A 60,948-nucleotide genomic window follows, 5' to 3' on the forward strand; every position below is an offset into this window, starting at 1 on the left:
AAGGTGCCCCAGCACGGGGGGGACAATCCTTGCCCACCTCACCTCCCTCAGTCCTTCCCAGCACTAAGGGCTGGATTGTCCCTGAAGAAAAAATTCCAGCACAGGAAGCCACAAGGAAACAAGATTTACGCAACAGGATTTCCTGCCTGGAGGCTCCTGGCCAGCCCCGAATTTGGGGAATTTGGTGGCTCTCCCTCGCACTTCCAGGACCGCCCGAGCTTTGAGCCATTCATCAACCCGTCCCCCGGGGGGGCTCGTGCTTTTGTGAAGCTCTTTCTCACATCCAGGAAACTCGCAGCCTAATTCCAAAGGCACGCGCAGCACCGGGAGCTGCGGAGGGAACGAGGAGCTGCAGAGAGAACAAGGAGCCTGGAGGGGTTTTTTTTTTATTGCTTTTCTGCAAGTCAGTCATTACCCCCGCCTTTGAGAAGAGCCCGGCTCAGATCCTTATCTCTGCCTCTCTCCCTTAAAGCTCAGAGCAATTTTCTCTCGGTTATTCTCCCAGCTCGAAGCTGAGCAGGATTTCTCCAGAAAAAGCCATTACTGCTCCTACAAACCCTCACTTTTGCATTCCCAGCCCGCCACGAATTCAGCTTTTCAGCCGTTGTCTGGAACGCCGGGAGAAATCCACGGCTGGCTTTAAAAACTTAGGGTTTGATTGAAATTAGTTCAGCTTTGTGGCAAGAGAGGCTTATAGAAAATAACCTGGATGCCGAGTTTAGCTTCCCAATGCACAGAGCAGAAAGGAAATTCTCTTTGAAGGATCAGTCATGACAACTTTGTGCTCTTTTCCACCAGTGACATAACTCCCAGAAAACCAAAGTCACCTCCAGCTTCCATCCTGCAGCTCCCAGCCTGTCACAGAACACGTCAACAGACATCAAAATTAGAATTACAACTCACTTTCTTCACGTTAATCTCGCAGAGCTTGATTAGCACCGTCCTGTCTTCAGTTCATAAAGAAAAAAGACACAAAATAAGGATGAAAAAAATCCTTCCCAGCACTGGGAATTCCTATTTATGCTCCAGTCCTCCCAGATTAACACCCACTCAGTGGGAACACCTGCAGGAGCTTGTTAATCACTTCTCATCTGGAATTTTTTTAGCCCTCTCCTTGCCTTATATTAAAAGATGCAAATTATTTCTCCCTTTTCCCCCTTCTCTTTTATTTAACATCTCTTAAACCTGTCACTCCATGTTTTCTGGGTCCATAAGCAACACATCGTTTCCATATTAAATACTCCACCAGTATTTAAGCACTCCTTTGTTCACAGCAAATACAAATAAATAAGGAAAATAAACAAAATAAATGAGATCTCCTACGAGTCTTTGAATGTTGATAAAGATTTCACAAGGAGCAGTAAACAACCAGACCCGGGGAAAAGCATGAACAGGAACATGGCAAATCCATGTGATGCAATATAAAAAACTGAAGGAATTCACCTGCCAGCTCATGGAAAGGTGTGTTCAACCCTTCAGAAGCCAAATCTTCATCCTGGTGTCATTTTCAGCATTTTCCAGAGGATGGGATGGGTGATGGGGCAGGAATGTTCTAATGATGGCTCTGCTGTAATTCCAGAGGGGATCCATAGGGGATCCATAGGGGGAGGGCACTGGCACCTCGTGGAGCTTCTGCCAGCAGGGATTTCCATGCTAATGGTGCCCCAATCCATCATGGGGGCTGGGAAGTGAGATCCCTAAACCTTCCAGCTCCTCCTTTCCCACCAGGGTATTCCTTGGCCATCCCTGGGGGCAGGAGAGGGGAGGCAGGGGGTGTCTATCCAGGACTGGGAATATGGACAGGGGATGCAGGGGAGGTTTATCCCGGTCTGGGAACCTGGAGAAGGGAGGTAGAAGGGGTTTATCTGGGGCTGGAAACCTGGAGAGGGGAGGCAGGGGGTGTCTATCCAGGACTGGGAACCTGGAGAAAGGAGGCAGGGGATGTTTATCCCTGTCTGGGAACCTGGAGAAGGGAGGCAGGAGGGGTTTATCCAGGGCTGGGAACCTGGAGAGGGGAGGCAGGGGGTGTCTATCCAGGACCAGGAACTTGGAGAGAGGAGGCAGGGGGTGTTTATCCCTGTCTGGGAACCTGGAGAGGGGAGGCAGGGGGTGTTTATCCTGGTCTGGGAATCTGGACAGGAGAGGCAGGGGGTGTTTATCCAGGACTGGGAACCTGGAGAGGGGAGGCAGGGGATGTTTATCCCTGTCTGGCAATCTGGAGAAGGGAGGCAGGGGGTGTTTATCCAGGACTTGGAACCTGTCCCGTGCCTCCCTGCACACACAGGACGTGAGCAGAAGGACCAGCAATTTCCCAAACACCCACTCACAGCCCTTAAATCCCATCCCTCCAATCCCGGGATGTGGCATTGCCGGAGGCTGCCCCGCTCAAGGTGACACCCAGAGGGCAGAAGGCGTTTCAGCCGCTCCTTGTAAACAAAAACCTCGTTACAAACCTCGTTTGAAAACCAAAGCCAGGCTGAAACGAGCTGGATTTTTGTTTCCTGGGGGTGGAATCCAACGTTCTGCGTTTAAAGTGCTCCGTAGCAACAGGAATTCCCCAAGGAAACGCTTGGAGCATCCCTGTGTGCGGATCAGACTGGATGAATTCCTTGGGCACCTCTCAAATCCGCAGAGCAGGAGACACAGCCTTTGTTTTCTGCTTCATCTTTGTCCCCACTGTCACAGTTCACTGAGATATTCCTACTTTTTTCCTCGTCTCTGTCTCCCTGGTGTCAGTTTGGATCAAAAGCCCTTTCAGAACACAGAGACCTGTCCCCTCCTGACACCTGCAGAGCAGCCAAGATTTATTTCCCCAGTGAAAACTGTGTCAAGCCTGACTTGGGCTTGTTCACAGGTCAGGAGGCACAAGGTGTGGAAAAGAAAGAAGAAGCTTGTTCCTCAAAAAAAAAAAAAAATTTATATCATAATATTGCTCATTAGCAAGAGGGGCCAGAAGGATTAGAGGAGCTTAATTATTTATTCCATGCTAGTTGTCCAAATATTTAAGTTTGCACCTGGGAGAAGCAAATTGGTGCCCAAATGTAGCTGTTAATGTCACATCCACTGCTAAACCACTGCATCAGGTACATTAAAAATACATCAGAGTCTCCCCAGGGGAGCTCATCTCTCACTTCATGCTCTGATCAGTGAGCACTATATTTACTTGTGAGGACTATATTTACTTGAGGACTAACTAAAGCCAGGCGTTGACCTTCCCCCCCTTCCAGGGGGGTGTTGTCTGGGTAATTCCTGAGGGATGGGAAGGCTGCAACAGCAGCTGAGTTTGTTCAGGGACATATTTCCCTCTCCCAAAAAGGTCCTCGGCTAAAGAAGAGAGTTCAAGCCCCTTCCCTGATGTATCCCATGGAGGTGGAGCAGCAGTGGGAGGGATCTCCAAGGCACAGGGGGGGTCTGCAGACACGGAACATCCCCGTGCCATCCTTGAAAAAGGAATTCTGCACCGGCTCTCTGAGGCTTTGCTACCTCAGATCCACGATCTGAGGGCTTAATCTTTCATTCTGCTTAACCAGAGAGGGGATTTCTGTGCAGAATATGCAGCAATTAGAGTTCAATTTTCAAAGAACTCCTTCTCCTCCTTGTGTAGTTTTTCACTCAGGGCACAAGGCTGGGCTGGGCAGAGCCAAAGGGCTGTTCCCAGAGGGAACATCCTCATTTCCCACTGAACTCCCAGCAAGGAGTTGTTGTTTAGCAGAGGATTAGGCTTGAAGGAATCCAGTGTTAAAAAAAAACCAAACCAAACCCACAAACATTTTCATTTGATATGTAAAGCAGCGTTAGTGCTGCAGGAACAGATGGGAAATGCACTGGGAATGCAAATATTGTCCTGTTCCTCGGTGTTTTATCACACACACAGAAAGGATTCTGCCTTCCCTTTATCTGCAGAGGGACAAATCCCACAGCCCTCTCCCGAGCTCAGTGCAGGCCGAGGTGTGATGGTGTCATTCCTGCAGCTGGAAATTCCAGGGGTTGCCAAGTCCCCTGTCCTGCTTGTTTCATGGAAAAGTGTCCTTATTTATTTCTTAGGTCAAACACAAGGACTGTGGGGTTACACCTGGGGGGGGGGGGGGGGGGAAGGAAGACTGATGGTTCATCCTTGGGGGGGAGAATTAGGGAATAGAATCATGGAATGGTTTGGGTTGGAAGGGACCTTGAAGATCATCTTGTTCCACCCCCTGCCATGGGCAGGGACACCTTCTGCTATCCCAGGTTGCTCCAACCTGGCCTTGGACACTTCCAGGGATGGGGCAGCCACAGCTTCTCTGGGCAACCCATGCCAGGGCCTTTCCACCCTCCCAGGGAAGGATTTCTTCCTAAAATCTGATCTAAACCTCTCCTCCTTCAGCTCAAAGCCATCAACAAGATGGAAACAAAGAGTTTAAGGTCACCCTTGTCCCTGGAGGATGCTGGGAAAGTTTTGTCCACCATCAGATCCATCTCAAATCAGTGGATTCCCGTGGGGTGAAGAAAGCAAAAGGGATCCATCCAAAGCCAAAGGGATCCATCCACTCAGAATGTGCTGTTTGTAACCTGGAAAGATCAGTGCTGGTAGAGAACTCTTGGGGTGTGACACCACAGACCCCACAGGGAACCCCATCCCTCCTCACCACCACCAGCAGGTCCTTTCCGTGGGGATCCACACGCCCGGAATTCGGGTCTGGCATCCCAAAAAACGCCCCTGGCGGGATGAATTACCATCCCACCCACCCCCCTTCCTGCCTGGATGTGTCTCTGGGCAGCACAAACCACTCCTGCTGCGGGGGGTGAGGAATCCACCGGGCTGCAGAGGCGCGGATCCAGCGGAGCGCATCCCGCTCCAGGGAAAGGGGGAATTGTGCCAGCAGAGGGCAGGTGGATTGTTAGGGAAGGAAAAGTTCCCGGAGAGGAGCAGCAGGAGGTCCCTGCAGGCATTCCCTCCTCAGCTCTGACGTCACAGGCCGTTCCCCAAGCTCGTGATGTCACCGGGAAGTGAGTAACTCTGCAGGAACACGAGCTGGGACAATCACCAGGGCAATTAACCGCCAATTAAGGTGTCCGTGAGAGCCCGGGAGCTCTGCCCTCCTCCTCCATCGCCGAGGGAGCTGGGGCTGCTCAGCCTGGGCAAAAGGAGGCTTTAGGTATAAGAAAAAGGGGATTTTATGGCTCTCTACAACTCCCTGGAAGGAGGTTGTACCCAGGTCGGGGTCGGGCTCTGCTCCAAAGCCACAGGACAAGAGGGAACGGCCTCAAGTTGCACCAGAGGAGCTTTAGATTGGATAGTGGGGAAAACATCGTCATGGAAAGGGTGGTCAGGCATTGGAAGTGGTGGAATCACCGTCCCTGGAGGTGGCACTTGGGGACGTGGCTCGGTGGCAGGCTCAGTGCTGGGGGAATGATTGGATTTGATGCTCTTGGAGGTCTTTTCCAACCTAAAGGATCCTGTGATTCCGTGACACTCTCCCTCCTCAGCAACATGCCATGGCTGCAGCTGCCTCTGGAGCGCTCATTCCAGGGCTGGCAACAACAGTTCCCTTCCTGCTCCGTGGGAAGAGCATCCCCTTGATGTTTAGGAGGGTAATTCCTTTCCTTCCTGGGCACTGGATCTCAGATCAGCTGCACTTGAGGCTCTCACAGCCCCTAAAGGAGCTGGAGCTGCAGCTCCTGGGATGATTTAACATCTCCCCAATGAGGTCCTTGGGATACTCCCACAGACCTGAATTCTGGTGGGATTTCTTCTTCCTTTGAGCCACTGTTTATGACTGTTGATCTCCAACTTTCCACTATGGAATCAGGACACTTGGAAAGCCAACAGCCTTCCTAGTCGTGGTCTCAGGGATCACCAGTGATTTATAAACCACAATTCAGCCCTCAGTCCAAGTCACTTACTCCTTCAGAAATGATGGGCTTAGAAGACAAAAAAACCAACCAAACAAAAAAAAAAAGGAGCTGACCTTATATCCAGGGAATGGATGTTATTCCTGCTATGTGAGCAGCTGGCCAGGAGTGGCTGAATCACTGAGCCCCGAGGTGTGACAGTCACCTGAGCCACGGAGTGCCAGGCAAATTGCCCCTTGTAATGGTTATCTAATCGTGCTGCTTTCCTGGTGACTGCAGGAAATTGAGACCAAAGCTGGGTGCCAGGGGGATCCAGTGTTCCAGGGGGATCCAGTGTTCCAGGGGGATTAAAGTATGGAGGCACTGAACAGTGAAGGTGGGCATCACTTAAGGGACAGGAGTCACCTGTGGCTCAAAGAGGAGCAGTTTTGCTCTAAATCTGTGTCAGGCTGCTTTAGTGGACATTGCAGGAGCTGAGGGGACTACAGGGAAGCCAGAGAGGGAACTGGAGTGACAGGACAAAGGGGAATGGCTTCAAACTGAAAGAGAGAAGGTTTAGATGAGATGGCAGGAAGAAATCCTTCCCTGGGAGGGGGGGGAGGCCCTGGCACAGGTTGCCCAGAGAAGCTGTGGCTGCCCCATCCCTGGAAGTGCCCAAGGCCAGGTTGGAGCAACCTGGGATAGAGGAAGATGTCCCTGCCACACTCCCTGACCTTTGAAGGTCCCTTCCAACCCAAACCCACGGTTCCTTCCACGATCTATCACAACTCTGGTGGTGTTTCCCACCCCATCACCTGTTCAAAGCCTCATCCCTCTGCTCTGGGAAGTGACTCTGCCCTGCCAAGGGGCACCACTTGCCCAGAAATCAGGGCAGCATTTCTCTTTTACTGCCTGGGCTGTAAAACGTGCCCAGCTGGAAACATGGTTGGACAAACACAAGTTACTGGAAGGCTCAAATCACCGTGTCTATCAGGTACCCTCAGATTGTCTGATAGAAACAGTTAGAGAAGGGTAAAATATAATTACCTTAAAACTATCCCACAGTGAGCTCCCCAGCCAGCTTATCTGATGACTCAGCACGGCTCTTTCCTGGCAGTACCCAAACACATCCTTTGGAATTTAAATAGCCCAGTCTAGCCCGGGCACAAACGACTGCAGCAATGATAAGACTTCAGAGCCAACACCCGGGTAGGAGCTGCCCGCACGTGAATTCAGGCAAATAAAAGAGCGCCGTGATGGGAAACATCACTTAATGGAGCTGTTTACCACCCCGGAGCAGTAATTGCTCGGAGCATCGGCCCTCCTGACTCCGAGGAACAGCTGCAGGATCAAAAAGCAGCGTTAGCTCCGGGCCAAGGAATTGTTTATCAGCAGAACTCAGGCAGTACCAGGTCCCCACTTCTTCTGCATCTGATTAGCAGCTGATAAGTGGGAGGTGGGGAGCTCAGCTGCTGAGCTGGACCTGGCTCAAAACCCACAGATCTGGTGTGTGTGTGTGTTTGTGCTTTCACTGGCTTGGAGCACGTGAATGGGTGAGCTAACAGAAAATGGAATTAAGAAAATAAAATCTAATATAATCTAAATATGATCTCTGCGTTTAACCCCTCAGACACTTCCCTCCCTGTTGCACCAGGGGCTTGGGTTTAGCCAGCCTGGGTCTCACCCTGTTCAAACCAGCACACCTGGATATTTTTGCCCTGTTTGCAGCTCCTTGAACCCCCGTGTCTTGTGCAGGCAGGACTAGCACTATATATTGGAATTTTGTCCTGCACAGGCTCCACAGGGGTTGGTTTGGCTCTTTTGCTCCAGGAACTGCTCCCTGAGGTTTCTCCCAGCACAAAAAGCCTCCTAAAGCCCCTCCAGGCTTCGTGGATGGAGCCCCCACAAATCAGAGCTGTAAACAACCCCCAAAACATGAGCAAGAGGTGCTGCTGGGACATAATAAACCAGCCAGCCTTGGATGAGGGGAGAAAGGGAAGAGAGGAACTTTGCTGCTCAGTGCTTGGTGCATTTTGACTTTTCTTTTCCACCCATTTTACTGGGTGGTTTAACTTATCAACTGAGATAAGATAAACTAACTACACAAAGGATGAAAAGAGTTATACACTTGGGCAGTGGTGGAGGTAAAGACAAGCCAAGGAAACGGCTTAAAACCATATAATCAGCCATCTGTTTTTATTTCTCTGCCTCTCTTCACACCGGCTTGCAAGTTTTCAATGGTCCTGCCCTCAACCAGCTGCTGTTAGAAATAATCTTTTTCGTGACAAACCCTCCTAAATAAATCCCCCTGGCAAGAACCCAAACCCTATAGAAGATGTCATCCCTTCACCCACACTCCTGGATGAGGTGGCAGTGGTCACTGGTGCTGGGAAAACCAGGAGAGGTGATGGTGGGAAGGGTCTGATGGTTTGAGAGTGTCGATGATTCAACCCCAGTTATTCACTGCAGGGGGGATCCTACAGGAGCTCTCTGCCTGGAGCTGCTGTGACCAGCCCTATGCAACACCCATCCCTCCCAGGTTCCATCAAAATCCATAATCCAAGACCCAAAATCAAGGCTTACAATTCCTTTTCTTGAACGACATAAACCAATCTGTTTATTTAGGAAACAAGCCCCAGAAATCCCTGAAAATTCAGTGTTTTGCTCAAGATCCCAGTGCTCCTAGCAGGGATCTGAATCTCCTCCCTCTCATCTCAGTGTTCCAGCCACAGAATCCTCATTCCTGCATGGAAAATCAATTTGGAACAAGTGTTTTCAGGCTGCTCTTCGCACATCCCTGCACCGGGGAATCCCTTGGAGAAGCACCTGAGCCCTGCACGTGGAGCCAGTTCAAGGAAATAACAATGTTATAACCAAGGAGCTGTTCCTGCTTTGCTCCACTGCTCCTTTTAGGACAAACACCGAGGTCTTGTGCCCTGGGATCCACCCCAGCCCAGCTGCAGCTCCTGACTGTGCTCGCTCTGCTCCCTCCGAGCAGAGGATAAAAATAACAGCAAACCTCCCACTCACTTTTGGGAGCCAAGCCCTGCTCGTCATCCCCATCTTCCAGCCCTTGGAGAGGGAGGAGTGTGGAGGAGCCCAGTTTGCCCCAGGCTCTCAGCTCCTGGGTTGGATTCCTGGTGGGAAACCAGCCTTGGAAGTGCTGAAACTCTGGCCCTGACTCACGTGGCAGTTCAGCAATCCCAGGCTGCCAGTGGGGAAAGGGTTAAAGGGCACCTGTGCCTTGCTTTAAAAATTAAATCCTTGCTGTCCCACTGACTTCCAGGGGAAACAGCTGGACCCAAACTACAGATTTTTAGATCCCCAGTGTGTTCCTGAGATAACACAGCCTGCCATGGTGCTGAAATGGTGTTAACTCTGAGCCCAGTTTGCCCCAGGCTCTCAGCTCCTGGCTTGGATTCCTGGTGGGAAACCAGCCTTGGAAGCGCTGAAACTCTGCCCCTGACTCATGTGGCAGTTCAGCTGCCAGTGGGTTAAAAGGCACCCATGCCTTGCTTTAAAAATTAAATCCTTGCTGTCCCACTGACTTCCAGGGGAAACAGCTGGACCCAAAACCAGATTTTTAGCTCCTCAGTGTGTTCCTGAGATAACACAGCCTGCCATGGTGCTGAAATGGTGTTAACTCTGAGCCCAGTTTGCCCCAGGCTCTCAGCTCCTGGGTTGGATTCAACCCATTCCTGGTGGGAAACCAGCCTTGGGAGTGCTGAAACTCTGCCAGGGCAGCTCTCTGCTCCCGTGGCAGTTCAGCAGTCCCAGGCTGCCAGTGGGGAAAGGGTTAAAGGCACCCAGCTGGACCCAAACCACAGATTTTTGGATCCCCAGTGTGTTCCTGAGATAACACAGCCTGCCATGGTGCTGAAGTGGTGTTAACTCCAAGCCCAGTGTGCTCCTGCCATGACTAAGGGAGCGCCACTCCTAAAGCTCTCATTCCCATCCCTTCCTCCAACATCCTGCTGTGTCAGCTGCAGGCAGTGCTTGCTGCCAGCTCCACTCATCCCTGAGTGAGGGATAAATACCTGGGAAGTGCTCCATGAGGTGCTGCCAGCTCAGCCTCCTGCAGGGATTGTCATTCCCACGCTCTCCTGGGATGCAGCTCCGGGAAAGTTTAGTCCCAACCTGCATCTCCACTGGGGGTTTGTCTTCTAGAACCACCCCTGGAGCTCAGCAGGAATCCACTGGAGAACGATGCTGTGGAAGGACCCAGGAACCTTAATTTTAATCCTAAAACATAATTAATCCTAAAGCTTTGGTGATTTCAACTTATTTAGCTCCTTGGACGGTGTGACCTGGAATAGAGGAATGTTGAATCCAAAGCCAGTTCTATCTGACTGCCCCTAAAATCAGTGAGATTTAGACAGTTCTCTGTCCCAAGAGAGTTCCAGGATGTCTTTCACCCATTTTTAAAGAAGGCACTTCCTGATACCGGCCTGCAAAAAAATCCAGTTATTTATGAGTGTTGGTTTTGTTGAGAAACTGAACAAAGAAAAATAGTGTTTGCAACAAATGAGGGCTGGAATAAATGCTGAATGTTTGTCTCTCTCCCCCCACCCCTCTTTTGTGTCCTTATCTGCCCACAAATGTAAATTTGCTGGTTCTTTTTCTGGCTCGTGGGCTGATGTCCTTTGAACCACACACAAGCTTTGCAGGTGGAATAATATTTCTCCACAAGAAATATTAAGAATTAAATTCCCTCTCCATGCCAATCCATTCAGAGGGGCTCAAAGCAGGCAGATGGGTGTGTAGAGTGGTTCAATTAATTTACAAACAGCTTTCGAATTATCCTGTTTTTTCTATCACAACCATTTAGTTTTCCCCTCATCATAAGAAATGGGACTGTCAGAATCTGGTTTCTGCCATAAGGCACTTCCTAAATTATTTAGGTTTTATGGGGGCATGATAAGAGAGGAATAACTGTGTTTTGAGGTGAAGTTTGGGGGTGAAATTTTCTTTCGGGAGGCGAAAACGCAACCGGGAAACAACCCAGAAAACAACAGGTTATGGGAAGTGATTAAAACCCCCCCTAAAAACCAGAATTTACCAGCGAGCAGAGGGTCAGGGAAGAGGAATAACAAAGCATTTCTCCCAGGCAGGTGTCCCTTATCAGGAGCATTCCAGCCTGCCCTGTTTGTCACAGGAACCGGCCGGAGCGGGAGCGCTCGGAGCCAGGGAATGATTCAGTGGGGCTGGGGAAGGGCAGGTGGAGCAGGTAAAGTCACCTCCAGACAGGAAGGTATAAAAGATCCTTGGATTGCAGCTCTGGGGCCACTCGTGCACAGGGAGCTCCTGGAGGTCACTTGTCCTGTGCCAGGAAAAACCCCCCGGAGCTGGGACAACAAGAGGACTTTTATAAACACAAAAAAAAGCCCCTCTGGAGAGAAGACTCTTCAGGGGTAGAAATCAAGAGCCCAGAACATGCTTTCCTCCTTCTAACAGCACCCTGAACAGGTATTTATTGACTTTAATCTGCTCCACAGCTCTTGCCTTGCTGGGGGTTCATTGCTCTGAGTTAAAGATCCCATCAGGGGACCATCAGAACAGTGCTGGCCACTGGCCTGATGGGGCAGAACCCTTGTGATCTCCTTGGTTTTATGGGGTAGAAAGAAGTTTTCTAGGACTTGTAAGAAGTCCTGAATTACTTAGTTTTATTTATTTACTTAGTCGTATTTATTTAGTTAGTTTTATTTATTTACTTACTTGTATTTATTTACTTTGGTTTGTTTATTTGCTGAGTTGATGTGTTTCTTCTCATTGTTTACTGGTGTTCCTGAAGTTTCTGGAAAGCCCAGGTAAAAATATTTGGTAATAGGAGATAAATAGCAGAAAGGTCTGGGAGAGACTGTGGGGGTCTGAATGAAAAAAAAACAACATCAGAAAACCAAACAAAAACCCCCAAACCCCAACCAATTCTGTTAAAAAGACACAAGCAGAGGGGGGAGGCTGAGCATGAATCCAACCTGTCTCGTGCCTCTTTGTGTCTCTCCAGTTTAATTCAATTATCTGTGTAATTACCTGAGCCAGGTGCCAACATAACACCGAGGGGTCGATATATAAAATAACCAGCCTCTAAATTTATTAAAATTAAGGCACATCCACAGCGTCACAACCCTGCTTAGGGAAGTTAAAACGCAGGCAAAGACTTGTCCCTCCGTTTAAAAGCAGCTGCTGTGAGTAAACTTCAAGTTTACTCTATCAGGATGTTGCTCTGACACGTTACAGAGCAGTAAAAAAAAAAAACCTCAACAGAGCAGCTTTAATTTCATAACACGGGTTGTGAAATCGCAGCTTGTGCAAGCCCAGGCTCTCTCTTTCTGAGGTTACCTCCTGCCACTGGTTTTACTGCTCAGAATCTCTGAGGAACACTCAGGAACTGCAGAGAACTGGATTGTAGAGGAGGGAGTTCTGCAAAACAGAAATTTAGTAAAAAAAACAACAAAACCAACCAAAAAAAAAACCAAATAAAGAAACCCAGGGGTTTTTTCCTCGTCTCTGTGCCAACTTAGGCTTGGATTTGTGATTCATCAGCATCTGCCAGGTTGTGTTAAACATGCACGGGGATCTGGAGCCAGGAAATAAAAAAATGACATTAGAAACCATTCCAACTGGCTGCAAAGTGCACAAAATTGGACTTGAGGAGAAGCTTCACCAAAGTTAACGTTTAGATTAAGAGAAGGAAAAGAAGGGAGGTTCTGAAGGCTGGTTTCAGCTCTGGCAATGCCAGCTGGGAGGAGAGAGGGGAGAATTCTCCATCCTGAAATAATGGAGATTTATTTTAGTGCAACGTGAGGAAAACTTGGTCCTTCTGATCCCTTAAATTCCCCTTTTTGTGGCTCTGGTCCCCACACTGGGCTGCAGAGCTGTAATTACAGCACCAACCTGGACATTTCTGGCTTGTCATCAGCAAATCTCCCATCAAGGGAGAATCAAGCCCGGCTAGTTGGGTGACACATCCCAAAAAAATGTTCCTGTCACCAGGAATTTCCTCCAGCCAAACACTTGCTTTCGGGTAAAACCACTCAGCAGCTGCAAAGCTGAGAGGGGCTGTAGGTGAGGCTGAGAGTTTGGGGTAAAACAACCTGAGCTGAAGGTGCTGCCGAGGTGGGTGAAAACAATTGGAGTAATTTGGAAACCGATTTGCTGGAGTTGGTGCCTCAGCCACTCCAGGCTCCTCCAGGGAGCACAGGGCAGCAAGGCTTTGGTGCTGAGCCTCCTCCTCCAGGGCTGAGCTGGGTGTCCTCAGGGAAACCAGAGCAACAAGGAAGCAGCAGAGAATTGCCCCTGCTCTGCCCCCAAGGCCATTTCCTCCAGCCTTGCCCGCCTTGCTGTGTCACAGTGACGCGCCAGAGGTGCTGCTGGAGGCTGAGGATGGAACAGACGGTGCCATAAAACCATTTCCTCCCCTCCCTCGGCTTCTCCTGTGACACAGGGGAGTTCAGATCCCGCTGTGGATGGAGATAACCTCGGGTGGTGCCTCACCCACCTGCAGCAGGACCACAGATCAGGGCACGAAGCGCCCCAAAGAGGCTCCCCCCCGGTTCCCTCCACGCCTGAACAGTGTTATCTGTCTCTTAGGCCTTGCTCTTGCTGCCACCATAACCCCTGAGGGCCTCCCAGACTAATAGATTGCCAGGGCGAGGCCCCTCATGGAGTCTTCTGCTCTCCTCCCTGCTCAGGTGTCGGGGAGCACCACCCGGGGTAGGTCCGTGTCGTGTCTCTTGGCGCCCAGAGGGAGGAATTCAGGGGGAAGGACTGCTCCCCTCTGGGATCCGGGGTGTCCTGGTGCAAAAGGCTTTGGCTCCTGGTGGATCTCTGCGGGTTCCTTGCTTCTGTGTGCAGGATTTTTGACTTCACCTTCGGGATGCAGCTTCCCACAGGCTCCCTGTGTGCTTCTCGCCTCTGGATGCAGTGGAAGCCACCAACCTGCTCTTTGTTCCTTTGAAGGGGTTAAAGCTGGTGACGGGGGTGTCTCCACCTTGTTTAAAATGAAGGCTTGTGGTTTTCCTCTCTTCCAGAGGCTCCCAGGGCTCTGTTTCTCTCCCGGGGCTCCGTCATGTCGTGCTTCTCCCAGCTGTGGCATTCCAGCACTCCGGACTCTCCCACCAGCCCGACCCCTGCCTCTCCTGGTGAAGTCCCCATCCCCATCAGCCCCATCGTGGTGACCTCCCCAGGAGATGGCAAGAGGAAGGCGAGATCCCCCACCAGCTCCCCGGGCTCGCCCAACCCGACCTCTCCCAAGCCGACGTCCCCCGTGGAGTGCTCCATCTGCTTCAACACCTACGACAACACCTTCAAGACCCCCAAACTGCTCCAGTGCTCCCACGTTTTCTGCCTGGAATGCGTGGCCCGCCTGAGCACGGGGCTGCCCCCCAACCAGCCCGAGGACCTGCTGCCCTGCCCCTTCTGCAGGCAGCTCACCAACATCCCCCAGGAAGGCGCTCCCGCCCTGGAGACCAGCAAGGAGCTGCTGGCCACGCTGCCCCCGGAGCTGCAGCGGGAGAAGGTGCTGTGGATGGAGGGCACCAAGCTGTGCTGCCGGAGGGCCTCGGACGACGCCGAGAACCCGGAGTCGTGCATCTCCATCGACGTGGCCATGAGCAAGCCCGAGAGCCCCGAGGCCCCGCCGAGGGGGCTGGCGGGGAGGTTGTCCCGCTGCGAGGTGTGCGACGACTGGAAGCGCATCCTCCTCCTCTCCGCCCTCGTCATCATCCTCTTCTGCATCATCCTCTGGCCGGTGCAGTGCGCCCTGAAGACGGGCAACATGCGCTGCTTCACCAGGACTGTGGCCACCATGAGCAGGCCCGAGTACCTGCCCCCCAAACCCACCACGGCGGCGGCGGCGGCGGCGACAGAACCCCCTTTCTTCCAGTAGCGGCCCCTGGCTCTGCTGAGCTCTGCGCCCGCAGCGGGGAGGAGCAGCAGGACCTGCTGCCCTGCCAGCATTCCTTGGATTGCTGGGCAGCCCCTGCGTCCCCTCCTGTGCCCGCCTCCGGGGGCTCTCCGCTGGAATGCTGCTCCAACCCGGAGTGCTGCTCCAAGGAGCCGCCTCTGCATCCTGCTGCCAAACTCTCCATGGAAACCAGAGCTGGGAAAGCCGCGGGGAGGGTTCCAGGACTGTTTCCCTCGTGTGCCTTGGCTAGAGACCAGGTGGCAGCGGGTGCAGTTCCTCGAGCTCCCCGAGGGAATAAAGGGCTATTTTTTTCTTTTTTGGCAATTTGAAGGATCTACGTGATTATTCCTACGAGGAGCTGGGATTGGGAGGGTAAAGACATGGCTGTATAAACAGGTGAAAAACATACTTACTCCCCACGCTGCAGAGGTTTCAGCTGTGTTATGCAGCGTGAGAGGTGTAACTGCTGCCTCCTGCTGACAAAACGCGGATCCATCCCTGCTGCCTTCCTTCCCCGTGTTACCACCCTGATGAGCTCTTCAAGTAGCCATTCTACTCGTTTTTCCCAAGAAGATGCTTAAAAATCACTCATCCCCACCTGGAAGGCTGTTCTGCACCCAGGGGTGGGCTCTGTGAGGCACAGACACAGCACCACCCCCACCCTCGAGTTTCTGCATCAGCAAACTTCACTCAGAACCTCTCACCGTGGCCAAAAAGTTCCACCTTTTGACAGCTTTACCCTCCTAATCTTCAAATGTGTCAGTATTAAGACACAGGCCAGTGGCTGACACTCTACTTTTATTTAAAGCAGTGATCTGACAGTGATTTAAGAGTCTTCATGCTGAAGGCGGCTCACAATGAATATTTTCTATTCAGACATGGATCTAAGACAGTATTGTATGCCAGTGCCATTATGTGTATGTATTAAATTATGTTTTCTACAATGCAAGGTGTCAGTCTGTAGCAATTACCCCCCGTTATCCCTTTTTTACTTGCAGTTGGAGGTGCTCCCTCAGCAGTCCAGCTGCATCCCCAGGTCATGGTGGCACGGCTGTGCTCTGCTCCATCCCAGTGCTGTGCCATCCTGCACGTTTATCCTGCAAATTCACTCCTCCCACCGTCGGGGTGGGGTTGTCCCAGGTGAGGCTTCCCTCTGTGTTCACCTGATTCGACCTGGAAAATGAGAAGCTGCAGAGCCTGCTCATCTCTCCCTCCTTCCCAGCTGGTGACAGATGCTTCCAGCCTCCCTTTCCAGAAAAAAATCATCTCATTTGGAATAGAAAAGGCCGAAGCAACGGCAGAAATAGCTCAGGGGTGTTGCTGTGTGGAATTCCTGGGGAAAGCTGCTGCGTGTGCTGTGCCTGCACCTCCCCTGGGGTTCAGCTGCAGGCTGGTGTTACCTGTGCCAGCCACAGGAATGCTCCAGGCCCTGGAAAAATCTGCCAAAGCCACTGGGCTTGACAGGGATTCTCATTTGCCTCATCCTACCTGCTCTTCATATCTTCACAGCACCAAACTGAGTGAGTTCCTGGAAAAAAAGTAACTCACCGAGGCTTCAGGCAGAGAAGGCACTTCTCTTTTTCCTCTCTCTTCCATTTGGGACTAAGCCCAGCAACCAGGCACTGGGAGGGATGAAGTGCTTTGTCATTACATCTTCATTAGCACTCGGCTCCCACTGAGGAGACCCAAGGACAGGGCAGAGGGAAATAACATTTGCAGCCTCATAAAATCTACTGTTACAGTGGAAAACAGTTCCAACTGTTCCCAGTGGTCTGTCCCCTCATGGGGGTTGTCCCTTTGCACATCCCCAGCCCACCACGGACTTGGAAATAAAGGCTGAAGGGTTTAGGTAACACACAGCTGAACCTCTCCCTCCTTATGGTCAAAGGAAGGGAAAACAGGGCCCTGAACAGCAGCATTTGGCCATGGGGACATTCAGGGTGTCCCACTGTTCACACCATCAGTCTCTTTCCCCAAAAAATCCAACTACTTAAAAGAAAGGAAAAAAAAAAAAAAAGCCTGGAGAATATTCCACATTTATTAGAAGTGCAATAAAAATAAACAGTTCTCCTGCCCCTGGGACAAAGGAGCAGAAAGACCAGCCAGGAATTACAGCCAAGGTGTGTCACTGTGCATTTGTTCAACCCTTTGGCTCGGCACTAACACCCCAACCATGCAGAGTCCTTCCCATTCCAGGGATGCAGGAGGAGACTGGGACATCAGCCCTGTGCCTGCTCTGGGGGTTCAGCACTGGCTCTGGGACTCAAAACTGCTCTGGGGGTTCAGGCACTTTACCCTCAGACCCAAAACTGCTTTGGGGGTTCAGGCACTTTGTCCTCAGACCCAAAACTGCTCTGGAGGTTCAGGCACTGACCCTAAGACCCTAAACTGCTCTGGAGGTTCAGGCACTGACCCTAAGACCCTAAACTGCTCTGGAGGTTCAGGCACTTTGTCCTCAGACCTAAAACTGCTCTGGGGGTTCAGGCATTTTACCCACAGACCCAAAACTGCTCTGGGGGTTCAGGCACTTTGTCCTCAGACCCAAAACTGCTTTGGGGGTCCAGCACTGGCCCTCAGACCCAAAAATGCTTCGGGGGTCCAGCACTGGCTCTGGGACCCAAAACTTCTCTGGGGGTTCAGGCACTGACCCTAAGACCCAAAACTGCTCTGGGGGTTCAGGCATTTTATTCCCAGACCCAAAACCGCTCTGGGGGTTCAGGCACTTTGTCCTCAGACCTAAAACTGCTCTGGGGGTTCAGGCACTGACTCTAAGACCTAAAACTGCTCTAGGGGTTCAGGCACTGGCCCTCAGACCCAAGGCTCCCCCCAGAACACACTTCCAGGCTGAGGGATCCTGCAGGAAGGGTTTCTTTGGCAGGACTTGGGGCTGGAACTGCGGGAAGCACTAAAGACTTACGAGAGCTGGGACACTCCACTCTGCAACACACTCGTTTCCTGGCACTGCTCAGGTCACAAACACACCTACGACAGCCCTACTCGGCAGAAACAACACTTGCCTTGTCACAGAGGCGTGGAAGGGGGTGGCAAAAAGGTGGTGGCAGAGCTGCATCGAGCTTAGAGGGGGCCCAGCTCCAGAATTCCAGCTGGGATCATCCCCCCAGGCTGCTCTCAGCAGGGGTGGCTGAAAGCCCAGTGCCCAGAGCTGTGTCCCTGCTCCTCAGCACCCGGGGGGGACCTCCCTGAGCCCAGCATTGAGGATGGAGGTGCCCCCTCTGTGCCCCTCAACTCTGCTGGAGAACTGGGAAGAGCAGTTTGGAGGCTGCACACGGAGCAGGGATCATTCCATGTGGCTCTGGCAGCGTTGCATAGGAAATCTGGGAACTGCTACAGCCAAAAGGTGTGAGGAGAGGCAGCAGCTGGGGCCAGGCAGTGCTCTCCACTTCTCACCCTCACAGGCAAAGTTACTCCAGGATTTAGGCTTCAAACCACTTTGTAGCTTAGAAATGGGCTGACCCAATGAAAACCTGACAGTGGTAAGGTTTTACTGAAGCCCTGAGTGGGCAAAGACCCCGGGAAAGCTTCGAGCAAAGAGTTGTTTCCGTTCCTTTCGCGTGTAAAAAATAAGAAGTTTAAATTAAAATAGTAAAAAAAAAAAAAAAAGGCAAAAAACAAAACAACCCTGAAGCTGAGCCTTGATGCCCTAATGAATGTCCAGAGGCACTTTCACATAAATATCTGATGCAGGGGGAGGGTGGGAGGAGATCCTTCTCATGAATAAGTTAGGATAAGGCATGTTCTTAGGTGCAGGTTCTCGGGCAGCTTCTCCCCTCCTCTCCAAATCCAAGGTGCTTGGGGGAAGGCAAGACAGGCAAACAAAACTGTCCTCGGTCGCAGAACTTGGGGAGGGTGGACGTAAACACTGGAAATCCTGCATTCCAAAAGGAGAAGGGAAGAAGGGTGGCAGGTTTACAACTGGGAGAAAATAAGGTTACAGAGCTGAGATAGTCCCACAGTTCCCTGACAGAACAGCCTGAAAAGCTGCTATGAATTGATAATATTGAATACTGAGAATATTGGGATTTCCCCCCCTCCCTGGGAACATCATAAACACGTTTCTCTGTTGAGATCTCACTTCCACCCCCTTTCTCCCACGGCCACATCTTTAAGCTCCCCCAAATTCCACCCCACATTTGCAGGCAGAGCCTCTGAGACGTGCCCAGGAAACAAATTGTGGGAGGCCTGAAAATTGGATTTTTGGGGGAGTTTCAAACCACGACACTGAGCTGCAGAGGAGCTGCTCGGACGTGGCACAAAGCAGCGTGGTGACACTCTGGGGTGACCCCAGGGGGACATTCCTACCTGTGGAGCCTCCACACAGCTCCTCTATCGCCCTGAATTACTCATCCCTGAAACCTTTGGGCTTTTGATGTTGAGGTTCTCGTAGAGGACGGAAGCTGACTCCTCATCCACCCTGTCAGGAAACAGAGCCCTGTCATTAACAGCCTCATCACTCTGGATCTTTGCCCAGGGGCTGCTGGCCAGTGGGAATGGCCCAGCCAAGCTCCCTTTTGCCCTCCCCACTGTTCTCATTCCCTCTTTTCTCCCCCTCTGGCTGGGCCACCCCTCCTTGGTTCAAATGCTTGGGAGTGGAGCCTATAAATGACACATGTCCCCCCCTCACCTTCAACCATAATCCCTCTCCAGCACTCACAGGTGTCCCATTACTTGGGGCAAGGGCAAAAACATAATCTGGGGTAATTTATCTCTGCTTATGTAAGGAATTCACGCTCCTTAACCCACGTTTCCTCTCCACACAGACTCAAATCCACCTCTGTCTGCTCTCCTCTCATCTTCCTTCAGATTAAAGTGGCAGTGGCACAGTTTCCCTCTCCAGCTGATTGCCCAGAGCCATTCTCCAGAGCCAAGGATAACAGGACATTACTCTCTAAAGGAGTATTTTATATATATCTATATCTATATCTTTATATATATAAAGATCTAGTTCCTCCTCCCCCTTCCAAGGGTGCAGCACACCAGCAAGGTGGTGCTACCCCTGCTGCTGACAGTGGGGTGGGATCACCTGTTTATTTGGGCCATTCCCACACGATATCCAGCAACTGCTCAGGATTCAGGTGTGGGAAAGACACTCTGGAAAAGGACAAACACCAGGAGAGACCCTCAGCTTACCCAGAGGGGGTCCGTGGGGAGGGGGGCTGCCCTTTGGCTCTGCCCTTTTCCATGGGAGGGTAGCCAATGTTCAGGTAGTCTCGTTCTTTCCTTTTATTCCTCTGGAAGAGAAAAGCAAAGACAATAAAACCCCACTTCAGGCAGGTGGAGAAAAAAAGCTTTCCAAGACCCTTTACGAGGTGGGGATTGACTCGACCTCGGAGGTCTTTCCCGACCTCAACGACTTTGGATTTGAGTTCCAGGGAGAAGGGGGGATGGTGTTCTCCTCCTGCCAAGCCCAAAGGGGACATTCCCTCACCTCTTCTTCTTCAGTAAAACCCCACTTCAGGCAGGTGGAGAAAAAAGCTTTCCAAGGATCCCCTTTACAAGGCAGGGATCGATCACAGCTTGGACTCGACCTCGGAGGTCTTTCCCGACCTCAACGACTTCGGATTTGAGTTCCAGGGAGAAGGGGGGATGTTGTTCTCCTCCAGCCAAGCCCAAAGGGGGACATTCCCTCACCTGTTCTTCCTCCAGCCTCTTCTGCTCGGCCTCGATGAACTGCTGCACCGCCATGTACACGAACTTGTACTGAGCCTCCGTCTGCACCATCCCCGAGCGCTGCCGCCGCACCATCTGGATCGTCTTGGGGATGTCGATGTCGCAGTCCAGGCCTGCTCCAGAGCCAGCACAATGATGGTTAGGGAAGGGAAATGAATTCCAGGAATGGTTTCCCTAAGACAGTTTGAATTGAAAGCTCTGGGTCTCTGGCTGCGCGACGGCGCCGCGGAGCACCGGAATAGTGAGGGGGTTGTGGAGGGGGTCGGGGTGTCGCTGGGAATGAGGGAAGGGTTATCCCTGGGACTGAGGGAAGGGTTATCCCTGGGACTGAGGGAAGGGTTATCCCTGGGACTGAGGGAAGGGTTATCCCTGGGACTGAGGGAAGGGTTATCCCTGGGACTGAGGGAAGGGTTATCCCTGCCGGAGGAGAAAAATGGGCTGGGAAGGGCTGGGGAAGGGATGAGAAAAGGATGAGGAAGGGCTGGGGAAGGGATGAGGAAAGGATGGGGAAGGGATGAGGAAAGGATGGGGAAGGGATGAGGAAAGGATGGGGAAGGGCTGAGGAAAGGATGGGGAAGGGCTGAGGAAAGGATGGGGAAGGGCTGAGGAAAGGATGGGGAAGGGCTGAGGAAAGGATGGGGAAGGGCTGAGGAAAGGATGGGGAAGGGCTGAGGAAAGGATGGGGAAGGGCTGAGGAAGGGCTGAGGAAGGGCTGAGGAAGGGCTGGGGAAGGGCTGGGGAAGGGCTGGGGAAGGGCTGGGGAAGGGCTGGGGAAGGGCTGGGGAAGGGCTGAGGAAGGGCTGGGGAAGGGCTGGGGAAGGACTGGGGAAGGACTGGGGAAGGACTGGGGAAGGACTGGGGAAGGGATGAGGAAGGGATGAGGAAAGGATGAGGAAAGGATGAGGAAAGGATGAGGAAAGGATGAGGAAAGGATGAGGAATGGGTGGGAAAGGGCTGAGGAAGGGCTGAGGAAAGGTTGAGAAAAGGCTGAGAAAAGGCTGAGGAAGGGCTGAGGAAGGGCTGAGGAAGGGCTGAGGAAAGGCTGAGGAAAGGCTGAGGAAAGGCTGAGGAAAGGCTGAGGAAAGGCTGAGGAAAGGCTGAGGAAAGGCTGAGGAAAGGCTGAGGAAAGGCTGAGGAAAGGCTGAGGAAAGGCTGAGGAAAGGCTGAGGAAAGGCTGAGGAAAGGCTGAGGAAAGGCTGAGGAAAGGCTGAGGAAAGGCTGAGGAAGGGATGAGGAAGGGATGAGGAAGGGATGAGGAAGGGATGAGGAAAGGATGAAGAAGGGCTGAGGAAGGGCTGAGGAAGGGCTGAGGAAGGGATGAGGAAGGGCTGACTTGCTTGGAGCAAAGGGAGAGGAGGGGAACTAGATCTACTCTGCAGCAACTCCCTCCAACCCCAAACTTCCCACCCTTGAAAGGTTTCTCAGACAGATTCAAAGAAGGCCCAGCTGGGTCAGGGCTCCTGGGACAGCCCTGGAACCCCCCAGGCAGTGCCAGAACCCCACCAGATCTCAGGGGAGGGTGACAGCCCTTGCACAGGGAACAATTTGGGGGGTTTAGTTGGAAATGCTGGCACTGATGCCAACCAGAGCCTCCCCTGGGCTGTGCTGCTGCCAACCCCTCCCTTCCCAGGGGGAGTGCCAGGGCCACCCACCTTGCCTGTGGATGGTATCCACCAGAATATCGATCACTATGATGGTGCCCGTGCGTCCGATGCCAGCACTGGGGGCAGAAAACAAAAAGGTCATTGCAGGAGGGAACAGTCCCTGGGTTAGGCCAGGCCAGCTCCACATTCTAGATACAGAATATATTACATACTTTACATATTTTACATATAAATATATTTATATATTTTTCTATATTTTATATATTTTTCTATAAATATATTTATATATGTTAAAGTCAATATATATTTGTATATTATATTTATATAGAATATTATACATTGCATATATTATACATTTTATAAATAAATATATTTTTATATTTTATATATTTTTCTATAAATATATTTATATATGTTATACAGTCAGTATATATTTATACATTATATTTATATAGAATACTATACATTACGTATACTATACATTTAATATATTTATATATTTTTCTATATTTTATATATTTTTCTATAAATATATTTATATATGTTATACAGTCAATATATATTTGTATATTATATTTATATAGAATATTATACATTACATATATTATATATTTTATATGTAAATATATTTATATTTTATATATTATATATTTAATATAGATGTTATATAGTATATTTAATATAGATTTTATAGTATATTTAATATAGATTTTATATATTTATATAGAATAGATATTTTAGATATTTTTATAGATAATATAATACATTCTATATTTTATATATATAATATATATTCTATATTCTATGTTTTATATAGAATATAAAATTTTTGTAAATATTTTATACATTTACACATTTAATAAATACTTTGTATATTTTTATTTTTAATATATTAAATTTATATATTTATAGATAATATAATATATTTTAATATATTTTACACATCAGATATATTTTAATATATTTTACACATTATATATATTTTATATATATTTTTATCTATATAATATATATGATATATATAATATATATGAAATATATATATATATTTATGTATTTTTATACCTGATATTTCCCAGTTGCCCTCCCCCAGCTCCTGTGCTGCCCCTGGTGCAGCCCCATTGCCCCCCTCCCCCATACCTGCAGTGCACCACGATGGGCCCGGTGCCCGGAATGCTGCGCTGGGCCCGATTCACTTGGTCCAGAAAGCTGAGAACCCCTCCTGGCTCGTTGGGCACGCCGTGGTCGGGCCAGCTGAAGTACTGGTAGTGCCTCACCAGCCTGGGCCGCTCGTCCTGCAGGGTGACACCACCACAACCTCCGTGGGGACCTGGCACCCTCCACCTGCCCCAGCAGAGCAGCCCCGTCCCAGTTAGAACAGCTGGGCCCAGTTCAGCACTGGGTGGTGTAACCCAAACCTGGGTGTTCTAGAGCCTTCCATGCCATGGCCCAGAAACTGGTATCAATGAACCATCTACACCCCCTGCCCAGAGCACCCCTGACTCCTCAGGCCATAAACTGGGTGTTCAGAGGCCTGGGAGATAGGAGGGTGCTCCTGTGCTCACACCCATTGTGGAACTCCACACCCTGAGGGAGGCACTGGGCATTCCTGCCTGAACCTGAGGATATATAATCTTGGGGTCTTGGGACTTTTTTTAACCACTCATGGGATCCAGAGAAAGACTGAGACCTCCACTCTCAACCAGACTGCAAAGACCACTCTCAACCAGACTGAGACCTCCACTCTCAACCAGACTGAGACCATCACTCTCAACCAGACTGAGACCTCCACTCTCAACCAGACTGAGACCTCCACTCTCAACCAGACTGGGATCACCACTCTCAACCAGACTGAGACCATCACTCTCAACCAGACTGAGACCATCACTCTCAACTAGACTGAGACCATCACTCTCAACCAGACTGAGACCATCACTCTCAACCAGACTGAGACCATCACTCTCAACCAGACTGAGACCATCACTCTCAACCAGACTGAGACCATCACTCTCAACCAGACTGAGACCTCCACTCTCAACCAGACTGAGACCTCCACTCTCAACCAGACTGAGACCTCCACTCTCAACCAGACTGAAACCACCACTCTCAACCAGACTGAGACCACCACTCTTGCCCAGACTGCACCAGCACTCTCACCAACAGGTTTTTCCCCTCTCCCTTTCCTTTGGACTCAAGGGGGCCCAAAGAACACCACTCTGTTCCTGCCCCAGGGTGCTGGGTTATACATTTGGGTTTTGTGGGTTCAAACCAACTGTTTGTCTGTATAATCGTACTTGTTGTATTATTTCATTAAACTGTTATTCTGACTTACAATCTCTCTTTTGAGTTGGGTTCATTTTCCCTGCCGGTTTTTACCTTTAAACCAGCACAAGCCCCGAAACCCGTCCCAAACCGGCGGCACCCAAAGCAGTGGGAGCACTGAGCAAGAAAACCCAGCGAAGGGCAAATCCAGCACTCCCTCCTGGAAGGTTCCAGCCCCGTTCCCACTCCCAGGGAGCTGCAGGACTCACCCTGTCCGGCCGCAGGATCTCCAGCTCCCGCAGCAAATAGCCCTGGGCCTCGCGCTCGCTCACGTGGCGCACGCAGATGCCCCCAAACTCCTTGGTGCTGCCCTTGTCGGGCCAGTAACGGAAGCATTTGTTCTGCAGGGACGGCAGAGAGGCTCCTTAGCCAAAATCTGGGGGGGTGGAAGGTGGGTCTGAGCCCCCCCCCCGGGGTCAGGGGGTGCAGCTCCAGTGGGGAGGTGTAAAGGAGAGCCTTTGTGCACACAGAGTTAACCTGGGACTGGAAAGGGCCATTCCTATGGGGTCCCTGGGGGAATCCTCTGGGGAGACCTTAGAGCAGCCTCCCAGTGTGTAAAGGGGGCTTACAAGAGAGCTGGAGGGACTTTTCACAAGGGCATGGAGTGACAGGACAAGGGGGAACAGCCTGAGGCTGAAGGAGGGCAGGGTTGGGTGGGATACTGGGAAGAAATTCTTCCCTGTGAGGGTGGGGAGGCCCTGGCACAGGTTGCCCAGAGAAAGCTGTGGCTGCCCCATCCCTGAAGTGTCCAAGGCCAGGTTGGAGCAAACTGGGATAGCAGAAGGTGTCCCTGCCCATGGCAGGGGGTGGAACTGGCTGATCTGTAAGGTCCTTTCCAACCCAAACCATTCCATGATTCCACCATCTCCCTCCTCCACCAGCCCCAGCCTCAGCTAAGGCACTGCCTTGCCAAAATTATGGTCTTGACACACAGCCCCTGAGCTGTCGGTCTGGTCATTGCCTAATTCCTGAGCCAAATCTCCATCCCAAGGGGCTCCCCAGCCTGCCTGTCCCTCCCTGTCCTCCAGCCCACCCCCCTGTGCTGTGTGGCTTTGCCAGGCTGTGAGCAGAGCTATCTTTATCTCCTCCTTGCAGCTTCCCCCTCATTCCTCAGCCAAGCTGCCTGTGCCAATCCTAATTAGTTCCTGTCTGCAGAAGGCAGTTCTGCATGGCTCTGCCTGGAATGTCACTGTATTCCCTGGCCCCTATTCCCTTGATGAAACACATTCAGGTGGCACACAAATGGGTGGATAATTTCTTTTCCCCCTCACATAGCCTGGAACACCCCTCACTCCACCCTCAGCTTGCTGTGACACACGTGATGATTTCTGTCTCTCTCTCCCTCTCTATCTCTGTCACCTGCAGTTCCCCAGAGCCTTGAAGCAAGTCCTGGGAGGGTCACCCTGCTCAAATCTATGGGGCTGGGGATGTGCAGAGCGAGGTGTTATTTTTCCTCCATGAAGAGGAGCTAAATCAACATGACAAGACAGAGGAAAAACTAAATTAAATGAGAGCTAGACAGAGACAGCTTAACTGAACACCACTGGGACTGGCAGCAGGAATCTTTCAGGCTTGGGGACAGTGCCAAGAGACCCTCCAAGTGCTCACCCGGCCCCGTTCCACCTCCTTGGTGGTCATGACAATGACGTGGGTGTTCTCCTGGTACACCATGGCCCAGAAGTCGTTCACAGTGGTCTGCAGGCAGCCCTGGGTGGCTATATAGACCTTGCAGTGCTCCGAGCTCCTTCCATCTTCAGGGATGCTCTGAGGAACAAAGAGAAGGGTGGGGGGAGAAAAGCCAAGGATGCTGGAGTGAGGAACCGGGAATTGCTTTAGCAGCCAAGTCAGCACATCCAGCCACGCAGGATTCCCAAACCAGCTGATTTCCCTCAGGTTCTTCAGCCACTCTCATCACCAGCTTCACCAGAGCTGTCAGAAAATGCTCTGCCAGCCCCCAGGGACCTTCCTTCTGCTGTGCAGCAGAGCCTTCCCAGCAGGAACTGCTGAAGTTTCAGGTGGATGTGGCTGGAATGAAGCCACTCCCATGGTTCCCCAAAGGATGGTGTGTAAGAGCCACAGTAGCATTGCTGGAAATGCAGCTTCCAGCAGCTCTTGGCTGAGAGATACAACTTCAGAGATAATGTTCAATAGCTGAAAGGCAAGGTCAGGCCCCTGGGACCCTCTGAACAGGTAAGGAAAGGAAGGGATGGAGATAAACTCCCAGAGAGGGGCAAAGAGGGCAGGGTAGAAAGATGAGATCCCTTGGCACAGAGTAGAAAAAAATCCAGTGTTTGGCCTGGATCCAGTGAAAGATATGGATCCTGAGAGGTTATTCCCTCTAAACTCACACAGAAGCAGAGCTGGGCTGAGGGGCAGCCCCTCGTGGGGTGTCCCCCAAGTACCTTGATGTAGTTGGCATTGATGTAGTCTGAGCCAGGCACACTCTCATCCACGTCCCTGAGGGCCACCCGGGTGGTGTCAACTGCAGGAGGAGAGTCCAGGATGAGCAGGAGTCACCCAGGCAGGAGCAGGGAGGGACTTTGGGTGCACATCAGTGATACTCAGGGGTGGAGACCGACCCCAGACCAAGTTTTCTACTATTTCCTTTGGAGGCTCATAGAATCAGAGAATATCCCAAAGCTGGAAGGGACCCACAAGGATCATCCAGTCCAACCCCTGGCCTTGCCCAGGATACTCCAACAATCCCACCCTGTCCCTCAGAGCGTTGTCCAAACCCTCCTGGAGCTCTGGCAGCCTTGGGACTGTGACCAAACCCTGGGGAGCCTGTTCAGTGCCCAACCACCCTCTGGGGGAAGAACCTTTTCCAGAACCCTGCCCTGGCACAGCTCCATATGACTCCTTTGGATTCAGAGGAGAGCAATTGGCCCATTTTCCACACAAAATGGCAGAACCAGGTTAAAAAGGGGATGGAGACCACCATGACCTGGACAGTGACCACCTCCTTCCAACCCAGCTGTGATCAGAAAGCTCTGCAGGCTTCCCCAGCCCCAGAAAAGGCTGCAGGAACCGTGGTGGAAAACCCCAAACCCCTGTCCAGTGTCTCCTTACAGGGAAGGATGTTCTTGTAGCGATTCTTGGCCTTGTTCTCCGGTCGCTGTCCCTCCTTCCTGGGGTACAGGAGCTTGCACTCCTGCTGCTGCAGCATCTGTGGGGACACACCAAAAGAACAGGCAGTGCTGGGCACACAAGGGGAGTCAGAGGCAAGGGAAAGGCTCTTTGGACTTCCTAATGCTGGGAAGAGCAGAGGGAGTGCTGGCAGGAAGGGAAAAGCAGCCAAGAAGCAGCTTGATAGAGAGAGTTAATGAGGGGAGAAGGCACAAATCCCTGCAGGGAACAACAGGGATAAGGAAACAGAAACTGCCTCGGACACGGGAAAAAGCAGCTTAAAAGAGGAGCAGGAATTAACTCAGTTGAACACAGAAAACAGGGAAAGGAGAAACAGGTCGTCAGTGCTGGAAAACCACAATGCTCCCAGAAAAACGGGATATTCTTCACCCACAGGCATAAGCAGGACAGAGCAGGAGAGCATCCCATACCTCAAACTCTTCCCAGAACCCCTGCTTGGCCTTCTCACTGTGATCTGCCATTTTGTTGAGCTCCTTCACCCTGTTCTCGATGTTGGCTGCGTTGATGCGCGTGGCGTTGAAGGGCTGGAAGGCGCAGACAGGACACAAATCACCCCCAGGAACAGGACAAAAAACCCCCAGTTCCCAAATCCCCGGGGTACTGGCAAGAGCTGGGACCATTCCTGGCGCCAGGGACCTCTGGTGAGTGTGAGCCTGGACGAGCAGGATGTTCCAAAGGGGAGCAGGAGTTCCCAAAGAGCAGGGGGCAGATCTGTGCTCTCCCCCAGGGGTTTGGGCAAGCCCACAGCCAACCAACACGTTGGTTTTACCTGCTTCAGGTGAACCACAGCTCCAGACTTCTCCACCATGGGGTTCTTCTTGTAGTGCTCCACCAGGTCTGTGAGCGTGTCGAACCTCTCTCCTCCCCCCACGTCGTACTTCCCATCCAGCTGCAAGGAGAGGACCCCAAATCCAGTGAGATTTGGGGGCACATCAGTGACACATGGTGGGGGAGACCGACCCCAGACCGAGTTTTCCACTATTTCCTTTGGAGGCTCATAGAATCAGAGAATATCCCAAAGCTGGAAGGGACCCACAAGGATCATCCAGTCCAACCCATGGCCTTGCCCAGGATACTCCAACAATCCCACCCTGTCCCTCAGAGTGTTGTCCAAACCCTCCTGGAGCTCTGGCAGCCTTGGGACTGTGACCAAACCCTGGGGAGCCTGCTCAGTGCCCAACCACCCTCTGGGGGAAGAACCTTTTCCAGAACCCTGCCCTGGCACAGCTCCATATGACTCCTTTGGATTCAGAGGAGAGCAATTGGCCCGTTTTCAGAGAATATCCCAAAGCTGGAAGGGGCCCCCAAGGATCATCCAAGTCCAACCCCTGGCCTTCCAACAATCCCACCCTGTCCCTCAGAGCGTTGTCTCGGCTCCCAGCGGGATCACCCGCCCAGTGGGAGCAGGGCCAGCCCCTCTCCCACCTGGTAGTGGATCATCACGTGGGTCACGTGTGGTTTTCGGTCCCCGCTCTCCATCTTGTCCTCGTTGGTCAGCACGGACAGGACGAAGTCTCCCGGTTTGCTCTGGCTCTCCCTCACCAGGAAACTCCCCGGCTTCCCCTTCTCCGTCAGCAGCTTCTCCGCCTCCTTGCCCGTGAGGTGCCCGTGGTACCACCTGGGCAGCAGCAAAGGGGGGGCAAAGTCACCTCAGAAAGGTTCCTCAGACAAGGGCTGAGGGGGTGGTGCTCATGGAAAACCTGTTCCCAGGCTCCCAATCCGGCTGGCAGGGCACAGACCTGGATTTATTTTGGGAATGGTCCCCGGTGACCCCCTTCCAGCAGCCTGCAGTGTCACATCAGCACCTCTCCCCAGGCTGGAGGTGCCAGGACGTGGCTGTGCCCTCCAGACAGATGTGACATGGCAGTGCCACGTGGGGTGTGACAGGGCCTGCCACCCAGGGACAGGCTCTGAGACACGACTCTCACTGTGCTTTCCTGAAGGTGGATTTTTCCTTAGTTCTTAATAATTTAGTTTTTAATAATTTTAATGATTTAATAATCCTTTAAATTTTTTTTTTAATTGATTTCCCTTAATTTTGTTAATATGGAAGAAGAGGAACTCTTGGAGTCAGACAGTGCCAGACACAAGCACAGGGCTCAAGGCCAGGTTGGACAAGGGCTTGGAGCAACCTGGGCTAGTGGAAGGTGTGGGAAGGGGGTGGAATGGGCTGGGATTTAAGGTCTCTCCCAACCCAAACCATTCTGGGATTCTGTGGACAACACTGGCCCGGAGCAAGAGGCTTTGCCACAGTTTGGGAAGGGTTTTCTGAGGGTCTCCCTGGCTGCAATCACTGCTGCCACACCCACCCAGCTCACTCACCTGGCTCAGGGCTGGCTGAGGGAGCACAGAATTGTCCTGCACGCTCACCTGGAGTGGCCAAACTGGGTCCCCAGTGGGTTTTTTCCCAATCCAGCCCCACCTGCAGCCACATCTCTGGCCAGTGGCAATTACAACGTGCAGAGGTTTGTGCTCAGCTCTTCCCAAACCTCACTGCACGAGCACAGCTCGCCCCACCTCCCTGTCTGGGCACATCTTGCCCCTGTTTCTCCATCTGATCTCCCAGAATCCTTTCTCCTGCTCTGCTGACACACTCCCACTGCAGTCCCAGGGGATGCAGCCCTGCCACGGTGCCCTGAGGTTAAACACACAATAATCTGGGAATTCCTTGTTGCTGCCTTCTCCAGCACTACCCTGGTAGCTCCATGCTCTGGCCAGCACCTCACCTGCCCTTCCCTGGGCAGCAGCACATCCCACCCACCCCCAGCAGCTCCCCGGGGTGGGAATGTCCCCAGCCCTCTGCTCCAGCCTTCCACATCCCACCCACCCCCAGCAGCTCCCTGGGGCAGGAATGTCCCCAGCCCTCTGCTCCAGCCTTCCACATCCCACCCACCCCCAGCAGCTCCCTGGGGTGGGAATGTCCCCAGCCCTCTGCTCCAGCCTTCCACATCCCACCCACCCCCAGCAGCTCCCTGGGGCAGGAATGTCCCCAGCCCTCTGCTCCAGCCTTCCACAGGGACCCACAGCAGCTCCTTCCATCCCCACACTCCATCAGCAGCTCTGGGCAGATGCCACAGGTCCCCTTGAAGGCAGCCAAGCTGCCAGGAACCCAGAGAGGCTCCAAAGAACCTCCCAGCAATGGCATCACCTCACGTCTCAGCAAGGCTGGCCCCGAGGATGAGGTTTATGGAAGGGCAGGGAGTGATGTTGGACCTTTGAGTCCCAGCCCAGCATCCTGCAAGGGCAGCCAGGCCAAGCCTGGCTGGGAATCCCCTTTACTCCTTCCCTCAGGGTTGAGATCAGGCCCACAGGGCTGCACAAGGGCAGGATGACCCAGCTGAGCTGAAGAACCCTCTGCCAGCACTGCTGGTATCCAGCCCCAGGGCTTGGAAAACCATCATGATGTATCCCAACCATCCTGCTGCATCCCAACACCACCCTCATCTCATCTGCTTGGAGGATTTGGACTCTTCTCCCTCCTTTCTCCTCGCTGCCACCACCTGTGAGGTCTGGAGGAGTGTTTCTGGCCCTTCCCTGCCAAGCCAGCCTGTCCTTGGCAGGAGAAGAGGGGGAAGCCCGGCTGAGGGAAGGGAGTTTCCACTTTTCCAGGCTTTCTGCTCCCGTGGGGGCTGCTTTTCACACCACAGGGAGCAGAGAACCCTCCCTGGCAGCGAGGGAGCACATGAGCTGGAGGGACTTCCCAGGGCTGGGCTCTCACATGACCTGTGGAGGGCAGAGCTCTGCAGCATTTTGGGAACTGAAAGGAGCCCGTGCCAGCCTCCCCCTGCCCACCACGTGGCACTGGGGGAACTGAGGGGGAGGAAAAGGAAAAAAGGGGTCACTGGAACGTTCGTGGCTGGGGCTTCATCACTGAACCACCACAAATACAGTCATTAATGACTTATGCTGGATTAGTCTTTTTAATCTCAGTTTAGGTATTAACTTCTGGCTTCTTTTACTTTATTTAAGCCTTGTTTAATTTCAATTTTCTTTGCTATCCTTTTCCTCCCAAAGAGCTGCTGATCATGGTTTTAACTTCTCAATTGTCTTTAAGAATAACTAACCTACAGACTGAAGGAAAAAAAGCTTTGGTGATTAAGAGTCACAAGCTGAAACAACACCTTGGTTTGAAACACAAACCAATTCTCCTTACAAGACATTATTTTCCTTGCCCCAACATCCTCCCTGCAACACCCCCTCCTATTATCATTACAATAAGAAGTAAGAGTTGTTTCTGCTGTGACTTTTGGGATTAGTTGAAGGGGTGTTTGCATGTCTTTAAAAAAAAAAAAAAACGGTTTGCAAACACTTCAAATTAAGACAAGGAAAACCAGCTCTTTCAGGGAACTAATCTTCTGTCAGATAAAGTGGTATCAATATATCCCCCCGGATGAAGGGGAGGAAAAAAAAGGTCATTAAATCAGGTGGAAACAGCCTGAAGGAGCCCAAGGAGAGTCATCCATCCCTGCAAGGCAATCCTTGCTGGGATGAACAGGGGTTACAGGCTGAGATGGGGTGGGGGAAACACTTTCTTTTGGGGGATTTCTTGCCCAGGAGGACAAGTCACTTGTAGGGGGTTTTGTTTCCTTTAGAAACAAAAACGTGGGACTGCTGGGATAGACCTGTAGGGCTCTTTGTGGATGGATTCACCCTGCTCATATTGGATGGGGCTCTGAGATGTCCCTGCCCCTAAATGCCATTTAAATGTCCCTTCCAACCCAAACTATTCCAGGATTCTATGTTGCCTAAAAGCTGGAGAAAGCTTTTTAGCACGAGCTGACACCGAGCAAAGAGCAGCCTCTGGACCTTGCCCGTGTCACCTGCCAGCTTCTGGCTGTAGAATCCCAGAGTCACTGAGGTTGGAAAAGACCTCTCAGACCATCAGATGGAGCCTTTGGCCCCTCACCACCTCGTGGTGCTAAAAAAGTGCCACACCTGTGAATGTCTGTGTGAATGGCTGCGTCCCAGAGACCGGCAGCTTTTGGGTCACCAAAGTTCCATCACACCAAACACACCCTTGTTTCAGGTTCCTTCCCAAACCCAGGTCTCCAGGCTGAGCCACCTGGGAAGAAGCCACCCCCAGCCCGGGGCAGGGCAGTGGGAGAGTCTGGTTTACCTCTCCGAGGTGGGGTCCTGGCAGTTCAGAGGGTACTTGAGCTCGATGACGTTGCTGTTCTTCTCCCTGAGCAGCCCCTGCTGCTCGGTGTAGTACTGCACCAGCTCTGCCAGGGTGGCAAACTTCTCACCCCCATACAGGTCATAGTAATCCCCCGTGTTCTGGATCTTGATGTGGGTCACCTCGTCGTTCCTCCTGAGGGAGGAGGGCAAAAAACACCGTCAGGGTGAGGGAATGGAAACTCAGCTCCAGCCTGCAGGGCTCAGCTGCCTCCTGAGCACCAACCCACCCCTGGGAGCTGCACCACCAGCTCTCCCTGCACTCAGGTGCCACCCTGCTACCCCCAGGAAAGGGATGGATGCTCCTTGGATGAGGTTCCTCAGCCAAGAGCTGGCTCTGTGCCTCACCAGCTGCCACCCAGAAAGCCTCACACAGAGGCTTCAGGGAGAGTGGTTTAGGCTCTTCTTAAGGCAGCCCTGACTTGCTAAAAAATACTTTATCAACGAGAACCAGCAGCTCCAGTTTGCTCTTGGATGCTTTGTCTGGCATTGAGGTGATTTCCAGTTCGTGCCAACCCAGTGACAACAACCCAGTGTGAACAGGCAGAGACAGCATCCATGTATTCCCATCATCCCACATTAACAGCAGAATAAACCCAGGAAAAGGCTGACAACCGAGCCTGAGGTGGGAAAAGCTGCATCTGGAGCCTGGACAGTCACACTGCACCTCGAGAACAAGGTCCTGGAGACAGAACCCAACCATCTGCAGCAGGGGAAGCTGCAGGGTGGCACTGCTGGGTGTTCACAGAGACATGGATAACTCTCCCTGACACGTCTGCCCTGGCTGCCAAACCCAGCTGTTCTGCGGGCACAGACTTCAAAGTTGGGCAATATTTGCATGAGCAGAACTCACTGGATGGGAAAGAGAACTGGCTGGGAGATTCCCAGCCCGGCCAGCACGATGATGACAATGTCTCTTCTCCAAGAGGGGCTGGCACACCAAGTGCTCCTGCCATTCATGGCAGCAGCTGGACCTGAAGAGCCCTTGTGCAGCCCAGAAAAATACAGCACACACTGTTTTTTCCCTGAGGCTCAAACCCTCCCTTCCTTCCCCAGCTCCAGCCCCAGCCCAGCCCACAAAGGCTCAGTTCACAGCCCCAGCCCCGAGGCCTGTGAGCCCTTCAGGGATGAAAAGCAGAGAGATAATCAAGGTCATTCATCCCCCAAGCCCTCAAGGTCACTGTAAACACAAAGGACAATGATCAGTGCCGGTTTCCTTCCCATTTCAAGGTCTGCAGCTCCAAGCTGGGCAGCAAAACTGGGCTGTGCAGCAGCAGCGTCCCGTGAACTGTGCCCTGGACTCTCTGGCGGGGGAAATAAAGCACAAAAGAGGTGCCCAAAAATCCCTGTGCTGGAGGGCATGGCCACATCTGGACAGGGAGGCAGCACTGATTAACAGCACAGCCCCACTTTTTGGCAGCTTCAGTGAGAGCTGCCTCCATTCCAAGCTAAGCTTCTTTACATCACCAGCACAACTCCTCAGCCAGATATCCACGAGGGTTTCTTGATCCAAAATATTCCCACTTGGGAATCTGAGCCCACACTGCAGTGACCACCAGGCTGCTTTTGTTAAAGCAGAACACAGTCAGTAACAACAGGACTCACAAAAAACCCAAGCAGACCCTTTTTTTTTGGCACTAGAGGTAAAAGAACTACTTTAAATGTCAGAAATAACTGCACCAATTGCATCCTCAGAAGTCTTTTTTGGTCAGGTGCCTGTGTGTCAGACAGAGGCAGCCTAAAACTTCCCAGCACACACACAGATGACACCTTTGACAAGCTGGAATCAGGTGGGAAGGGGCTCTGAGCTCACGGGGGCATCACCCCCCCTCACACACACGTATTTCCTCAGCAGGAGTTTATTTTCCATTCTAATTAAAAGCACTTCCTGCCTCTCTCATTAACTCACAGCCACTGCTGATGGGGAGATTACTGGGGAGCCAGTGAGGTCACGCTCCCCACCCAGCCAAGGCGCAGGAAAACCTGGAATTCTTCCCTGGAATTCTTCCCTTTCCCACCGTGGGAGGCTGTGGGCAGTCAGAGCCCTGGGAGAGGCAAAGGGGTTGGACTTCCCCCAGCACTAAAGGGAGCACTGAAAACATCAGGCAGCTGCAAACCCTCTTGCCAAGAGGAGAAAGGACAGCCCTGGGCAGAGAGGGCGAGAGGAGGGCAGGGGCAAGGGACAGTTGGAAAAGGGAGGAGAAATTTCAGGCACTATTTCAAAGGTATCTATGTTGTTTCCTTTGAAAACCTTTTATTTCTCAGAAAGGAAGAAATATATATATAGAGAGAGAGACCTGTGTCCAGTTCAGAGATTAAAAGAAAAAGAAAAGAGCTCTGTCAGGATATAATTCTAGATGAGAATAATAACACATTGATCCATCTTTGTCACGGGGAAAGGGGGAAGATAACTGCTCCAAGAGGGGTTTGATCCAAGTGGTTAAGGCAGCAAGGAGAGGGGAAAAGCCTCAGCAGAGCCACTTGGCTGCTCCCACAGCACAGGGGGAGAGAGCAGGGCCCAACCATGCTCCTGGGAGATGTGCCATCACTCCTGGGAGATGTGACCTCACTCCTGGGAGATGTGCCATCACTCCTGGGAGATGTGCCATCACTCCTGGGAGATGTGACATCACTCCTTGGAGATGTGACCTCACTCCTGGGAGATGTGCCATCACTCCTGGGAGATGTGACCTCACTCCTGGGAGATGTGACCTCACTCCTGGGAGATGAGCCATCAAGGTGAGATTCCCTGTCCTGCCAGGTGGAAAAGCTCTGCCCAGCCTGTCCTTTGCACAAAGTTTCTCCAAACACAGCATTGGGTCAAGGGATTTATAAACTCTCTGGAGCTTCCTAAACAAAACAAGGGTTGTTTGAACCAAACAGAAGCTGCCACAAAAGAGAGAGAGAGGCCCGTGTTCCAAAACAGGTCTGTGTGCAAGTGCCTGGGGAAACCTCTGCTGAGCCAACTCCCTGCAAGGCACCAGCTGGATGGTGCTCATGGAAAGCTCAAGCCTTGAACCCACTGCTTTTCCCTCAGGCACTCACTGGGGGATGTTACTCTTTAGCTTTTCCCTTCCAGAGAGTTCCTCCTGGTGGTTCTGCTCCACTGCATCCCTTAAGGATGCCCCTCAGGGCTTCCAGTCACAAAGCCCACTGACAGAACTTTCCTCCTGCCACTGCCTTGGTCCCAAAGAAAACAGGAGCATGTTGGAGGTGATCCCAAAGGGAATTCAGCTGTGGTGAGGCTGGGCAGCAGCTCACCCTCCTCTGAGGGTGATCCTGGGACCCCTCACAGACACAGAAAACGAGTCTCTCCCAAAGGCAGCTGCATTTGGGTCCTTTGGAATCAGAGTGGGAGGGTTCATCCCTGCTGGGACCGAACATACTCTTCCCTCCTCTGGCAACAGCATGGAAACACGTGCCAGGAGCCCAGCCCTGGCAGGACAGGGGCATGTGCAGCCCCCAGGGATGAACAAATCAGAGTGTGGCTCCTGGCACAACCTCTGCAGCAACAGGAGAGTTCAGTGAACCTCTGACTTCACGGAGAGGTGGCCTGGAGAGCTCCAGCCAGCCCCTTGCTCCTCTTACCTGACAGAGAGAGTGAAGTCCCCGGGGTTGCTCTTGCTGGGGCGAGCCAGGAAGCTGCCATGGACACCCCTGGTCAGGAGGAGCTTCTCGGCCTCAATCCCACTGATGTTGGGATGAAACCACCTGTAAAGGGCAGAAGGGACACGTGAGAGGGTGATTCACCCTTTTTCCACCTGCAGGCACAGTCTGGTCCTGTCCATCTCCTCACCCTCCTGCCACGGCAGAAAAGGGAAATACAGACAGTTCACCCCGAGGGGGGAAATGTTTCATCATTTTCTGTGCCACTTTAATGTAATCTTTGTATTTTAAGCGTCATCAAACCACCTCCTGATCTAATTTCTGCGCTATCAGTCTCCATCAAGTTCCCTTGATCACAAGAACTGGTGTTTCCCCAGGCTTTAATGAGTGCTAAATATGCACATTACACCAATGATTCCCCACGTGGTACTGGTTTTACGGCTCCCTTTTTTTTTTCCCCTCCCCAGAAGCTGCTGAAAATCCACTTTTCTAAATGCCAGGCTCTTTTGAGTAATCTCACAAGTCCCACACAGAGCACCCCAAAAGGAGAGGCACTCGATTCTGAAAGTATTGCTCAGCTTTAGGTCACGCTCCAGCAGACACTGGTGGAATATTCCACATGAGCAAAGAGGAGATGAGCCACAATTAACGCTGGATGGTAACAAGGGGGGTTTATTCAGAGGATTTTTGAGGCAGCACCAGCTGCAAGAGAACTGGCTGCACAGCCAAACCCCCCTTCAGAGGAAAGGACAATGTTATAGGAGTCCCTGGAGGTTGGACAGGTCTGAACTAAACAACTAAAAACTGCAAGGTTTAGCATTCCAAGCGAGTGAAATGTGGGTTTTCAGGAGGAGGATATCTGGAAGCATTTAGGAGGCTGGTTTCTGGGATACAGCTGCCCCTGGGTCGGATTTAGCCAACACACTGTCCCCCCCCCTCCCCAAAGGGTTTGCAAGTTTATCTCAGTGGGGGCAGAGAAATGCCTGTGTTAGGAAATGCAGCCAAACCCACCCTACAAACAGAGTGAGTGTTTGTCTCCGAGGTACACACAGGAAAGGTCAAGAAATGTCACCATCTCCTCCACAATTTGGGATTTCCTCCCCGCCACCACAAGCCAAACAGTTCTGACTGCAGATCCCTGGATTTCTGCAGGAGGAGAGGTGTTTTAGGGAAGGGTCGTGGAAACAGATGGTAAACAGGAATCCCAGTGTTTCCAAGCCTGTATTCCTGACATCCCACGAGTGCCACCCTTTCATAAACCCTCTGTCTGCAGGGCCAGCACTTAACTGGGCCCCAGAGCTGCTCCTGGGAGGGGAAGGAATGTTCTAATGGGGCTTAATGGAGCTCAGGGACACCCCAAGGCTGCCAGAGGCCACACACACCATTCCCACTGAATGCTAATGGCAGGAAAAGCAGCATGAGGGGGAAAAACTAAGGAAACATCTTTGGTAATGAGAGTGGGATGAGAGCTCTTGCAGATATGGACACACCAGCTCTGGGAACGTCCCAGTCTGTGTGGCAGTGTCCAAACCCCTTCAAAGGCTGCTCAACCCCCCCCCCCACCCCCCCATGGAAACTCAGGTTATCCTGGGATGCTCAGCTGGAACCAGACCTGTGGGATGCTGAGAACAGACACCTCTGTCAGTGCCAGAAGAGGGCAGAGGTGCTGGGGCTGTGAACATTCCAGCAGCCAAGGCACCAGGATGCCACAAGGAACAGCCAACAGGGACAAAAGGACCTGATGTCCAACCTCCCTCCTACCTGGGAGGACCACAACCCTCTTCCCTTTCCACTGTTGGCCACAGCCACAAAATCCATCCACAAGTCCCTTTTCAGCCTCTTTTTCTCAGCTTTCAAACACTCCAAGAAGGAAAGCAACTTAAAGAGGATCCAAACTGGATCCCCACCACAGGAAAAAAAAGTCCATTTTTAATATCAGGCCATGTTCTGATGTCAGCAAATAATAAACATCACTGTGCAGTGGGTCACTCAGGCAATGGCTTTTTGCAGGACTGAGTCACCCCTGGAGAATCCCTGGAAATAAAAGTGGGGATCCAGGTAAATCAGACACAGGCACCTCCTTCTCTTCCAAACAGGAGCAACATTCCAGCAGAAGCCCTGAAAAAGGGACTCTTTCTCCACATTAAAAATTTATCAAATAATTTCTCTTTAATTACTAAAGAGTCATCATTTCCATGCACTGTTAGTCATTTCCTCCCTCACATGAGCAGGAATGCTTTCTTCTGCTGGAATGCATCCCTGTGCTCCTGTCTTGGGATAAAACAGAATAAAGAGTTGAGCAACACTGTTACACCCTTAAGAAACCCATAAAACGAGGCAGTTTTAAAAGCCTGTCTGGGAATCCTGGACTCTGAACAGCTCCAGCAAACATCCCATGAAGTGGATAAAGGATAAAAAAGCACCGTATCCAAAAGGATACTACAGCAATGGAGCAGAACATGGCACTGGGGAAGCAGGGTGATCCCATCCTGATCCAGAGGAACCCTTAGAAATGACTGTCTGAGGTGCCACAGGGGGATCCAGCTCCCAGCTAGGATGACCCTTTAACCTACAGGTAAACAACAAAGTTCCTCAGTGAGGCCCCAAAGGAGATGGAAATGAGTTATTCCAGACCACCTTTCCTTTCCCCTTCTCTCCCAGAGCTCAAAAGCAGCACAGAAGAGGAAGGTGGCAAAGTGGGGTTGAACTCGATGATCCTTGTGGGTCCCTTCCAGCTCTGGGTATTCTGTGATCCCATGGACACGGTGGCTGCTGAGCCTCACAGACCAGCAGAGCCAGGATGTCTCCCCAAATCCTGCCCACAGGAAAGCAGAGTCACCCCAGAACACGGGAAAGCCACGGGCACAGGGCTTGGGGACAGCGTGTGCCCTGGGTCTGGGGGTGCCCAGAGCAGCCAGCCCCAGGTGCACGTGCCCTGGGTTTGTAGGACAGTTCAGCCCAGAGGCAGGGAGAGAATCTGGAGCATCTGGAACGGTAAAACTTCTCTGTGTTTGGCTTGGAGAGGATCAAAGCAAATATGGCTCAAGAGGCTCCGTGTGTGGCTCAGCACAGGCTCCGATCCAGCAGCTCAGGAACTGGGAGAGGATGGGATCAACCACCACCAGAGCTCCCTTCTGCTCTGCTCCAGCCCCCCAACAGCAGCCAGGAGCTGGGGGACAATGCTCACAGCAGATGCTGTCGATGCAGGGCAGGCAGACCCCCAAATCCCCAGCAGAGTCAGCCCACCTCCCTCTGCAGTGGGGAAAGGCAGGATGGATCCAGGAGGATCCAGGAATGGATCCAGGAGGATGGACCCTGCCCTTGGAGGCAGCCAGGCAAATAATCAGCTGAGGATTCTTCCAGCAGAGAAAGGAGGTTGTGGACTGGTGAGAGGAGGTGTAACTTGGGGCAGTGCAGCTCTTTGCAAGGCTGAGTGTCCTGTTCAGCAAATAGGGAAAAAAAACCCCTTCAGAGCTGCAGAAGGGATCCAGACACTTCAGAGGGAATATAAACATCCATCAGCTCGTTGTGTTGGGCTGTAGGAACCGCTCAGCCCCTCAGCAGGGTGGGTACGAAGCCCTAACCCCAGAGGGAAGCCCTCTCTCCATGTCTCTGGATATTCCCTTCCTGCACCCACTGCCTTCTGGGCAGCTTTTCCAGTCACTTGGCACATCAAAATCCAGGCAAGGGCAATCTCCCCTTTTCCCTCAGCAGCCTCTGGACCACCCCAGCCCACTGTCCTGCTGCAGGACACCCCAGTGATGCTTCACCCACCCACAGGGGGGGTGTGAATCACCTGAGGCTGCAGCGATGGAAAGTTCAGCCCACGCCTCTGCCCATCAGCCAACGACCTTCACGAGGGGGGAAGCAGAGCTGGTGGGAGCTGCAGAGCACCCAGAGCTCCTCTGTGTCACAAAGAGGGGTTTAACTCACCACCCACGCTCTGGTTTGAAACCCAAACCCTCCCATCGGTGAGGGTTTCACACCCAGCTCTTGAGAAGAGCTTCTCCAGCAGTGCCACCTGCACAGGAGCACCCTGGGCACAGCAGTTTCCATCAAAAAACCCCTGGGTTTAGGCAGGGATTAACTGAACTACATCACTAAGATCACTTTTATGACTCTTGTCATTTAATTCCAGTCTCAACCCCGTCCCTGGAGACCTGGAGGAAGGTGCTGGACAGACCCATCCTGGGGGAGGGGGTGGCTTTTGCTGAAGCAGGAAGAGCAGAGTGCACATCCAAACCCCAGAGACAGCAGGGAAAGCACTCCAGGAGCTCTTTCCTTCCAGAAGCAGGAGCAGGCACCACCCTCCTGGCAGGGAGCTGGCGCAGACAGTTCCCATTTACTTGGCTCTGGAGCCTCAGCTGGCACTAATTGCTAATTAATATAAATTCACATCTGTCCTGTCTCCCTGACACACGCAGCAGTCTGCACTCATCAACTCCCTATGATTCAGTTCCTTTATCTAAATTATTCCAGTCCATGCCTGTCCCTGGCACATCTCCCTCTCTCCACGTGCTGTCCCATTCCTTCCCCTCCTGGACCATCCACCCCACCTCCCAAAAGCAGCAGCACACCCATGATCTGGCACAGCCTCTCAGCAAAAAGGTTTCAAGTTGTTTGGGTGCCCCAAAATGATTATTTTGCTCAGGGAACTAAATAGCTTGTTCAATCTGGCTGAGATCAGAGTAGACAGAAATCACTCCGAGGACAAGTAGCACGAAAAACTCCTGTCACATAAATAGCAGCCAGTTAAGGGAGATGCATCAGCTCCTCTGCCTGGGATGGATGCACAGGAAAACACATCATCTGGAGGAGTTGGCATCTCTGTGGTGCCAGATTTGCTTGGCAAAGTCTGCCAGGGTTCCCTCAGCCTCTCTGCTCTAAGTTCACATCTCTTAAAAAGGCCCTGATCTGAGCTGGGAAGGGTCAAAATGCAATCACACCCAAGTCACCTGTTATCCCTCCAGGGAAACCCTGGGTTATGAATCAGGTCATCAGCTCAAAACCAGCGATTTCCAGGAGAAAAACCCAGGAACTGCAGCACAACCCACGTGGTTGTCACTGCCTGCCTGCAGGGAGGAAGCCTGGGTGAACTTCCCAGGGAAAAGGGCACGTTCCTACCCTGCTCTCCAGACACCCTTTGTGACAGCCTTGCTCTGGGTGAAAAAACAGAGAGCTAAAACACTGTTCACCCTTCTCCTTTTCACCCAGACAAGCACTGTCCAGGGGGCAGGCTGGGACACAAAGCACCTCACCTGAGCTGCACAGAGGCTCCTCATCCCAGCCAGCCCAGGGCAGCCCTGGCCAGGGACACACTGCCCCATGTCTCACACTCAGTCACTCACACCCCTGTTTTAAGGGCATCTTCCAGCCCTAGTTTTAGGGACACAGCTCTGCCTGGCTTCAGGAAAGGCAGGGGAAGCTCAGCAGCTCTAAAGGGAGGTGCTGATTTCTCAGCTCCTTCTCCTGCTGATCAGCTGAGGTTAGTCCAGGCCATGGCTGCAAGAAGCTTGGTCTCCCCAGCCTGCACACATTCCAGGGCTCTGCCTATCACTGGCACTTCCTCACAGCCCATCCCACACTCCTGATATGGGAAAAACCCCCTTCCACCATCACAAACCCCCCTCCACCACCACGGCTTGCGCTGCCCAGATAAAGGCTCGGCGGTGACGAGCAAAGGAAGCCACGGACAAAATTAAGACCCAGGACACAGAAAAACCCACACCATCTGCAGACAGAAAGGGCAGAGTGCTCCACAGGAGCAGAGCAAACAGGCACCAGAGCACAGGTGTGTGACCCGGGCTGTGCTGTCACACGGGACGGATGTGACAGCGACTGGCACCTGCCCCTGAGCTGCTGTGCCCTCCCAGCCCGGCCCAGTGAGCAGCTCCTGCACCCACCACTGCACCCCCGGGAGGCTGAGGCACACCAGGGGCTGGTGAACACGTGCAAGAGATGAGAGGGGTTGTGCCTGGGCCATTCTGAAGGTCCCTCCTCACTCCTGGTCCATCAGTTTGCAAACGCTTGGGTCTCACAGCTCTGGTCTTGCAGCCACAGCTTGTGAAAAAATCAAGCACAGGCATTGCTCCAGAAGATTTCCCACAGCATTCCAATTCCCAGCGTGCTCACCTTGACTCACCCAGCAGCTCTGGGCTTCTCTTTGGCCCACTGAGAGTCCATCCAGGGGGTGCAGAGGGATTGAGACACAGTGGTAGCCCAGGGGACGTTTACCAGACAGCAGAGAAAAGTCTGACTGACCACTCCATGCTGTGCATCCATGCAAACCAGAGTGGGCCTGTCAGCCCTTGGATTTGGGTATCCTTGCACCCACATTCCCCAACCCCAGACACACAAGGACTGTCACCCATCGGGCTCCAGCTGGTCCTGTCCAGCCACAGGAGGAGGAGTGGAAGCTCCAAACTGAAGGCAGGAAGGAAGGAGCTGTCAGAGAGCTCAGCCTCCCACCACCAGTGCCAGCTCACATCTCCACTTCCAAAGGAAGATATCCCACACTCCTGCCTGGATGCAAGAGCTCCTTCTGTGGAGCATCACAGGGTTCTCCATCCCCACCAATTTATTCATCAACAGACTCACATCAGGGCACCCCAAGGATGGAATCACAGCAGAAAGAAGGGTCCAGAAACATCTTTACTGCAGGCCAGGATGGGACACCCAAAGAATTTGGGCAGAGGGGTGTTGGGTAAACTTAAACTCTGTGATTAGTGTAGTAAAGGCTTGGGGCAGGGACTTCAGGGTGAGTGTTTTGTCCACTGGTGTTTGAACAAGGACAGATCCCAAACCTGCCACCTCTCCCCTTGAATCATCCATATCCCAGAAGGATTTGGCTCTCAGCCTCTCACTGCCATTCCCAGCTGGCAAAACCCAGGTGGGAAGGAGCTGGGTAGGGAAGAGCACCTCTAAAATCTGCAGTAGAGAACAGCTGGGACTCCAAGGAAAGACAACAAGGGGCTGGAACAGGCACCAGCTGCTTCCCTGGGAAACGGTGCATATTCCCATGGAGCACATTCCCAAGGAGCAGAGGCCTTCCCAGAGGGGCAGCAGCTGAAACTGCTGGGAAGAAGACACCAATTTTGCCTGACAGTTCTCAGTTTTCCCAGAATGGGAGAGGCAGCCCCAGTTTTTATCAGGCCAAGGAGTGTTTCAACACCCAGCCAGGCTCACCTGCACCAGCAGGGAACTGGCAGCTGGGGCTCCTCCAAGTTGCCCAGAGGATTTACACCCATGTTCTCTTAATTAAAAAAAGGTGTTTAGCTCAGGCCCCTGGAGCTGTTTTGGCAGCAGCAGCCCCAAAGGTGTGCGAGGTCGTTATTTTTGGCTGCGGTTTTCAAATTTTCTGATTTAATTCTCCGAAACAAACTTAATATTTAAAGCAACCTTTTAGACTCGAAGGTTATTTCGCTGTAAGGACCACCATAAACACCAAGCCACACTTTAACCTCAGCCAATAATGCCTTGCCTACTGGTCTCAAAACCTCTAACAGGAGGAGAAATCTCTTTAGAACTCCCTCCATCCATGGACAGTTTTCTGGCCCGTGTATTACAGATGGTTTTGTTCTCATAAAGCAGCTCAAAATTAAATTGCAGGCCCACCTGCCAGACAGCTGGAGCATTAAAAATACCTGTCAGCAGCCAGCCCCAGCTGCTGTCTGACTGACAGGCTTCCTCCTGGAGCAGGAAAGTATTTGTTTAGCTGCTCTGCTCTGATCCAGTGAAGCAGAAAACACCCAGCGAGCAGAAACGGAGCCACCAGCCCCTCCTGCCACACTTGAGAGAGCAGCACGGAGAGGAGGGGGGAGCAGAAGCCTTGGGATGCTCCTGAGGTACCAGGGAATGTAAAGTACCAACAGGCTGGAGCTGCTTCCATCCCCTGGCTCCCTGAGGAGCGCTGGGAGCGGCCCGTGCCCGAGGGAGGAGGGAAGGCAGACCCAAGGCAGGCTCCACTTGGCACTCCATGGCAAAGAGCCACTCGCACAACGCTCCCAAAGCCTCAAATGCTGCTTCAGGCACAGCCCTGAATCCATTCCCTGCGTTTCCAGCCTTCTCCACGCTGCCTGCTTTGCCTCCCAGCCTGGCAGGGGGATCATCTCACACTCCATTCCCTGCTCCAGCAGAGCCTTGTACAGCTCACACCCCACAGAACCTTCACTGCTCCACACTTCATGCCCCATATAACCTTCATTACATGACACACCACCCTTCTGACTAAATGCTGCCATTTCACGCACTTTGTAGCTACAAAACCCACCCGGGGAACGTCCAGCCCCCCAAAATCAGGATGTTCCACCACCAGCAAGCGAGTTACCAAGCCCACGAAAAGCGTGCTCAGCCGGAGAGAGATAAGGCAGAAAACTCTTTAACGCAGCGAGGTAACACACGAGATAAAAATCTAATAAGAGCACAAAATAACATCCTGCCCGGGCAGGGATCACCTCTGGCGGGCTGCAGTCAGCACGGCGAGCCACACGAGCTGCACTCACCCAAACGAAACTGCGAACGCACCGTTCCCCAGCGCCGACGGCAGCGCAGGGACCATGTGCTGCAGGGCCAGCTGAGGGAAGTCTCCACTGGAGAGCCCGGCCTGTCTGCAGACAATTTGCTAATGAGCCCTGTTAATCACTTTTCCCACCTTAAAGCCCCCCCGCCTCCCCGGGGGCTCTCTCTGTTAATCAGCTCCTGCAGCACAAGTGGCACCTTTCTGGGCGCTCCCAGCGACGCCCCGTGACCTCCACACCTTCTCCCCTTCGCTTTGCTCCCCCTCAGAACAATCAGCTTTGTTAAAAATAGAAGCCACACACACACACACACACACACACACAGAGCAGATCTCCTACCTCACCATAACTGGTCAAGGCTCCTGACCCGGCACAGAGACTCGTTAGTCCACAGAAACCACAGAGGCAGGAAGATTTCGGAGGGTTCGGGAGGTGGGGGGAGAGCTGCTCTAGGATGCAGAGGGCACTTCGCTGCCTCCCAGGAACGCTCCAGCCTCCAGCATCCTCCAGCAGCGCCGGGCAGGGCGGCAGAGCCCGCAAAGTTTCCAGTGAAGTGACAGCGAAGTTATTTACCCAAAAACGACGCGGCTTGTTGTGGAAGGGGGCAGGGGGGGTGGGGAGAAGAAAAGGAAGTCATCTCGTTCTCTTATCGGCACCGAGGCAGCAGCTGCGAGCGGAGTGTCGAGCAGGGGATGGTGAGGGCAGCCACCACCGGGGCGTGACGGCATCTGCCTGACAGCTCCCGGGCAGCCAGGGCTGGGGGAGAAGGAGAAAGAGCCGCTAACGGGCAGAGTTCTATTCCATGGAGCTCTGGGCAGCACTTCCTACGACGTTTTCCTTCCCCCCTCTCTGCAAAGCAGCCGCGGAGTTTTCTGCTCCAGACCTTCTGGATGTTGTCTCCTGGGAGAGCACCAGCTCCTGGGTCCAGGCTCCAGGGATGGAGCTGCCACCCTCCTTCAGGAGCAACCTTCGAGATGCTCAGGTTTCCCAAAGCATCTTTGCATCCCTGCTCGTTTGGGTTTTTTTTTTTTTGGGGGGGGGGGGTTCCTAACTTCAGCTGACAAAGCTTCCCCCTTATCTCAGCTCTGCCCTCCGGAGAGGGGGCTTCACTTGGCACCTTCTCTCTGCTCTGGGAGCATTTTGGGGGGGACACACAGACACCCTGCCCTGCTTTTTTTGACCTCCTTTTCTGCATCCCCTTCCCGAGCTCACTCCAGGCAGTTCCCAGGAGCACACGGACCCCAAGGCAACCCCTGAGAGTCCAGTGCCTTCCTCAGGGGTGGAGAGAAACAGTCAGTCCAGGGGCTGATGCAGAGCAGAACCCTGAACCAGGAGCTGGCTGCTGACAGGTATTTTTAACGCTCCAGCTGCCTGGCAGGTGGGCCTGCAATTTAATTTTGAGCTGCTTTATGAGAACAAAACCATCTGTAATACACGGGCCAGAAAACTGTCCATGGATGGAGGGAGTTCTAAAGAGGTTTCTCCTCCTATTACAGGTTTTGAGACCAGTAGGTAAGGGATTATTGGTGGAGTTTAAAGCGTAGCTTGGTGTTTATAGTGGTCCTAAGTAAGTCTTTGCCTTGACTAGGCAGGGACACATCTCAGTCAGACAGCCCAAGCACCTCCATGGCCAGAGACAGCAAGGGAGAGAAAACATCTTTCATTGCATGCCATGGGATAACTGGGATATTCAGCCAAGCTTTCAGGCACACAGACCTCTCCACAGACCACCCCTGGGCAGCCAGAACTTGGGTTCTCAGTCCTGCAGGCTCTGGCAACAGGGGACAACTCCACTCTTCCAAAACCGAGCCCAAACCCACCACTGACCTCCCTGTCTTGGCTCAGCGAGCTGGGGAGGAAGAGCAGGACACCCAATCCCGGCAAATCCGGGATCGTTGCAGCCCTGCAGCCACACGAGTGGCCAGACAGCTCCCTCCTGCCTCATCCTGCGAGCCCCTTGCATCACCAGCTTCCCAGAGCAGGAGAAAGCAGAGCTGGGAAAGGCTGTCCCTGGGCTGGCAAACAACTAAACGCCCATCAATCAAGGTATTAAATGGCCGGGAATGCGGCTGCCTCTGCAATCCTGAGCGTTTAGTCCATTATCCCGCGGACACTTAGCACAATTAGGGTTGCTTTGTGGCGAGCCTTTAATGTGCCAACAGAGCAGCTGAGGCACAGGGGAGATTTAGGGATCAGCAAATCTCCACCTCGGAGCAAAGCCCGGCACTCCGGAGGTCCCACCTCGCTGCAGAGGCTGGGAAATGCTGGGCAGGGCTGGGGAGCAGGGGGTGAACAGCACAGAGCTTGGTCACTTTGAGGGATTAATCCCACTCAAACAGCTCCTGGAACAAGAGCTGGGCTCCTCATCCTGCTGAAGGAGGAAGAGCAGCTCTTACGCTCCAGGAGGATGCTCAGATCCTTGTTTTCTCATGATAATTGCACCATCCCAAACACCCTGTAGAGCAGTCACCAAATGTCACCCCAAAGCATTAATGTTCCTGCCAGAGTTTTCAGTGGATTTGGTGAGGTTCCAGCCCTCTGAAATAACCGAATTTTGCTCCATCCTGAAGACAGGCAGAGGTGTCAGAGTTGGAATTATCCAGAGCCATCTCCAGCCTGACATTCCAGCTGTGCACAGCTGGAGCCTGTGAGGAAAAGTGCTCCAGAAGTGCCACCAAACACAGGGAAAGTGGTACAGAAGAGCTTTGGAAACAGCAAAGAAGCCTCAAAGAAACTTGTCTCTGGGAAAGGCAGTGCTTGGAATTGGCTCTGGAGCTCTTCTTATCCCTACAACACAAGCAGAAGGTGGATTTCTCCTGGGATTAGCCTACAGTTAACAGGTCAGCTCTTCCAAAGACAAAACACCCAAGGAATAAAACCACATCCTCTCTCTCTGTCACCATTCCAAGGCTGAAAGCAGCCCTGAAAAACAAGGAAGAGCTGAGCTGGCGTCCAACAATCGAGGGCAACAAGTGGTTTCACAACCAGAACAGGACTTTCCTTTGTTCACCGCCAGCACTTCCCTCCAAACCTGAGCTTGAAAACACACACCAGCTTCCTACTCAGCACTCAGACACTCCTCCTCTGCCCAACAGGCAGACGGTGGAGATGCCAGAGATAACAGCTGCAGTGATACAGCAAAAAGGGAGGAAAGGAAAAAGGAGGTTGGGCTGCGTGGAGCTCTGAGTTCCCTCTCGTGGAGCTCTGAATTCCCTCTCGTGGAGCTCTGAATTCCCATTTGCATCCCACCATGTTTGGAGGCAAAGCCCTTCTGCCATCACAGCCTTGGGCTCAGCACTGGGAGCAAACATGGGGCCACAGTCCCTGTCTCCCAGAATCCAGCAGCTTTTGAGGCATCTGAACACCAGCCAGAACACCAAACTGGAGCTTTAAGGTTTGGAGGAGTCTGTTCAAATCCCAGAGGTGCTTTGCATCTTTCTTCTTCTTCCTGAGGTCAGGAGGGACACCAAAACCAGCCAGTTCCAAGCCCTGCCAAAGCACACCTTCCCCACTGAACTGCACTTCTGGCAGTGCACACCAGTTCCTCTGAGCTGAGAGGACAACACTGAGAGTCCCCACAGCTCCAGCAGCACAAATCCTGACCCCCCCTGTGCCCAGCTCCCCCTGGAACAGGGCTGGAATGGTCCAAGACGTGGGATGGTTCAACACAGGGCATTGCCACTACAGCACATCCCTGCCTTGCCCAGGCTGGAATAAGCCCTGACCAAAGACATTCCAGGAAGTGGGAGCTGCATCCACACATCAGGTTACGACCAAAGGGCAAGGAGAGGCTTGAACACACACGCAGCTGCTCCTGTTACATTGCTAAGACAACCCCCAGGACAAACCCTGAGACCTTCCAGGGGCAAACCACGAGGATGGGCACGTTCTGCAGCAGCAGCAGTGCCAGGGCACTGCCAGAGAAACGTTCTGGGAGCAAGAAAAGCAGGTAGGGCCAGCAGCCAGCACCTGACTGCAGCATTTGGCTCCTACTTTTCCTGTTGGATCTGTAGGATAACACTTGGGCATCCAGACCTGAGCTACAGGAAAACAAACGTGCTCCCACTCAGCCAGGAGGGCAACCAACTTATTTTTAGTTCGATGCCAAGGGCAGGAAAACCCCTGAGCACAGAGGAAAACCAAAAGCAGCCCCCAGGGCAGCAGGAGGAGTCCAGGGGCTTTCACCCTCAACCAGGACCTTCCTCATTCAGCAGGTTCCCCTCCCAGCAGCACCACAACAGAAATAACTAAGGAAGGCAGGAGCATCTCGGCTTCCCCAGCCCCATCCCACTTGGCACCGAGGCCAGCAGGAGGAGAGGAGATTCCTGCAGTGTCGTCCTCCCTGCCCTGCCACAGCACCTTTGCCCCAGCCCCTGGCATCATGTGCGTCCTTGGCGAGGCCAGAAACCCTCGGCTCTCGGGATTATATAACCCGGGGAGCTAATTAAAAACCGGGGGCTCTATTTCAGACCCCGGGCACGGTGACAGGACAAAAATACAGCCCCGTGTCCCCTTTGAAGAGCAGCCAAGGCTGTTTTTTTTTTTACCTCGACACATCACGAAGAACTGGAGGGAGGCAAAAAAAAAAATCCCGGGGTTATATTTAGGATTTAATCAGCGGCAGAGCTCGCTGCGTTGTCTTCCATGGGAGTTATTTCAGGAGGGTGGGAGGAAGAGGGGGAGCAAACAAACAAACAAACTACCCCCCCCCCCAAAAGAAAACCCCACAACCCAAGGGCAAATATAGCCCTGGCAACTCCCTCCCAATGGGATGCTGCTCCGGGGCGTGAAGGGGACTCTTTTTTTTTTTGGTGCTGTTTTGAAATTAAATCTCTGTCACCTTCCCACCCTCTTGAAATCCCCGAGGCCAAAGGACACATCCCGAGGGATGGGCTCCCCTCTGCCTGTTATCCCAGCTCTCAAGGCTTGTTCCAGGTGTCTGTAGCTGAAGGAGTTTCCCAATTCCCATGGTTATCCCAGAGGGAGCATCCAGCAGGGATGACGTTGCTGTTGCTCACTCTGCTGCCACTCTGAGCAGGTTTCTCCTCCGTTTCTCTCACGGAAAACACTCCATTTTTATAAACACCTAAAAGTTCCTCAGAGCAGAGGGGAAGCTGCACCTTCCACCTCCTGCCTGTGCCCTGCTCTTATTTTTAAGGCAGTTTTTTTTTTTTACCCTTGTTTTGCCAACTCGACCGAGGCCTTTTTACACCCTCTTGGCACTTGTCCCTCGGGGGACAGTGTGTCCTGCTGCCTCCCCACAGCTGCTTCTCCCCCAGCCCCAGGCCAGGGGCAGATTTCTTGTTTGACATGTGCTGCTCACGAGCTGTTCTGGTGAGGGCCACTGCAAACCTGAAAGGGATTTAATGAAAAAAAATAAAAAAAAAATCTCTTTTGTAGCGCCCAGAGATTAACAGACAGCAAGAGAGAGTCGTGGCACCATCCAGATAAACACACTGACAGTGGGAATGTGTATTTTCCTACCTAAAACAGGTGCTATACTATATTGCTCCTGAAGTTAACTTGAGCAGGCCAGCATACTTTATTACAATATTTCTGCAGTACCACATCGCTTCTGCTTTTCATATCTTTTGATAAGATTGTTCTAACATGTTAAAAACAAAGCCACTGCTAATAAAGCCACTAATGTATAGACTGTTCATCCTCACAAGTTAAACTTCAAAATGCAACAGAATCATCTGCTTTCTAAGTCTTTGTTTTAGTAAACATTGTAGAGAACTGACTCAAGACACACAGTTGGGATTCCCACTGCACAGTGGGAACGGGAGGAATTTCCAGGCCTTGCTACCCAAAGGTGGGCAGGAAAAAGGAAAGGAGGGGGTTGAATGAAAGGCACCAACAGCACAGGGATCTCCTGCCCCAGGTAATACAGAGGGATTGCCTGGAGTGCAGGAGGCAGCTGAGGGCACAGCCTGCCCCACACAAAGGTGCTGGAAAGGTTGGAATCATGGCATGCTTTGGGATGGAAGGGACCTTAAAGCTCATCTCAGTGTGGAATGGGACACCTTCCACTGTGCCAGGTTGCTCCAAGCCCTGCCCAAGCTGGCCTTGAACACTTCCAGGGGTGGGTTATCCACGACTTTTGATGCTCTTGAAGGTCTTTTCCAACCTCAGTGGTTCTCTGAAACCCCCCCCAGCAGCCCCACCTCTGTGGGCTGAGGGGCAGGTTGAGGCTGCCCTGCCTTTGGGGTGGTGCCTTTTCTCCCAGCTCAGCCAACAGTCCCACATCCACACTCACAATTCCCTCGGGAAGAGGGACAAACACCAACCACAACAAGGACTGGGAGGCTGGGAACCTCCCCCACGGGCTCTGGGCTCAGGAAACCTTGAGCAGGTCCTTGCTGAGAGCCAGGCTCTTCACCTGATAACACAATCAGCACAGCTGCAGCCACCCCCAGCCCAGCCACACAAAACTCCACTTCCCTCTCCTCCCCCAGCTCTGCTTTCCACACCAAGAAGCTGCAAAAAGGGAGATAAAGGTTGTCACTCCTGCTGGGAGAGGCTTCCCCAGCTCTGAGCCCTCACCAGAGGGGCTGGAGGGAACTCTGCTGAGATTCCAGCCACAGCTGGACCCACTGACCCCCTCCCTGAGGGCACTTTTGGGGGCATCTGCTCAGTGCCCCGGGTGACAGGGGCGGATCAGAGCTCCCTGTGTCCCACACAGGGGTCCTTGGGGGCAGAGGGAGGGGACAGACGGACAGAGCAGGGCTGGGGCTGCACTGGGGAGACACTCAGAGCACCCCCCTGCTAATTACTCTGAGGGAATTCCCAAGAAGATGCAGCAGCTTCTCTTATCCACATGGAAAGCTCTGGAATGTGACACAGAATATCCCATCCCTGGGAGTGTCCAAGGCCAGGTTGGATGGGCTTGGAGCAACCTGGGCTAGTGGGAGGTGTCCCTGCCCATGGCAGGGGGTGGCACTGGATGAGCCTTAAAGGTCCTTTCCAAACCATTCCATGATTGTATAAAATCCTCTGTGATTGCAGGTCTTAACCTGTACCCAGAGTGCATCTGTGCTTGTCTTTTGGGAAGGAAAAGCCCAGTTACCTCCAGGAAGGAATGCTCAGTGTCAGTGGGGAAATCCCTGGGGGAGACTGAGCTCTGAGCAGAGTTTGTTTCCCAGCATCCATGAGCCAGGATAAGATCTGTTCCCACAAAACTGACAGAGGAGGGGGTTAGATTGGATATTGGGAAGAAATCCTTCCCTGTCAGGGTGGGGAGCCCATCCCTGGAAGTGTCCAAGGCCAGGTTGGACAGGGCTTGGAGCAACCTGGGCTAGCGGGAGGTGTCCCTGCCCATGGCAGGGAAGGTGAGACAAGAAGAACTTTGAGGTCCCTTCCTACCCAAACCATTCTGGGATTCCATGAATATCTCCTCCAAGCCCTGTGACAGCCACAGCATCTGCTCCAGGAGATCAGGAGATGCTCCTCCTCCGAGGTGTGCACCTCCCCAGGGCCCAGCAGGCAGAGAGAGCCCTTTGGGAAGCTCCCTGGGATACAAGCAGCAGCAGCAGGAGCAGCAGGAGCTCTTTGCAGAGCAAAATGCACCCACAGGAAGCACACGGTTCCTGATTTCCAGCCCAGTTTAATGTGAAGAATTTCCTCCTTCCCTTTGGATCCGTGCAGGAAGCTGCAAAACAGAGGCAGCCCCATAATCTCATTAGGCTCCATCCCACGCACATTTCCTGGAACACACACACTGGGACTGCAGGAACCACTTTCCAGCCCTCCCATCACCAGGCAGCAAGTGCAGCCCTGCTTTTGGTCAAGGCAGTGAAAAAAAAAACAACAACAGAATAAACATTTCTACTGCAAAGAAAGGATTAATCGATACTTAAAGTGCTGCAGCCTTAGGAATGCTGCTTCCACACACATCCCAGAGGGTGTGGGGCTGCTTTGAGCTTGGAAGTAGGTATTGGCTTTGTTCATGCCTCGGGACAGGGATGGAAACCCAAGTTGTGAAATCAGTTTTCAGCGACTGGGAAATCCAAGGGCATCTGCAGTGCAAGGGTGGGAGGTGACAGGGACACTGGAGGCAGGTGATGGATGGTGAGAGGTGATAAACCTGGCTGGGCACGGAAAAGCTCCCAGCTCCAGGCTCCCCACTCACAGAACCCTCCTGGAGAGGGAGACCAGGCTGCTGGTTTGCTCATGGAGTGACAGAGGTGGTTGGCACCAAGAATAAAGGAACCCTTTGGCTTGGCCAGTCCTTTCCAAGGGGAGGAAAAAGGCGAATCCCCCCTTTCAGAACACGACCCTTCCCTCCAGCTGCTTCAAGGCTGTCAGTGAGAGATGCAGCATGAAAAGCCAGCCCTGGGGAAAACCTCCAGGAGAGCAGGGTCTGCCTCACTGAGCAGAGGGAGGTGCCAATGCCCACCTTTTTGCACCCCCAGGAGCATCTCTGGGGCTGGCACACGAGCCAGGTTTGTTCCCCTTCCCAAGGAGCAGCAGCTCCGGCCACGGAGCCACAGGCACATTCCTACTGAGCCCCTCACGTGCCTTGGCCATCCAAGGGGAGAAGGGCCTTGCTGGGCTGGCAGCTCAGGTGCTGGGAGCACTGGGAGCACTGGGAGCAGCCTTCCCAGTGCCTTGCTGGCTCACTTGCCATGTCCAAACAGCTCCAAAAACCCGGGAGAGCCCAGCTGGCTCTGCTGGAGCACAAAGCCCCAATTCATCCACTCAGGTGCCTCTGAGGCTCCTGAGAAGAATCATCTCCTAGAAACCAGCCCCATGTGGACCTGGCTGCAGCTCAGGTACCACCCAGCCCCGGGGGAAGCTCTGGCAGTAGGAGGGGAAGCCTGGCTTCCCCTCCGGAGCTCTGTGCCTTCCCTGAGCTGCAGCCAGTGAGGAATTCAGGAATTCTCCTTGGCAGCCCGCAAAGGAGGTCCAGCTGCATCCCACAAATGTGTTCCAGGGCTGAGAGAGCTTCATTTGTCGTGGGACCACAACGAGAGCAGCTCACTGTGCCTTGGGGAAAACCATAGGATGCTGGAAAATCACCGAGAGCCTGATCCAAAACCCCTCCTAGGCAAGGCCAGTTTTCTCTGTCTGAACTCAGGCATTAACCAACCATCCTTTATCCCTCCCTGGAAAAGGGGGGAGAACAGTGTGTTTATGCATCTCATGACCTGCCCCTATCTGGAAATAAGCAGCAGGCTGTGGGCTTGGAATTGAAATGTAATTTAAGTTGCTGCTGATGTTCCAGTCCTCATTTCCCACAGCTGAGCCTGGTGCAAAAGCACGTCTGCTCCTCCCCAGGCACTTCTGCCCAGGCAGCCTCAGCACACACAGACAAGTCCCCTTGAGCTTTGATTCTTCCACCCTCTGTGAACAAAGCCTGTGTCTAAAGCTGTCTTTGTACAGCCTGGCCAGAGAGAGAAAACCAGGAAAGCCTCAGCCAAGGTCCAGGTGCAGCCACAGCAGAGGAGGGAGGGGAAAAAGGTGCCTTTTGAATGTTCTTTTTGAGCTGGAGCTGAGCACAAGCCAGCTGAGAGCCAAGGGCTGAGGTACCACCTGAGGAGATGGGAATGAAGAGCTCACAGGAACTGCCCAGAGGGGATTTCTGAACAACCAAGGGCTTGAGCCACCAACCAGACCCACACTTCTGGTTCCAGCCACCAGCCAGACCCACACTCCTGGTTCCAGCCACCAGCCAGACCCACACTCCTGGTTCCAGCCACCAGCCAGACCCACACTCCTGGTTCCAGCCACCAGCCAGACCCACACTCCTGGTTCCAGCCGCCCCTTCCCTGAGCTCTGCCCATCGTGTTGTTGCTGAACATCCCAGATGCCAAAACACTGACCTGGTTTTGCTTCCTGCACCAGAAGTTCCCACCTCCCCACCACCAGCCAGGCTGCCAAAGTAAGCAGCTATTGCAAATACTCAAACTTCATATTTACATTTGGATTCAGCACAGGAAGCATGTGTTTTCCCACTGCTAAGGGCAGTGGGGAAGCTGGGACCACAGGCTGGCATTGTATTCCCTGTCACTGCAGGGTTGGACAGCGAGGCTTCAGGGCACAGCTGGATGCATTTGATGCCTCAAAATGCCCAGAAACGTGGCCTGCACAAGCTTGGTAAGTCACCCTGGGGACAGCACATGGAGGGCTTTGGCCAATCCCAACTTACCAGCCACGCTGGAGCAGCCCCTGCTTCCCACCCCAGTGGACATTTGGGATAACAAACAATCCAGGCCTTCAAAGGGAACCACCCACAGCGTGCCACAGAATTAGTCCCGGGCACAGGAACTCAGCCCTCAAAATTAAGATGTTAAAAAAGGTTAAACTGGATGCAGGGAAAACATTGTCAGGTGTACTCAGCTCTGGGTGTGGGACCACTCAGCATCTCCGTGCCAAGTCTCAGGGGGGTGGGGAGGCCCTGGCATGGGTTGCCCAGAGAAGCTGTGGCTGCCCCATCCCTGGAAGTGTCCAAGGGCAGGTTGGATAGGGCCTGGAGCAACCTGGCTAGTGGAAGGTGTCCTTGCCATGGCAGAGGGGTTGGATCAAGATGGTCTTTAAGATCCATTCTAGCCCAAACAATTCCACAGTTCTATGAAATGGAAGCATTTCACCAGAGTATTTGTGAGCACCATTATCTGCTCATTCAGTGTCCCCAAAACTGGAAACATTTGGTCCTTGCTCTCCCAGCATCCCCAGCCAGGGGCAGTTTCTCTCTCCTGGTGCTGTGAACTTGGACATGCACAGAACTGTCTCCTCCACAGCAGTAACCCCCAAAGCAGCAGAACCCCAGCACAAAGTGCCTCCACACCCCACTGATCACCTCTGACAGCACTCCCAGCACTCAATCCTGCAGGACTGGAGCAACCTTTGGAGACAGCCAAGCCTCAGGAAGCTGGCATTTCCTCACTTCCCTCAGACTTTCCCTTCCTCCCAGCCACAGCATCCCAGGAAACGTGGCTGTGGAGCAAAAAGCCTGCCCTGCAGACAAGGGCAATGCACAGGACAGCCACCAAGTGCTCCAGGCCCTGGGAAACCCTTTTCTAGGGGAAAAAAAAAAAAATAAACAGGGAATTTGTGACTTGTGGAATCGGCACTAGGGGTGTGAGATTTATCCTCCCAGATCTTTATGGCACAGCAAAGGCTGAGCACCGAGGCAGAGGAGGGGCAGCATCACTCAGATGCCAAGCACAGCTCATGATCCCAGGAGATCCAGCTGGGGCAGCACCAGGCCATGCCATGAGCCAGGGGGAGAACAGCATCAGCCAGGGATCAGGCAGGGCAGAAAGGTGCCACAAACACCTGGCAGGTACCCTAAAAACCTGCTGGGCAAGAGGAGAAAGGCTGGGGAAAAGGACCCGAGCAGTGGTTCAGAACCAGGAGCAGCAAATCCAGCACAGGTGGAAAGGATGGAGCGACAGATGTTGGGAGCAATCACCCCCCCAAAACACACAGACCCCCCCAAAATCCAGCCCACGTGGCTCTGCCCCCTGTCAGGTTCCTCAGGACTCCTGCAGTGCTCAGCTGGCAGCAGCATCCCAGCCATCGTGCTGTCCCTGGCACTTTGGTGCCCCGGGTGACTGCCCAGCAGGGTGGAACCAGCAAGGTAAGGGCAGCACAGACAAATATTGATTTGCCTGTGGGCATGGGGAGCTCTCCCAGCGCTGGGAATGAAATCCAGGGCGCCCCAGCTCCCAGCCCTCTGCTTTTCACCCCATCGCCCATCGGCGTGTTTTGTAACTCCGTGTGGCACCGCCCCGAGAGACGCTGCCTCTTCCTAAACTTCTTCACGCTTTGAACCAGCCGCTCACAAAACGCAGCTCGGCGCTCGCAGGGGAAGGAACAGCCAGGGCTGGGCGGCAAAAACAGCCCCCCAAAAACCCATAAACCAACGGAGCCCCCGAATCGCGGAGTTACGGGAATGTGCGGGAGGAGAACGTGGAGTTGTGACACGTTCGGGAGGTGGTTGTAGCAGCCCCTGCCATGACCCGGCCGTGCTGGGTCCTGCAGCACCACCGAGCACTCCCTGTCCTGGAATCGATCCCGGCTCCCGGCCCGCAGTGAGCGGCAGCTGAGCGGCTGCTCCCGGCCCCCTCCCTCCCCAGGGCTGTTCGGAACGCACTCGACTTGCAACAGCAACAAAGGCTTTTCCAGGTCACCTTAAGGCTGTCTCGGGGAAAGGACAGGCAGGAACGAAGAAGCAGCCGTAAGAATCCCCCCCTGCCCTGCAGCGCGGGTGTGTGTGTGTGTGACCCAGCCCGTCCCCTGGATGTCCATTTATCCCTTCTGAAGCCACAGCGGAGAAGGAGAACCAAGCAGGGACGATGTCCCCAAGTCACACAGGCTCTGCCACCACCCAGGAAAACACTGAAGCAACAGCGTCTTTGGGGGAAGCCGGGGGAGGCACCACCAACACACCACATGCTCCAAAGTACATCCTTTTTTCACCTCGCAACCCACAAAGACGTTTCAAGCAAGTTTTAACGCTTCTCCTATTTTGGGATCCCCTCTCCAGCATCCCCAGTACTGGGCACGGAGCCGAATGGGACAGGATGCTCCCAAAGGTCTTGGGGTGTTCCGGGGAGAAACCACGGGGCCAAAGAGGGCTTGGGGTGACCCGGAGAGGGGCGGGGGTGGCGCGGGAGGTGCGACTTTATCCCGACCACCGGAGCTCCAAGCTCCGGCACCGCGCAGCCGGCGGCACGGCAAGGGACACGGGGACACGGGACACGGGCACAGGGCGAGCCGAGGGGCACAGGGCGAGCCGAGGGGCACAGGGCGAGCCGAGGGGCACAGGGCGAGCCGAGGGGCACACGCGGGGGCCGGGGGCAGGTCCGAGCTGGAGCCGGAGCCGGTGGAAGCGGTGCCCGGTGGCCGCGTCCCCGCGGGTTGGGATGGGACGGGACAGGTCGGGAGGGGATGGAATAGGATGGGATGGGGCTGCCGGGTCGATACGACTCGCTCCTTACCTGCGGGAGGTCATGGCTCCGCGGAGCTCCGCTCCCGGCCCCGCTCCCGCACCGACTGCCCGCACCGCCGCGCCCCGGCGGGCGCTGGGCCCGGAGCGCCGGGGAAACCCCTCCCTATGACGCGGGGGAATCCCCGCCCTCCGCCCCGCCCGGGTCTCGCTGCCCATGCCCGCAGCCTCCGGCCCCGCTGCCCGATCCCTCCGGTTCCCCCGCGCCTTTGCCCTCCTGGATGCGCGTTCTCCGCGTCTCCATCGCACCCGGGGCTTGGCAGCGCGGGGGAGTTCATGGGATGGAGTCGCGGGGTCGTTACGGTGGGAAAAGCGCTCCCGAGATCATCCAGTGCAACCATGAACCCGGCACAGAGCTCACCACGAAACCGTGCCCCCCCAGTGCCACATCCACAGGGGTTTCGGGCACTTCCAGGGATGGTGTTTCCATCACTGACCTGGGCAGCCCCTTCCAATGCCTGACCACCCTTTCAGTGAAGAAGTTTTTCCTCATATCCAATCTAAACCTGCCCTGGTGCAACCTCAGGCTGTTTCCCCTTGTCCTGTCTCTTATTCCCCGGGAGCAGAGCCCAACACCCCCCCCAGGTCCCCCCTCCTGTCGGGGAGTTGTAGAAGGTCCCCCCTGAGCCTCCTTTTCTCCAGGCTGAGCCCCCCCAGCTCCCTCAGCTGCTCCTGCTGCTCCAGCCCCTTCCCCAGCTCCATTCCCTCCTCTGGACAAACTCCAGCCCCTCAATGTCCTTCTTCTTGTAAGGAGTCCAAAACTGAACCCAGGATTTGAGGTGTGGTACAGGGAGACCAGCAGCAATTTGAGACATCCCTCAGTACCCAAACACCACTAAAGGTCCAGATTTTGGGGCTGAGTTCATAAAAGTTCATAAAAGCTGCCAAAATAGTGGAACAAGCCACAAAGCACTGAGCATCCAAGGCTGGTGAGGCTCAGCCACGTCTGTTATCCCTAAAAGCCCCTGACTCAGGGGTGCTTTGGGGTCAGGAGGGCACAGTGTCCCCAGGGTGAGTCCCCCACTCTCATCCCAGCATCTGTGGTGACACCAAAACCTCCCACTGGGATAAACTGGGGGCCAGGTGTGCTGTAGCCACGCCGTGCACTTCAGACAAATAAAGCCCGTTTTGCCATCTGAAGTGTAAATTCAGAGGCCTTTAACAAACTCACGTGGAATATCTGTTGCTTCCCATAAAAGACAGGAATTAACCCAAAGAAATGCCCTCAATCTGGCACCTTTCATGAATGCTGGGTGAGAAAACAAAGCCAGCTGTCCGAGAGAGAGAAAAAGCCAGGACACAGCCAGTGACACCCCCCCCTTCCTTCTCCCCCAGTCTGCCCCTGGTGTCAAAAATAGCAGTTTTATAACTATAATAAGACTCAGCGAATTCCGTGTCTATTCGGGGAATACCCAGGGAGCTGGCAGCAGGAGCCAGCTCATTTCTGACTTCAGCTTCCCTGAATGCCACTGGATTGCTCACAGGGCAACGGGGACCACAGAGGCCAAATAGCAACCCCTGATAATGGTGACCTCTGGGCTCTCCTTCCTCTTTTCCCCTCTCATCGAGGCTCCCGGGCACTGGGACCTTCTCTCGGGGCACTGAGGCTCCTTTGTGAGGCCAAAAATGTGACTTGTGTGTGTGTGTGTCACTGGGATGAGACCCTTTCTGGTGGGCAGGGAGGGACATGGACAGAGGTTCAGCTTCTTGGTTAAAAAAAGGAAACCACTGGAACTGTTCTCCCCACTTTGCACTGGTTTCCAGGCTGGGCAACTGGGAGGCAGAAAACTGGGGAAAACGGTCCCTTCCTGGGAGATCTTAGCCTTCCTTTCCATTGGAATGCTCTGATCCCAGGGAAATAACCCCCCCCAGAGGAATCCACACCCTGACCTGCTCTCAGCAGCCAGAACATCCCATTCTGTGGGTGCTGGGAATGTGCCAATCCCTCGGGGCACCTGCTGCCGTGGAGATGGACCATGGAGGTGTCTGGGGGACCCCTCTTGCTCTCTGGGCTCAGTCCCAGCCTGGCTGGCAGCAGGAACGAGCCAGTTTATCCAGGTGTCCCTTCCCAGGAACCAGCACTCTGGAAGTGTGTGAGTTGTCATCCTGAAAAACAAGCCTTGTTATAAATGTGCTCTGCTCAAGAGATGAGGATGTGTGTGTGGACTCCCTGGAGAAGCTCAGCCAGCCTTTACTGCCACCTCAGCACAGAGTGTTTATTCCACCTTTTTTTTTGGCAGCTGTAAATTCCCACCAGAAGTAACCCAGACCCTCATTAGGCCCCATTTACATTTTAACTTTCACATCCCTGAGGCTAGAAATGAGGAAGAACACGAGGTCTGTGATACAGGTATGACCAAACCTACCAAATCCAACCTATAACACGTGGTTGGAGCCCAAAAATTTATAATGTAAAAGAGGGGGGAGCCAGAAAAGTCACAGAGAGGGAAAACACATGATCCAGACTCACATTTGTGAGTCTGGATCATGCAAATCCTTATTGAACATGACCAGCCCTGTAATCCTGGGTTGGTAAATTGAATTATATGTGAATCTGTGCTTTTATAGAACCCAACCAGACTGGCAGTGCTCAGTTGGTTATAATCAGAAATTAAGCCCAGCTGCACCCTGTGATCTCTGAGGACCAGCTGGAACTCAAGGGGGGTTTTTTCCTGCTAAATTTCTGTGCCTTTAATGAAGGTCCCCCTTTGACTGGAGCCCCAGCTCAGGGGTTTAAGGGTGGATCAGCTGCTGCTGGCCCCACACTGAAGGCACAGAGAGGCTCACACACAGCCAGGCTGGGGTTCCCAGAGGGAGCTGAGGATGGGTGACACCACCCAACCCCAACTGCTGCCTCCTGTGCTCCCAGTGGGTGCTGACTGGGCAGCCAGGAGTGTTCCTGGGAGCCCTGGGAAGCTGCCAAAAGCGTGGCCAGGCCATCCCCCGAGTCACACTTGCTGCCTGCCCCAGCGTGGCTTCTGTCCTTTCTCCCTTCCTCCTTCCCCTCACAATGGCTTTTCCCAGCCTGTAGTAAAAGATCCCTCCAGCTGCCAAGGGCTCTTTTCCCCCCTGGCCGAGACAAGGATGGCTTTTTCTCCCTCTGCTCCGTGGCAGAGCTGGCAAAACGCCTCTGGAAGAGGGGCTGGCTTCGCAAGCCCGTGCCTGTCGTGGCATAATCGAGTCATTGTGGAGGAGAGGCTGCACCAGGAGGCTGATCCT

The 60,948-nt window shown here is 53.1% G+C and overlaps 2 protein-coding genes and 1 long non-coding RNA gene across 11 annotated transcripts in view; 1 reads left to right on the forward strand and 2 right to left on the reverse strand.

Annotated features, from left to right (window-relative positions):
* Nucleotides 1–3,160, reverse strand: part of LOC135425812 (uncharacterized) — a 4,620-nt gene extending 1,460 nt beyond the window's left edge. Inside the window, exons 1-2 of the long non-coding RNA XR_010435768.1 lie at nt 2,454–3,160; nt 904–947 (exon numbers count right to left, since the gene is read on the reverse strand). This is a non-coding gene — a long non-coding RNA (uncharacterized LOC135425812). The remainder of the gene's footprint in view (nt 1–903; nt 948–2,453) is intronic.
* A 1,848-nt stretch (nt 3,161–5,008) lies between these two features.
* Nucleotides 5,009–15,040, forward strand: RNF223 (ring finger protein 223). Of its 4 annotated transcripts, none has more exons than XM_064678451.1 (2): nt 5,009–5,135; nt 13,842–15,040. In XM_064678451.1, exon 2 carries the CDS (start codon nt 13,880–13,882, stop codon nt 14,696–14,698), a length of 819 nt encoding a protein of 272 aa, XP_064534521.1. In that variant the 5' UTR covers nt 5,009–5,135; nt 13,842–13,879; the 3' UTR covers nt 14,699–15,040. The 4 variants fall into 4 exon arrangements, 2 of the variants coding, with proteins under 2 accessions (XP_064534521.1, XP_064534520.1); XR_010435766.1 differs by lacking the exon at nt 13,842–15,040 and adding an exon at nt 6,112–6,866 and having other exon boundaries at nt 5,013–5,135; XR_010435767.1 differs by lacking the exon at nt 13,842–15,040 and adding an exon at nt 6,877–7,611 and having other exon boundaries at nt 5,017–5,135.
* A 1,700-nt stretch (nt 15,041–16,740) lies between these two features.
* On the reverse strand, nt 16,741–57,823 carry LOC135425810 (tyrosine-protein phosphatase non-receptor type 11-like). 6 transcript variants are annotated; one of them, XR_010435765.1, is made up of 17 exons: nt 57,722–57,823; nt 36,241–36,363; nt 32,594–32,788; nt 28,903–29,095; nt 28,247–28,366; nt 27,888–28,001; nt 27,400–27,496; nt 26,733–26,812; nt 25,939–26,094; nt 24,540–24,671; nt 23,149–23,303; nt 22,057–22,124; nt 20,366–20,517; nt 19,865–19,965; nt 19,037–19,148; nt 17,492–18,605; nt 16,741–17,177 (listed from the first exon to the last, which is right to left on the reverse strand). XR_010435765.1 is itself a non-coding variant. In XM_064678447.1 (16 exons), the coding sequence occupies exons 1-15, from the start codon at nt 57,733–57,735 to the stop codon at nt 19,061–19,063; spliced, it is 1,788 nt and encodes a 595-aa protein (XP_064534517.1). In that variant the 5' UTR covers nt 57,736–57,823; the 3' UTR covers nt 16,741–18,605; nt 19,037–19,060. The 6 variants fall into 6 exon arrangements, 2 of the variants coding, with proteins under 2 accessions (XP_064534517.1, XP_064534519.1); XR_010435763.1 differs by having other exon boundaries at nt 16,741–17,452; XR_010435764.1 differs by having other exon boundaries at nt 16,741–17,243; nt 17,322–18,605.
* Nucleotides 57,824–60,948: the final 3,125 nt, after the last annotated feature.

The sequence above is a fragment of the Pseudopipra pipra genome, chromosome 22, assembly GCF_036250125.1.
Source record: "Pseudopipra pipra isolate bDixPip1 chromosome 22, bDixPip1.hap1, whole genome shotgun sequence".
Classification (NCBI taxonomy): Eukaryota; Metazoa; Chordata; class Aves; order Passeriformes; family Pipridae; genus Pseudopipra; species Pseudopipra pipra.

Excerpts from the sequence above, each read along its gene's own strand:
- RNF223 (XM_064678451.1), top strand. The coding sequence starts at position 13,880 with ATGTCGTGCTTCTCCCAGCTGTGGCATTCCAGCACTCCGGACTCTCCC.
- LOC135425810 (XM_064678447.1), bottom strand. Across the intron at positions 28,367-28,902 it reads ACGTGATGATCCACTACCAG|CTGGATGGGAAGTACGACGT; the intron begins GTGGGAGAGGGG and ends CTCTCCTTGCAG. Across the intron at positions 19,149-19,864 it reads TCCCCACGGACCCCCTCTGG|GGTGGATGAGGAGTCAGCTT; the intron begins GTAAGCTGAGGG and ends GTTTCCTGACAG.